Below are 71,129 nucleotides of genomic sequence, written 5' to 3'. Positions count from 1 at the left end.
CTCACCGTCAGCACAGGTGCTCTTTACACCATCTTCCGCCCTATAGTCGACCTTCTCAAGAATCCCATTTCGGCCATTTTCATTCTTCTTCTTTTCGGGGGTTCCCTCTACATTGTCTCGCAAGTCCTCTCTGCCATGGTTGGTGTCTCTGAATTTTCTTACGATTATGGATACTAGCACCTCCCATTCTACCATCATCGTTACATTATAACATGCAAAATAAACACCTTCTTTTCATTACGCTTCCTCCTCTTATTAATACACAGTAGGGATAGAAATTTTTGTTTTTCATGTTTAGATTTTGTTATTTACTTTTTGTTTCAACCGGTTAATGTTCTTAAATTCTGACCGGACATCTCGGTCGAACCAATGCGATTCTCATACCAACAACAGTATCTGATTCGGTTGAAGATTTAATCGCAGAACCAATTAAAAGATGACAATTTAATGTTGTTTCCAAAATACAGTAGCCCAATCAATTAGTTGTCTAGCTTTCTGCACCATTTGTGGGAAAAAAAGCTTTTGCGTACTAATTCTTACAAAAACTGAAAAACTAAAGAACAAACACGGGTGGGGTAATGGCTCCTAATGTCTGTTTAATGGATGTTCCAAGTTACAAGTAGATGTAAAGTTGTAGGTGATGCTCATTACTCTTTAGGAGCAAACAACAGATGAAACGGAGAGAGGGTAGCGAAAAGTGTTGGAATATTGAAAGGAGATGGTTTTTCCTGAGGCAAGAGGTTTCCCATCATTGACGAGGCAATCATCGTATCCAACTCTACGAAACACTCTGGGGTTTATCAAACGTGCTGAGCTGAACCACCCACAGTGAAGGCGTATGTATTCTATGTCGCAATCACTGGCGCACATGTTCATTATTTGGACTGTGTACGAAGGAATCCCCGTGGGAAGAGGGGGCACTTCCCCTTGATATATCACTATGTCGTCCTTTGAGCACACCATTCCTATATGGTTCAAGCCCCCATCATCTGCAATGCAACATAATTTTAGTGCTGTAATTTTATTTTATTTTATTACCATAACATGTATGTAAAGGGTTCTCGTACCAGCAGATTGCAGCAGCTTCCGAGAGGTGATTACTGTTGGGTTTCCTTTGGAGAAAAACATCTCTGCAATGCCTGTGTCCCTCTCACCTTCCCTGTGAATCAGCACATCCCTCACTGCATTGCAAATAAGAATGTCAGTTGCTCAACTAACCATATATGAAAACTAAATTTTTGAGAAAGGATTGGTGGGAAACAGAATCAATTAATCTTACATGAAAGAACTACTCAATCAGTCTAGAAACTTGGCAATTAGTACATTGCATCAAAGCCAAATGATTAAACAAGTCAACGGGTGAGTAACTCAAACTGCAGCTTTTCTTGAACCTCGACTTGAGGAGCGTAGCACCCGTTTGGCATGCATGTGTGACATTGCAGTTACATGGCACAAAGACTATATAATATGTGCTATTAAGGTCAAGGTGTTACCTAAAAGCATGGGAAAGAGCGAGGCAACAGAGACCATGCAAAAGATTCGAGCTTTGGTAATTTTTAACCCAACTTTCATTATGATTTCTGAAATGCTTTCAATCTGCTTAACCTGCAAAAGCTGAAGAAAGAAGCAGGCTTGTTTAAGTACAAGAGAAGCAAGCCATCGCATAAATGGAATGCTGGTTAATGTACAGGGAGATAAGAGTTAGAACTAAGAGGAAAACTGACTATATCTTCAGTAGTGGAGGTAGCAGTTAAAGTTTGCTGTGATCCTGGTTTAAGCTTGAGAGTTTAAATAGTCGTACGAAATGCAGGGAAGTAAAGAGAAGATAAAAGCGAGGGAAAAATAAAATTACCCCATACTTTTCAAAACCTGCTAACTTCCTAGGATTTATGTGTGGCACGTAACCTTATTAATTATGCCTCAGACTTAATGCCCCATCTTGCTGAAAAGCTGTCACCATTTCTCTGTTTCACTAGTTAAACTTGTGTCTTTCTTTCTTCTGGACGTGTGCTTGCTGGGCCTGATCAATCAAAGGGAGAGACATACCAACTCAATTGCCGGTTAAACAGAGAGGGAAAAGGCCCAAAATGGGGAGATTCCTCGTCTTAAAAAATTGGATATGCTTCCACTGTGTTCTCTTAAGATATGGAATTAAATAAAGTAGGACATTTACTTTATTTTAACTTGTAAATCAAAGTCATGAATCAGTGCTAGTGTGAAAGACAGAGGGTAAAGTCAGATTTTTGTGGCGGAGGAAGTAAAGAAAATATTTGGATGCATTGATGGGATGATGAAACTGAACCCAAAACATTCTTTGGTGTGGGGAGTGATAAATTAGTACCTGAATTGAAGCAGTTGAAGGGTGATAATGAGAAGTGCAATTAATGTATATTAGGCATGTAGGGAGGGAGGCAAAGTAGAAGTAGATAACATCATTTACCATATATCATATGATGCAGCAAAGTGCTAGAACCAAGAATGAGTACTACTGAGAGAGATTAACACTTTGCCGGGAGAAAAAGCAGAGAAAAATGTTGTAGATTAATTGCTTGCAGCGTGTGGATGGAACAAGCATTTAATTTATGAGGAAGCAGCAGCAGAGGCTTGCCTAGCTACTACTGGCTGGTTAGTAAGCGGCGTGATTTAGTGAATTGTCTCACCCTTCTGCTTTTTTTACCTTCATTCATCACCCACTTCTACTTTCTTTTAATTCTACTTTATTAGATGCAGTTTTCTTCACTTCCATCAGGCCTCACTCACTACTAAATCACCCTCTGTACTGCACCACACCCACACTGTTCAACACATTACGTATAACTTTCTCATGCTATCACTTTTGATCTTCTAATTAATCCAAACAACTTCAACTTCAACTTATTATTCATTATTGAAAAAAAGTAGTTTCACTTCGCCAACTGTAAAGAGGATTATTGTGAAGAAGAGAGGAATTACTTTAGGTGAAGAAGGGATCAAATAAAGATAGGTGAATGATAAACTGAATCGATATTAGGTATTCTCTTTTAAAAATTGGACTCATTCAACTGGTCAAATCAAAGAACAGAGTAATTGATGAAAAAAAAAAAACACAGAACAATTTAAAGAAAAACCAGACACAGAACTAAAAATTCTTAAAACAATTGATAAAATCTATCAAAACCGGTCAAAAGTTAGACTAAACTGATTCGATTAAAAATACTTAATAATATTATTTCAATTATTTTTCTCAGAAAAATTAAAATCAACTTAAAATATTTATCATTTTTTTTCTACATATAAAATTAATTTAATAATAACTAAATATGATAACATATTTTATTTTAATTTCGGGTCTTTTAAATGTTAAAAACCTATAAATTTATGTTTTATTTCAATTTTTACCATTATAGAATTATAGTTCTGTTTTATATATTATTTATTTATTATAGTACTTTTATTAGTACCCCCGTTGAACCATTAAACCGTTTTTTTATAGTAACGACTTTAAAGACAATAATTAGGAAAATAAGGAAATACATGTTATCATTTCTTCTAGTTATCAAGTGAGTGATTCATATTTGTAACATGATATATAATATAATGAAGGTTATATAAAACTGTTAAAAAAATGTAGTTTTTTTATAATTATATTATGTGTATATTGATGAAGATATATTTATATATATATAGATAATTACATTATTATTTTTATAAATAAGTTAAAACTATTTTTTAAAATTAAAATGTAATATATGATTAAAATATATTATTATGTTGACTAATAATTTTGTTTAATTACATTACATTTACAAATATAAATATATATTAAATGGATTTTCAATTAATTGTAACCTATATTAATATGCAATGCTCTATGGTAATTGTTCTTGTCGGTTGACTGCACTGATAGTTGACCTAGGATGAACGCACCTTCTTCAATATCTCTCTCTTGATTGCTTCTAGTATGGTTCCGTTGGGACATAGGGCGCCCTACCTGTTGATGACACTCCAACGACCAAGTCAGCTAGGGCTCACCGGAAAGTAACAATTTAGTAAAATGTGCAAAAAACAACGTACCTTTTCCTGGAGACCTATCTTCCTTTTTATTACTGCTCATGCAACATGCAACCACTCTCCCTGAAACTCAACGAATCTTAACTGAAAATAATTAAATTTTTATTGGTAACAAAAAACCACTTTTCACGGGCACCAATGATCTTCAGGTGTCGCTATCCGCATGGCCACTTTCTGTTACCCAAGCGTCTCCCTATATTACTAGGGTTATAGGAAGTAGCCACGTGTAATAGATATGCAACAAATACGTAACAGGGAAAATATTGCCACATATTAACAATAATAACAAAAGTATATCTACCACCCATATATATCTTTTAAGGGGTGTATCGGTGGAATTACTTTGTGTACTCATCATGCGATCTAGGCCCAACCTGACCAAGGTCGTTGGCCCAGGTTTGCTCAAGCCCAAACACCGAGCAGGTCCCTCATGGCGTAAAAGAACCGAGCAGGCCTCGTGGTACAAAAGAGTCGAGCAGGCCCCTCGTGGTACTAAAGAATCGAGTATACGAAAATACTACTGAGAACCGGGCACTGGTCAGTACAGTAATTAATTTGAATTTTTAATTTTAAATTAAACCAAACACTAGTGCAGAAAGGCAAAACAAGGGCGACTATTTTACAATTACAAGGGCAGTTATATAGTCGCAATTGATCAGCACGCATTCTTAAATCGAAGAGATACAAGTGCGATTGTATAGCAGCATTTGTAAATACTATTTATAAGGGCGACTATTTCTAGTAGCCGTACTTGTATATGCTTCTGAATCTGGGTTTAGGGTTTAGGGGTAATGCATTTACAAGTGCGGCTATTGTAATAGCCGCACTTGTAAATCTTGCGCTGGATTTATAAGTGCGGCTATGGTAAATAGCCGCCCTTGTAAATAATGGTTTTTTTAGTGCAATTTGTTTAGTGTTAATTCCCATATAAATTAACCTGTTCAATTATATATACCGGACCAAACAAATACATAAATTCAGAGAATCAAATATATATTGATCAAAATGTATTACAAACACTAATCAAATTACATATAACCACTATTGATCAACTATCCTGGAGTTATAAAAATTTATGAAATATGTGGACCAAGAATGTCTCACATATGCTATGGCATCCGAACTCATTGGTGCTTCATCCGTGAAGAACTGCATTTCAAAATATGGTTGACATAAATTAGTTTTAAGATACATATATGTTCAAGAATTATAAAAATAATTTAACATATCATGTTACCTCTTTCCAATCACTTTTAAGACCTAGTCTTACAATGGTAATGATCCTTTGCATAACGTAATAGTCACACTCATAGTTTCCTGGTTGTTTATTACCCTATAATTCAATAAAAAGTAAAAGTTAGTATATTGATAAACAATGAAAAGAGAAAGAAAAAAATTACAAACTTTTATTCTTATCCACTTCAAATTATTTGAACTGGATCGACCTTTTAGGATGTTATATCCACGCCATGAACTGGTTAATACAAAAAAACTCGTTAGTAGATGGTTAATTAGTAACATACAGAGTTAATGATATTCTTAAGATTTGAGGGTATCTTCTTGTGTAGGGAACAGAACCACACAAAAATCTTATCAATCATTGATATGACAAGTAACTGTCAAAGACGCTTATATCATCCATGAAAAGAGTTAGTAAATATTTAAAACATGAAATAGTAATAATTGACGACTTATAATTAAACTTACTCATTAATATAAGGACATAAATAAATTTGTTTTCCCTCTTTTTCCAGGGTGTTAGTGATGTATGATTGAGTCTTAGTTGTCTTTGCTCCAGTGGGATTAGTATATGCAGGATCTAAGAATCCATACACATTTTCCTTCTCCTCAGTGAGACAGACTCCATGCAAAAACCTACAATTTATTAATTAAAGCATAATCAATAATAATTTAACATAAAGTAAATTTAAATATAGGTAAAGATACATACATCATAAAAAATTGAATTATATTTATATTGAGCTCCTGATCTCCATCTACAAATTCTAATAAATTTGTCATGTACAGTGGCATGGCAGTTCAGTGTCTTGAAAAAATGTATCATCCCAGGGAACTTCAAAAGGATCTGGACCAATCTGTCTAGCAACTACAGCTAAGGAAGTTATAGGATCGTCAACCGGAACCTCATGCTTCTTTTCCGGACTTGGTTTTCGATGAGGTTTCTACAAAATAAAGAACATTTGTATTAAATTATATGTAATATATAAATATAAATATAAATTAATATAATGAAATGAAATTATTATGAGGTTCTGGCATAATTCAAATGAGGTGTCTGGACCAGGCAACGAATGTCTGAAATGCATCAGCCACAGTGGTTACCTCATCTAAAGGTAGTGGAACACGAGCATCAGGTACTTGTACTTTTTCAACTATTACCTTCGCCACATCAGGGCAGAGAGGAACATTATGTAAGGTGGTGGTCTCTTTATAGACTTTTCCAAGGGCCACCACCTAAGGAAGCTTACCGCCCGCTACTAGTAGCTCACATTCCCTCGTCTGCCCAATGATATCCTCCCCTGATGTTGTAGGAGCCGCACAACTCCCCTTTGTGCTCTTGGGAGTGGGACTAACAAGGGGTTGAATCGGCTCAGCACAAAGTTGTTGCGATAGAAACTCTTGTCGCAACTTTAGCCGCATCTGATCAGTCTCCTTTCTCATCTCCTCCATTAATTCTTCACGTATCTTAGTCTTCATTTCTGCTTTGCTCTCTTTGGGGGAGGAGGATGACTGTCGTTGTGAAACTCCAAAATATAGTTTAATTCCAACCCCTTGTCCAGCTGCACAAACACGACCATAGTGCTCAGGTCGTCCAATTGCTTCAATCAGGATATCGTGACGACCTTCAGGAACAAAATTACCTTGGGATTCCAAGGAATCCTGCAAGAGAAAAAAAATCATATCAGTTTTTAATATAATTAATGCTTTAAAATAAATGAAAGAAGGCTAAAAATAACTTACAATTTTTTCGATGATAACCTCTAATTGCTCAGAACTTGGTGCACCCAACTTTTTAATTCGGGCCCTCTTCCATTTTACATGGCGAAAAGGTGGTGATGGAGGAAAAGTGACCCCTGTTTCTGTTGAACCAATTGGTGTTCAAGCTTTGAAGAATCCAAACCCTTTGGAGGATGTTGAAGCCTTAGTTGTGCTTGCTGTTGCTGTGCTGGTTTAGTTTAGTTTTGGGGTAGTTTGAGTGTTGTAATCCACCCTTTGATTAAATCTAAAGCATAGGCATTCTCAATCTTTGTGAAAGTAAAATGTTTTCAACCTAAGTTAAAACAACCGATTGTTTATACTTAGATGTTTTTAGAAAAAGATTGAAAACTGTTTTTCAAATGGTTGAACTGTTAAAACCAAAACAACCGATTGATTCGAGGAAACAACCAATTGTTTGTTTTGGGACCATAACAGAAAAACTGTTTTATCTTTGACTAAGCTTTAAATGATTTAACTGCTTACGCTCCAGTCATTAAATGCTTTGACCAATCTTTTAATGCAATTTAAGAGTTTGTTAAGATTTGATAACAAACTACATCTTTTAATATATTTAGAAAAATAGATTTGAGAAAAATTCTTTGACAAGTTTTTGCTAAGAGTTTTGAGTTTTCAAAGAGCTGAGATTGCTAAAGAATTTGTGATTTATCAAAGTTTGTGGAATAGGATTCTGCTTGTATTGATTTCAGATTATCTTCTGTAACAAGTGTAATCCTTGTACTCTGTGAAACAAGTTTCGTTTCTGTGTTTGCTGAGATTGGCTGTGTGTTCTTGAGGGGATCAAGATCAACAATCTTAGTGTTGGTGTGTTGGCCAAGAAGAGTGTGTGTCTTGAGGTGTTCAAGGTCACTTTCTTGGTTGTGGTGTAAGTGATCAAGTTGTGATTGCTTAGTGGATTTCCTCAGGGTTTCTGAGAAGACTGGATGTAGCTCTGGGTTTGGAGTGAACCAGTATAAACATCTGTGTGAAATCTCTCTATCCTTAACTCTTTAAATTCTGTTTTTTTTGTTGTTTGCTGGTATAAACAACTTATTGTTTCTGTGAAACAACCGATTGTTTTTCTGGTACTGCAGCTTTTGCTTGCTGTTTTGGCAAACTGAATTCTTTATCAATTGTTTCCTGAGATAATTTCATTCTTGTTTGAAAAGTTTGCGAAAACCCTCTTTAAACAATTCACCCCCCCCAGCTCTAGTTTAAAGCCATCCATTCTAACAATTTCCACATTCTCAGACGACGTCCCCTGTCTAGATTGCTCATTTTTCACCATCAATGAATTAAATAAGATAAACTTATTAATGTTATATAAATAAAAATAGTTAAGTAACTTCACTTACCATCCAAGCTTCATTTTCACGGCTTTCTTTAAAAAGACGTCATGTCTCTTCATCAATATGTTTGTACTTTAAACATGGACTTTCGCGTTTAAAGTTGCCAAAAATATATCTCGAAGTCAGTCTTGATTTAAAGTGACGAAATTTAAGTCCGATATTGGATATAATCTTTGATCGAAGCGGTTCCACCTCAGGAATTTTAAAATTTGCTTGCAAAATAACATCACCAAATTAAAATTAATCAATATATTAAAAATCATTATATGGTAACAATAATAATGTAAAGCTTACCAGAACATCCTCCCAGATCATGTTGTGATTGACCTCTGACACGTCATCCCATGAATTAATCAAAATGGAAAGCCTCTCACGAGAAACAACTCCAAGATAGCTATTAAACTCATCTACATTAGGACCAAAAGCCACTCCAGTGTTAACATCAATGTCAGCACGTGTCTTCTCACCAGCAGCACATTTCAATGCGAGACGCTTCAATCTAGTAGGTCCTCTGCTGCCTCGTCCAGATCAGGATCTGACTGGAGTCTGATCGTCATCCATATCTGTGTTAAAAAAATTAGGTAACAAACATTAGTTAATCTGCATCGAATTAAAATCATATAAAACAAATACATAAAATTCTAAATGTGTATTTACGGGTTGCATGTGGGTTGAATGTTCATATGTAAATTCCTTCATTGTGGTCTTTACGGGTTGCATGTACATCATCATCTTTATTAATTATCATTGGTGTGAATGAATGGGGGTCACCATTTTCAATGTCATATATGGCTTCCCCTTGTTTTTTCCCGTGTAAAACGACATACCAATGTTCTGACGTAGGATCTTTCACGTGGAAAACCTGAGATGTTTGTTGAATCATTATAAATGGCTCATCTCGATACCTTATCTTTCGAAAGTCCACTAGTGTGAATCCTGATTCATCAATTTTAACCCCACTTTTATTGTCAACCCATTTACACTTGAAAACTGGAACGAAAAACTTAGTGCAGTCAACCTCCCATATCTCTTCTATAAACCCATAATATGCCATTGATCCAAGTACTAGATTTGTATCTTTCGAAGTCGAAAACTGCATTGACATGACTTCAAGAGTAACACCAGAATTTTGAATTGTACCTTTTTCATCCATAGACTTCGTGTAAAATATACAATTATTCACTTTGTACGCTTTACATTAAATAACATCAAACTTCAATCCAGCAGCCAACCAGGTCAAGGTCTTTGATGTCGTTGAATCCTTTAACACCTCGTCTTTAAACCAAGGCATGAAAGTTCTATTATGTTCCATAAAGACCCATTTCTCTACTTGTCTTGGGTTATTTGCCTTCACAATGACTTTATGAGCTTCTATGTAAGGTATAACTTCTTCTGTGCTATTCAATATATACAAATGTGCTTGCAAGACTTCTGATCGAGATTTGCTTACAATATTCACACCATGTAAACATTTACTTGTAGAACGCCTGTGGTGCCATGAATTAGCTAGAAGACCTATTGGATTTGCTTTTGGCAGGTACTCTGAACAAAATTCAATACTTTCTTCAGCTATGTACATTTCAATCATTGAAGCTTCTGGACGATAATGATTTTTCACATAACCTTTCAAAATTTTCATATACCGCTCAACAGGATACATCCATCTTAAGTACACTGGTCCACACAATCTAACCTCTCTTACCAGATGCACCACTAGATGAACCATGATGTGGCAATCATGAGACTTCAACCCAATTAACTTCAAATCTTGCATTGACACTAGGCTCTTCATATTTGAGGAATGTCCTTGTGGCACTTTCACACCCTTAAGACATTGACAAAAACTAATTTTTTTCATCTTTTCACATGGTGTAACAGGCTGGGGGCAAATATGTACGCTTACCCATTTCTATGGGTGTTAACTCGCCTTGTATGTTCATCTCAATAAAATCTAAACGAGCATTTAGACCATCATTCGTCTTCCCATTAATGTTAAGAAGTGTACCAATTAAGCTATCACACACATTCTTCACAACATGCATTACATCTATACAATGTCTGCCTTCTAACCTCGACCGGTACGGAAGATCAAAGAAGACTGATTTTTTCTTCCAAATGTTTGTCACATATGACTTTTTTTTTTACTTACCAAAGGTGTGGTCTATGTTATATACCTTTTCGTAAACCTCAACACTAGTTAATGGAGTTGGTGGACCACTAGTCTCTTGGTGTCCATTAAAGGCTTTTTTCAACCTCCGGTAAGGATGATGACTTCTAAGAAACCTCTGATGCCGAAGATATATTGTCTTCCTTCCATGTTTCAATTGTTGAGAAGCAGTGTCTTCTTCACATATTGGGCATGCTTTATGAACCTTAACACTATAACCTGATAAGTTACCATATGCCGGAAAGTCATTGATGGTGCAAAATAACGTGGCTAGAAGCTTGAAAGTTTCATTAGCAAATCTGTCAAATACTTCAACACCCTGGTCCCACATTAACTTCAATTATTCAATTAGGGGACTTAGATAAACATCTATGTCATTCCCTAGCTGTTTCGGACTAGATATCATCATAGATGACATCATGTATTTTCGCTTCATGCACAATCCAGGAGGTAAGTTGTAAATAACTAGTAAAACAGGTCATGAACTGTGATTTGTACTCTTATTACCTGATATGATTCCAATAGCAAGATATAGATGATTCTTTGACATTTTATGGAATCAACTTGAGTTGGAGAATGAATAGGCATTTTTAATAGAATTGGATCAATGTTCTATATTTCAAGAACTCACCAAAACTTGCACCAAACACCAAACTCACATGGAAGACCCATTTCTTGCCAATTGAACCGATTAAAAGGTGCACAAATGTAAATGAACCGAATAGAATGCTTCAAAACTGAATTGAACCGAAAAAATTCATAAGAAATGAAGAAGAATCATATGGAACCAACCAAGGAGAAGATGAACCGAACAGGTTAAGAAATAAGCTAAAATACCGAATGAAAATGCTAGAAAAGGAACCTAAGACATGTTTTAGCTTCGTATGAACATGGAGATGAAATGAAAAGATGGAGAAGAGAGGAACTTATGAGAATGAAGAGCTTGGTTGATGGTCACGCCACTTGAAGTGTGAAGGCTCCAAGATAAGTGCGCTAATGCCGCCACTTGAGAGAACCAAGGTACTCAAGATGAGACAAGGAAGAGGAGAAGACAAGTTCTCACACACTCTATCACCAATTTGGGAGAGTTTTGCTATATCAATTCTCAAATCTGAATTATGAAGGACCTAAGCCCTCCTTTTATAGGAGCAAGGGCCGATCATTTACATAGCTTATTCCATAAGCTACCCAAAAAGCTCCTAAGCTCACGCCCCCTACTAAGCTCACTCCCAAGCTTCTAGAATTTCCTAAACTAAAGCCTAAAGATGCTTTTACAAAAGAGGTGTCTAATGTTTCCCTCTAAGCACCTTTTAATACACAAGAAACTATAAAAAGAGAAAACAATGTTCCATTATTTCCTAATTCCTTAAATTTGTTTCTTGTAAGCCTATGAGGTGGGCTATTGACTCTTTGAGCGTCTTCTACTTGGGCCTCTACCTCCTCTTTTCCTTGATTGTTGGCTTCTATTTCTTCTTGATCTTGATCTCCATTATACTCCCCGAGTTGGAGAGAATTCGATCACGAATTCTAGAGACCTACAAAAAAAGGAGTTAGATCATTGATATTAAATGTATGACTACCAAGGTATGTATCAGGCATATCTAACTCATAAGCATTGTTATTAATCCTCTTTAGGACTTGGAAAGGTCCATCACCACGAGGCATTAGTTTGGACTTCCTTTGAGTAGGAAAACGATCTTTCCTCAAGTGAAGCCAAACCCAATCACCCTCATCAAATAACAATGTTTTTCGCCTTTTATTGGCAAGTTCAACATACTTGCCAACCTTCTTCTCAATTCTCATCTTGATGTCTTTATGCAAAGTTTTCACAAAAGAAGCCTTTTCATCCCCATCTTTGCACAAGACATCCTCAAGTATGGGAATAGGAAGAAGATCAAGAGGTGTTAAGGGATTAAACCCATACACAACCTCAAAAGGAGAATGTGAGGTGGTAGAATTTACTACACGGTTATAGGCAAATTCAACATAGGGTAGTAAATTCTCCTACACTCTAGGATTCCCGGAAATAAAGCATCTCAATAGTTGTCCCAAAGTTCTATTGACCACTTCGGTTTGACCATCGGTTTGTGGGTGACAAGTGGTAGAAAATAAAAGTTTAGTACCAAGCTTACCCCACAAGGTCTTCCAAAAGTGACTTAAGAACTTGGAATCCCTATTGGACACAATAGTTCTAGGAATACCATGCAAACGAACCACTTCTTGAAAGAAGAGGTTTGCAATATGACATGCATCATCCACTTTGTGGCAAGGAATAAAGTGAGTCATCTTTGAAAAACGATCCACTACCACAAAAATGGAATCCTTTCCCTTTGATGTCTTGGGTAATCCTAAGATGAAATCCATAGAAATGTCAACCCAAGGCATTGAAGGGATAGGAAGAGGAGTATATAAACCATAGGGATGCATTCTAGATTTAGTTTTGCGGTAAGCTATGCATTTTTCACACAAACTATGAACATGTTTATGCATATGAGGCCAATAGAAATGTTCATGCAACACATCCAAAGTTTTTGCAACCCCAAAGTGACCCATTAAACCTCCCTCATGTGCTTCTCTAACAAGAGATAATCGAATTGAGCTTTGAGGGACACAAAGACGTTTTCCTTTAAAAAGAAAGCCATCTTGTATAAAAAAAATCTCTGTGTCCTCCTTTGATACACTCTTGATAGATAAGAGAAAAATCAAGGTCATCATGATAAAGATCCTTAATGTGATCAAAGCCAAGAAATTGAGAACCCAAAAGATTTAGCAAAGCATATCGTCTAGAAAGTGCATCGGCCACAATATTAATTTTGCCTTGCATATGCTTGATCACATAAGGAAATTGCTCAAGGAATTCCACCCACTTAGCATGCCTCTTGTTAAGTTTGTTTTGGCTTTTCAAATATTTAAGAGATTCATGATCACTATGAATCACAAACTCTTTAGGAAAAAGATAATGTTGCCAAGTAAACAAAGCTCTAACAAGTGCATATAATTCTTTATCATAAGTGGAATAGTTAAGATGACTCCCCTTCAATTTCTCACTAAAATAAGCTATGGGGTGGCCCTCTTGAAGGAGAACAGCCCCAATGCCTATACTTGAAGCATCACACTCAATCTCAAATGTTTTAGCAAAATTAGGAAGGGCTAAAATGGGAGCATTAGTCAATTTTTCTTTTAAAACATCAAAAGCTTTTTGTTATGCTTCTCCCCATTGAAAAACCACATCCTTTTTCACTATATCATTGAGAGGTGCAGCTATTGTATCAAAGTTGGGTACAAATCTTCTATAAAAATAAGCAAGTCCATGAAAACTTCGGACTTCATTCATACATGTAGGCGTAGGCCAATTTTGAATGGCCACCACCTTAGCTTGATCCACATGGACCCCTTTGCTACTCACAACAAACCCTAGGAATTCTATATGATCAAGTGCAAACATACATTTAGCAAGGTTAGCATACAAATGTTCCTTCCTAAGGGTTTCTAAGACTTGTATAACATGCATCCTATGGTCATTCAAAGATAAGCTATAAATGAGGATATCATCAAAATAAACAACAACAAACTTACCAATGAAAGCTCTTAGAACATGATGCATGAGGCGCATGAAAGTACTTGGAGCATTAGTTAAACCAAAGGGCATAACTAACCACTCATATAAACCACAGTTGGTCTTAAAAGCCGTCTTCCATTCATCACCCGGTTTTATACGGATTTGATTGTAGCCACTTTTAAGATCAATCTTTGTAAAAATTTTGGAACCATGCAATTCATCCAACAAATCATCAAGCCTAGGTATGGGATGCCTATACTTAATTGTAATGTTATTGATAGCCCTACAATCCGAACACATCCTCCATGTGCCATCTTTCTTAGGGACAAGGATAATAGGCATAGCACAAGGGCTCATGCTATCTTGGACCCAACCTTTTTCAATTAAAGCCTCTATTTGTTGGCGAATGTCCTTGGTCTCACTTGGATTGGTCCTATAGGCCGGACGATTGGGTAAAGAAGATCCCGGAATCAAATCAATTTGGTGCTCAATCCCTCTCAAAGGTGGAAGGCCTTTTGGAGGATCTTGAAACACATCTTGAAACTCCTTTACCAAATTATCCAAGCAATGAGGACTATCAACAAGTGGTTCTAACTTAAGAGGTCTAGGGATAGCTAAGAATATAGGATTGTGAGCCACTATCTCCCTTTGGACCTCATGCCTAGATACAAGAAGCGTAGGCTTAAGACTCTTTTCTTTTTCACTCTCCCTCTTTTTCTTCATAAGAATTTGGTCCTCATGGACTTCTCTTGGAGAGAGAGATTTCAAAGTAACCTTGTGACCATGGAAATCAAAAGAAAGTTTGTTGGTAAAGCCATCATGAAAAACTTTTCTATCATATTGCCAAGGCCTTCCCAAAAGAACATGTGTTGCTTCCATGGGCACAACATCACATAATACCTCATCTTTGTATTTTCCAATAGAGAAATGGATGAGGACTTGCTTATTCACAATAATTTCGCCTACTTCACTAAGCCATTGCAATTTGTAGGGCTTTGTATGAGAGATAGTAGGCAATCCAAACTTATCTACTACTCTTGTACTAGCCACATTAGCACAACTACCCCCATCCACTATTAAGGAACAAATGTTGTTTTGAATAAGACATCTTGTATGGAAAATATTTTCCCTTTGACTTTCATCAAAAGGTTGTGAAACTTGTCCAAGAAGTCTTCTCACAACTAACAAATCTCCTTCAAGTGGACTCTCACTCTCATTCTCACTAGATGCTCTAGAATGTGAAGAATGCCTAGGTGAATCCGAATCATGCTCACTCATGACAATGCCATTATGCACAAACATATTCCTTTTAGAAGGACAATTAGCCGCAATGTGACCATAACCCATACACTTAAAGCATTTCTTACTAGACGATTTAGTTGGTGATTTAGGCATAGAAGTAGAAGGCTTAGATTCCTTTGGTTTGAAAGAAGAATCTTGAGAAGGAAATTTAGAAAAAGACTTTTTGTTCTTCCAAGAATTGTTGTAGTAACCATCATTGGGAGCATTTTTTAAAGTATTTTTCTTAGCAAGTTGGGCTTCCACCTTCATTGCAAGATGAACCAAAGAACCCAATGATGAATACTCTTGAAGCTCAACAATATCTTGAATATCCTTCCTTAGAACACTCACAAACCTAGCTATCATAGCTTCCTCACTCTCACGCATATCTACCTTAAGCAAAAGCATTTCTAATTCTTTGAAATAAGCATCCACACTTAGCGTGCCTTGTTGAAACCGTTGGAGTCTCAACATGAGGTCTTTCCTAAAGTGTGGTTGCACAAATCTAAGGCGCATTTGATCCTTTAAAGAGTTCCAAGAGTCCACGGGAGGACCCTTGTGATAGATAATGTCCTTTACAATACTATGCCACCATTTCATGGCATAATCACTAAACTCTAAGGTGGTTAGCTTAAATTTGTGGTCATCATGGACCTCATGGATCTCAAAAATTTGTTCACATTTAGCCTCCCAAACTAGGTACACATTAGGATCACTATCCCCATTGAAACTAGGAATTTTGACCAAAGGAAGCTTAGCCTTGGCGTCTTGGTAGTGGCCATCTTCACGGTGATGTTTATCTCCATGAGCATGAGGTCTATATCCATGAAAGTGGGGATGAGGTCTCCTTCTTCTATGTTCCTCTTCACAGCCATGATTATTGGAAGAGCCTCTAGATGAAGGTCTATGAGAATGACGCTCTCCATGGATAGAATGAGAGGACCTAGCTTGCTTCATTTCAACTTTTTGCAATTTTTCCTCCAACCGTCTAATAGCTTCATGATATGATTCCAATAGCAAGATATAGATGATTCTTTGACATTTTATGGAATCAACTTAAGTTGGAGAATGAATAGGCACTTTTAATAGAATTGGATCAATGTTCTATGTTTCAAGAACTCACCAAAACGTGCACCAAACACCAAACTCACACGGAAGACCCATTTCTTGCCAATTGAACCGATTAAAAGGTGCACAAATGTAAATGAATCAAATAGAATGCTTCAAAATTGAATTGAACCGAACAAATTCATAAGAAATGAAGAAGAATCAAATGGAACCAGCCAAGGAGAAGATGAAACGAAGCATGTTAAGAAATAAGCTAAAATACCGAATGAAAATGCTAGAAAAGGAACCTAAGACATGTTTTAGCTTCGTATGAACATGGAGATGAAATGAAAAGATGGAGAAGAGAGGAACTTATGAGAATGAAGAGCTTGGTTGATGGTCACGCCACTTGAAGTGTGAAGGCTCCAAGATAAGTGAGCTAATGCCGCCACTAGAGAGAACCAAGGCACTCAAGATGAGACAAGGAAGAGGAGAAGACAAGTTCTCACACACTCTATCACCAATTTGGTAGAGTTTTGCTATATCAATTCTCAAATCTGAATTATGAAGGACCTAAGCCCTCCTTTTATAGGAGCAAGGGCCGGTCATTTACATAGCTTATTCCCTGAGCTACCCAAAAAGCTCCTAAGCTCACGCCCCCTACTAAGCTCACTCCCAAGCTTCTAGAATTTCCTAAACTAAAGCCTAAAGATGCTTTTTCAAAAGAGGTGTCTAATGTTTCCCTCTAAGCACCTTTTAATACACAAGAAACTATAAAAAGAGAAAACAATGTTTCACTATTTCCTAATTCCTTAAATTTGCTTCTTGTAAGCCTACGAGGTGGGCTATTGACTCTTTGAGCGTCTTCTACTTGGGCCTCTACCTCCTCTTGTCCTTGATTGTTGGCTTCTATTTCTTCTTGATCTTGATCTCCATCATTACCAAATAGATTCATTTCGTTTGTAGCTAAACCAAGTCGAATATTTATTGATTCTTTACCAAACTGTGAAAATCATCATCAAATTGTTAGAATATATGGCCTTAAACGAGAGGGGGGTGAATTGTTTAAGAGAGGTTTTTGAAATATTTTTAAAGTTTAACAAAATTCTTTGTATGAATCCAGAACAGAAACCAGGTTAGCCAAGAACAAAAGCAATAAAACAACAAAGCAACAGAAAAACAATCGGTTGTTTCTGCAAAACAATCGGTTGTTTATACCAATAAAACTAAAAACAGAATTTAAGTGAGTTTGAGGGTAAGAGAGAAATACACCAACAGTTTATACTGGTTCACTCTTAAGCCAAGAGCTACATCCAGTCCCCAAAAAACTATTAGGTAATCCACTAATTAATCAAACCAGATTACAACACACAAACCACCAAAGTAGTGACCTTGAACCCTTCAAGAAACACACTCCTTTTGGCAAAACACACACCAAGAGTATTGATCTTGACCACTTCAAGAGCACACAACACTCATTGGCAACACACCACCAAAAATATAGTAGATTGAGAAGGGATTACACTTGTTTACAGAACAATCTGAAATCAATACAATTGCAATCCTATTCCACTCTCTTAGAAAACACAAAGCTTGATGTGAATGTTCAAATCTTGAAAACAACTTTTTCACAACTGAAAAACTCAAATATGTTTCTCTTGTTTGTTTGAAAACATAAACAAACCATTTATATTTTCCAAAGATTGGTTAAAGCAATTATTGAAGGAGCGTATTCAATTGGAAATCATTTAAAGCACATTCAACCACCAAAACAAAATTCTGTTAGGATTTTCAAAGAAACAATCGATTGAAACCACAAAACAACCGATTGTTTGGTTTGCTGTTAAGTCAACCAAACTTAAACAGTTTTCAACCTTTTCAAAAACTCCTAAGAGTAAAACAACCGATTGATTCGACAAAACAACAGGTTGTTTTTCACTTAGTTGTAAAAACACTTTATTTTAAAAAGGATTTAAAACACATTCGCTTTAGATTCAACAAAGGAGTGGATTACAAATTAAACTACCCAGATCCCACCCAAACACAACAGCAACATCAGCCTTTCATCAAACACATAGGATATGTATTCTTCAAAGCACTTGATCTCTCTTGATCAACACAAATTTCTTCCACTGAATAGAATCAGCTAGATGTCAGTACATGCCATCACATTTCCTCTCATCTGCATGCCATCTAAGATTTTTAGCATCATTTGGGTTTTCAAACAAACGCTTCATCCTTTGAATGATGGGAAGATACCACATAACCTTCATTGTGGGTCCATGCTTTTCTATATCTTCAATAGTATCATCATTTTTTTGTTTCAACTTATAACGTGATAACCCGCACCTTGGACAACTTTTCAACAATTTAAAATCTTTCTGGTATAATATACAATCATTAGGACATACATGTATATTTTTATACTCCATACCCATTGGAAAAAAAATCTTTTTGGCCTCATAATTACGATTAGGTAGAGTATTTCCCTCTGGAAGCATATCCTTCAACATCTGAAGCAATTCCGTGAAGCTTTTATCAGTTCATCTATTTATTGCCTTCAAATTCATCAATCTTAACACTGTCGACAATCGTAACAACCGAAGCAATTTCGTGAAGCTTTTATCAGTCCATCCATTTATTGCCTTCAAATTCATCAATCTTAACACCACTGACAACCGTGTGAAGTTAGTTGATCCAGGATACAATGAAGTCTCTGCATCGCTTGACATACTTCCATATCCATGCGCTTCTGCAAAAGACTCAGCTCCCACATCACGAATCATGTCCTCCAATCGATCATCATGTACTGCATCATCCATGGTGGACTCGACATATTCTTCAGTTACGGAAACACGTGGTAAATTTAACAATTCAACCTGTCATGTCCAAGTTTTATAAGATCGAAGAAACCCGTCACATGGAAGGTGCTCCCTCATTATCTTAACATCCAGTATCCTTCCATTTAAACAGTTAACGCACGGACACCTGATCTTTGTTCCATCATGACCACCATTAATCGCGTTACGTTGTGCAAATTGTATATTATTCTACTCCTCTTTCGTACTCATCACTTATGCGAAGAGAATTAATCCAATTTCGATCCATTCTATTCTTAAATAGTCATTCAGCTGTTTTTTAATCAGTGTTCTATCTAACACGTTTGCCGAGGGTCGAACATCCCCAGACTCAATACCAGCACGTATCAATTGCCGAGGGTAGAAAATCTTCGGACTCAATACAAACACGATAATTATATTCTAAACTAACAACTAACATAATATAAATTAAAATTAAAATTAAAATAAACACTAAATAATATAAATTTTAAAAAATACAAATTATAATACATAAAAAAATAATTCATAACATTAAAAAAAAATCAAAAAATACAAAACATCACCAACCTTGTGTGTGAAGGCAACGTTGCCAAGAGTGGCACGATGGCGGCAGCGGACAAGGTGGTGAACGCGGAAGCAGCGACAAAGCACACAAGAAAGCAAAGAGGAACCTACGAAGGCAATGCAACAATATCAATGAAGCTGTCAATGAAGCTATATGAACGAAAAAATTTATATACATTGGTGAAGAAGAAAGAGAGCTCAAAAACTTACCACGAAGACATGAACGCAGTATGAATGAAGTAGCAAGAAGAGAGGAACTCGAAGCGCAAATGCGAGCAGAGTGCAAACGTGAAACACTTTTGAAGAAAGAAAGAGTAGTGAATAGCGCACTTCTGAAGGGAAGTTATGGTAAAAATTATATACAAGTGCGGCTATATTTAAAGTTGCACTTGTACATCAAAGCACATCATTTACGAGTGCGGCTGTTACAAGTAGCTACATTTATAAATGAACTTAATTTAAAAAATGTCACCACAATTTTACTTGTGCATCGGTTCGTAAAGTCTCATAAGTAGTATTTGTTTTTACATGGTTTAGAGTTTAAATTTGTCCTCATTTAATACATATATTTTCTTCAATTTAATTCCAAATCAATCGAGTGAACAAATTATTATTTTAGACCCGTAAGGATAGTCAATTTACTGTAGGTGATGTCGTACACTAACTATAACTATTAATACATAATAATTATTTATTTAAACATGTAAGGAGTTATTCGAATATGAATAAACGAAATATGTAGATTAGCAACGACACGTATCAAAATATTAATTATGATAAGTGTATGCAAGAATTAAAAACATTAACTTTTCACAAATTAACACTGATTTAATTAAAACATATTTTAAATATGTTAATAGAAGAATATTTTTAAAAACTAGTTTATGCATAAATTAATATTAATTTAGGAAAAAATTTGATTCCATCTTTTCTTTTTAATAATATATTTACAAATAGTTCCAAAAGGCAAATGTAAACAATACAGGTTGGATATTGACACTTAAACAATAGTTAATTTGTGTTTGAGAGTGTTGATGCATGTAGTTGTCGGTGGAGACTGGTGGCAGCTAGAAACTTCACACAACTTCTTTCATAAATGAAAGCATCTTTCTCCCATTCTTTCTTCATTCTCTCTTTTCAATATGCTTTGGTTTAGTGCTTGCTTGCGAAATTCCACTTCTATCATATCGTCACTATCAGTATCATGATAAAAACTAGGTCAATTTCATGCTTATAAATAAGAGGATGGTTAGAGTTCCTTAATTTGTTCACTCAGCCCAAGCAAATACTATACAAGGATTTGCTACTATTTCTCAACTCAACTCCTTTCTGTCTTAAATTCTTTGTAGCCTTACAATCCATTAATCTAGGGTTTGGCAGAAGAGCAAACTTAACACCCAATTAAGATCCTATCAGGTTGATATGAAGAAGAGACTGAATTACAAGTTATTGAAAACAAGTCTGCAGTTTGTTTTATCAGTGTGTGTGTTTTCTTTCTTTGTATGCTACTCTTCTGGCTTTTCCATACTCATGCTCACTCGCACTCTTCAAAGAAAATACATGTTTATCATCTGTAATGCCATCCTTGCTCTTCTAGCCATTCAAGTAGAATTTCAAGCTTCCACGATCGGAACCAAGGCACAAGTTTCTGAAGGAGCTTTTCTTACGATTGAAGAACAGGAATTTGAAGAAGCGAAAATGCAAGAAGAATATTCTGAACAAGTATCAGCAGCTGAACATGACACAGACGCGTTGTTTATTGCAGAAGAAGATGATGAATTAGGTACTGATACAACAATGGAAACAAAGGAAGATGAACTAGAAAATACAGATGAATTGAATAGAAAGTTCGAAGAGTTTATAAGGAAAATGAAGGAGGAGATGAGGAATGAAGCTGAAGGACAACTAATTGAAGTGTAGTAGATGCATGAATTTGCATATTATTATTATGTTGATTTCTATTTGTATGCTAACATGGCTTCTTTCATTTTCAATTTGATAAGGTCTGTCATGCAGTTTTCGGCTACTGTATGTTTTTTCTTTTCCAAAAACGTTGCATTCCCTTCTAAAAAAAGTAGTTACCAATGAATTGAAATTAAGTACATTGAATATGTGAATTGAAGATGAATGTGATTCAATATGTTAACAAGGGGACAGATTGATTCCAGATTGATATGTGAAGTCACTCACTAAGTTTATAGCAGAATACTAGATTCTAGAGCGTATACATTAATTCCGAACATGAAGATATATGGAACACTCTACACAGAACCACAATTCATGAGGTTCACACAAATCCTTAAGTAGGGTTAAATATTAATACAAACATCTTAAAACTAAACAAAGAGTTTCACTGGTTATCACTAATTCTTTGTTTCCATTAGGAGTGAATTTGAAAAGAAATAGTGCGGAAACTGAAAGGAAGGTTGATGGAAGTTTTTCGGTGATTTACTAGATATAATAAATTTATATAAATATCCTCTCAAATCTTTGATTCTATTTGTGAAGAAAGAAAATTGAAACCTTTTTACCTAATTTTTTATTTATTAATTTGTGAGTTTTTTTTGCAATTTTTTCGTTTCTGAAAATCCGTGTTTGAAACAAACGGATCATAAATATGTTTATAAATTAGTAAATTTCATACTTATTTTTGTATAAGTATAAATATTTTTCTTTCGCCACTTTATATTTCTTAAAATTTTAAAATTATCCATTATTTTATTCATATTTTTTTATTTTGAAAATAACTTTCAGATTGAATATGTTTATTTAAAAAAAATATTTTGAATTATAAGAATTCAGAAATTATTATCCTTTTTAAAAAAATTACATTTCAAATTAAGTTTACGGTTTAGAAAAAATATATTATAAATTTTATAGTCTACGATATATTTCTTAAAAAAAATTCAGATTCTAAAATTCAAAAAATATTTTAAAAATACTTTTCAAATTCTATAATTAAATATATATTTTTAAATTCAAAAATTACATTTTAAATTCTATAATCTAAATTATATAAAAACCAATTTTAGAGACAAAAAATAATTACCATAGTAACTAAATTAGGGATCTAGACACTAAAATTTAATTTCTAAATTAGTTTTTATTATTATTAAATAATTTCTAAATTGATAGAAATTATTTACATTCTAAATAATTTATATATTGACAACAATTATTTACAAAGATTTTAACTACCAATTATTTATATTCTAATTTTAGGAGCAAAACCTTGGTACTAATTAGATACCAATTTAGAAACTATTTAACAATAAAAACTAATTTAAAAAGAAATAAAAAATTAATCTATAAAATAATTTTTAATTTAATTCATATAATAACTGTTTATTTTTAAGTTTTAAAATTAATTTTTATTTAATAATTTGTTTTATAGTGTACAAGAAGAATACGATTAAATATTTTAATTTTCAGTTACTATCAATATAATATAAAATCTTCTTACATTATCAACTAATTATATACAATTTTAATTATTCATTATTCAATAAGTTAATAAACTTTATGTATATAATAATTATCATGCTTCTCAGAAAAATATAATTTAAATTGAATCAGTATAATAAAAATATATTATTAATAAATTTATCTATTGAATAAAATTAAATTTGATGTTTTCAAATGAAATTTCGAATTTAAATATTATTAATACTTTCAGGATACACATATTATAAATCCCACTCTTCAAATTTATTAGATTAATTTTTAAAAGACAAAATTATCATATAATAAAAAAATTAAATTAAAGTACTATGTTTATTAAAATCTGTAGTTTTTAACATAAACAGTTAAATAAATCTACTAAATTAAAAATTATTTTAAAAAATAAATAGATCTTTTAATTATTTAATTATTTTCTTTCTCTCTAAATATTTTTTTTTAATTTTTTAAAAGTGAATTGTAAAAAAAATAAAAATAAATAGATTATTAACTTTAAATGTAAACGATTTAACTTTTTTTTTTTTATAAAGTTTTCGTGTTAGGCATCACTATGCAACTTGACATCTCAGCTAAGCTGACACCTCAAGTAACAACAATCATCTGCCATCACATGAAAAAAATATTATTAAAAAAAGAAAAAAGAAAGAAAATACAAAAATATGGGGGGACTAGACCAAAACTCATATGTTAACACAAACGATACATAGGTAGATTATACCTATTCATAAAGAATTCTAAGAACAGACTAGCTGGGAGTCTATTATACCAATGAAAAGATTCTCTATGAATAAATCCTAAATTAGCCAACTTATCAGCACACACATTCCCTTCACGAAAAATGAGTTACCCTAAACCTGATTGTCCCACAAAAATTAAGACAAGTATTCCATTGATTCTGAAGCATTCACGGAACATTAGTCCTAGCAGTAAACGCAACACAAACCAAGGCAGAATCACATTCAAGCCAGACATTAGTAAGTCCCATTTTTTGAGCTTCCTCCATAGCATGTATAACTCCATAAAACTCAGCAACCAAAGCAGTTTGAACTTCAAGAAACGCTGAAAAAGCACCAATAAATTCTCCCATACTCCCACGAAAAATACCTCCACAAGTAGCAAGACCAGGATACCCCCTAGCAACCCCATCAGTATTAATTTTGACCCAGCCTGGTGAAGGAAATTCCCATCTAATAGGAAGAGGACGAAGAACTTTACCACTACGAGTCTTAATACCGAAAAACTTAATTACGTTGAAGTCCAACATATCATTCTTCATTGAAGCTTTAGACGAATTTCCCACTAGACAAGTTAAATCTTTAATTATCGAAATAGCCTTAGAAACCCCAATCTTATCCTGAAATCTAGCATAATTCCTCATACGCCATATCATCCATATAGAAAAGGTTATCACCGCAAGCTTAATCAATTTAACCAAAGGACTACCATCACTCTTAATAAAAGAAAGTAGATCATCCTTATTAGAGAAATGAGAAGTAAGAAAAATTTGTCGTACCCAACTCCAAATATGCAATGCGTTAGAACATTCAAAAAATAGATGTTGAATAGATTCCTCTTGCTTTTCACAAAGCGAACACATAGAACATATATGCAAACCCTTATTCTGAATATGTTGATCTGTAGGAAGTCGCCCATGAAAATTTTTCCAGAGTACTAGAGTTTTGGAAGGCGGAATAGATGAAGACCAAATGAATTTACCCCAACCACCTGGAACTCCTGGTTCCAAGAAAAAAGTCCTAGCCGATTTAAGAGTGAAACGACCAGACTCATTTAGAATCCAATTAGGAATATCCTGTTCCTCTCTAATCATGATATGATTAAAAAAAAAGAGGCATCTGCTGTAAAGAGAAGGGAATATTCCAATCACAACCTGTCCAAAATTGAGAGACTGTATCCGGAATGCTAGCACCATCAGATAACCCTGCAATATTTGCTAAAGAAGTAGTAGAGCACCATTTATCATTCCAGAAATTAATAAAAGAACCTGTACCAACAGTCCAATAAGTATAGTCAAGTATGGTAGAATAAAATTGCTTAATTCCAGGCCAGAGAGAGGAAGATCTATAAACCGTTCGAAATTCATATTTTGATTTAAGAACCCTGGCTTTCAAGAGTAAAGACCAAGGTTTGTCGCTATAAGCAAAGTTCCAAGCAAGCTTAAGAAGATATGCATTATTTTCATGATGAAGATTAATGATATTCAAGCCTCCATCCCCAAGAGGTGAACAAATTTTCCCCCAATTAACGGTAGCAATACCTTTTTTCAGAATATCACCAGTCCAAATAAAATTCCGACACCACTGCTCAACTTGCTTAATAAGTGAAACAGGCCACTTATACATATTAAAACTATAAGCTAGAGATTCAGTAATCACTGTATTGACCAGCTGAATTCGACCCATCATGCTAAGAGATTTACCTTTCCAAGATGCTAGCTTCAATTTAACAAAGAACTTCCAACTTAGAGTGTCAAAAGCTTTATGAATATCAACTTTGTAAGCCACATTACCTCCTCTAACCTTTTTAGAAAGCAGGTTAATAGCTTCAGAAGCAATACCAATGCAATCCTGAATCTGTCTACCCTGCACAAATCCATATTGATTAGGAGAAATGATTCTAGCAGCCACAAGTGCAAGCCTATCCGCCAGTATCTTGGAAATAATCTTAAACTTGAAATTAGCAACAACAATTGGCCTGTAATCTTTAATGGAATCAGCACCCTGAACCTTTGGAATAAGAGATACCACATTACTATTCATTCCAGGGAGAACCCAGTTTTGTTTAAAAAACTGTTGAACAGCATTGCAAACATCTGTCCCAATAATTTCCCAGCAAGAATGATAGAAAACACCACCAAAACCATCAGGGCCAGGAGCACTATTACCGTTAAGATTAAAAACAGCATTTTTAATTTCAGAGAAATCTGGACACTTAATCAACATCATATTCTCCTCAGAGGAAACCATCGCAGGAATATAAGAACCAATAAAATCTTCCATATTATCAGTATCCAGAACATTAGAAATAGACTCAGCATAAAGATTTTTATAAAAGTCCAAAATATGATCCTCAATGATTTTAGGATCCTCCGTAACCTCATTATCAATCCGTAGACGATGAATCCCACTAGAATTATATCTCCTTTTGACCACCGCATGGAAAAAAGCAGTATTTCGATCTCCATCCTTGAACCATAACATCCTAGCCCTTTCTTTCCAAAACAAATATTGATAGTGAAGAGCATGATCAAGCTCCTCCTTAGCAATCTTTTCTTGACAGAGAAGTCCGTCACTATCAGACAAACTAGCAGTCTCTAAGCTTTTTTGAATACCAAGAAGGATGTCCTGCTTAAGAAGAACTCCATTATGAACATTACCAAAAGAATTTTTATTCCAGTCTCGGAGCTCAAGTTTCAACCTTTTTAACTTATGTTGCAAGATAAACATAGGACAACCAACAACCTGATTAGCCCAAGAATCATGAATAAGCTTTAGACACGAAGTGTCCTGAAGCCACATCGAAAAGAAACGAAAATTGCTAACCTTCCGCAAAGAATTACTAGCAAGACTAGCAAGAATAGGGGAATGATCAGAACAATTTTTAACAAGAACCTGATAAGAACAAGATTCCCATTCATCCAGACACACTCCATTACATAAAGCCCTATCCAATCTTCTGTGAATTCTATGCAACCCTCTCCTTCCGTTACACCAAGTATAACAAGATCCAGTAAAAGGCATACAAGAAAGATCATTAGTATTAATCCAGTCCAGGAATTCATTACAAGAAACCTGATTAGGAGCCACCCCCCCTTTACAGTCATCCGCCGAGAGCACAGCATTAAAATCTCCCAGAATACACCAAGGCCCTGTGAAGAAACTAAGATCCCTCCATAAAAATCGTCTAGACAAGTATGTGGTAGCACCATAAACACCTACAAAGCTAAAACTCTTATCCTCCATACGACAAGTTACAGAGATAAATTGATCATTAACCAAGAAATTTTGGACAAGATTAGGAACCGACAAACACCAAAGCTTAGCAACTTTATTAACAATAGGAGACGTAGCCACCAAATGCATATTAACAGATTTGAAAAGGACGTCGAAAGCATTAGTGTACGACATCATGGGTTCAGCAAGAAAAACCAGGAGAGGTTTATGTAGGTTAAGTAAACTAAGCAACATCTCCACAGTTTTGTGGTTCCCCAATCCTCTGACATTCCAAAAAAATGAAGAGACCTTCATTGCGACGTTGTAGAGAGAAAGTTTTCCTGGATTTACCAGTCCCCTTAGGTGGTCTCCCTAGTTTTCTTTTAGTGCGAACTGTTTCCTCTCCATTATCACTGTCATCCTCCTCCATGTCATTAGAGTCAGTCCAAAATTTTGAAACAACCTAATTTTCAATATGATCAGAATTAATTCCAACAATGGTAGGCGGAATAGTTGACGCTCCAATATGAGAATCAACTCCCACATCTGTAGTTTCCAAACCATCAAGAGAAGAAAAGTGATTTTGAAGGACCAACGATATTGCTTTAACATCCCCAAGATATTTAGCCTTTCGAGGGGAGGGATGAGGCGACTGAGATGGTACAGTCACAATAGCAGAGACCTCCACATTAGGAACTGGAGCATTAGTATCCGCATGTGATTTAACCCTCTGAGGAGAGGTAGTACGCAACGGAGATGGTACAATCACAGGAACAGATACCTCCACATGATGATCATCAATAAAAGTTGTTGAATTTGACTTTGAGTCCTTAGCTTCCATAACAGCAAGTGAGTCCAAAGTGGGAGTGGACAACCCCTGCTTGGGTGAGGACCTATCATGATCTGAAGCATCCTCAAGAGGAGGCATATCTGCAAAAACATCCTCCCCTCCACCTGTTTCATCAACTTTCAACTTATCAATGAGGCCTTCCACGAGTTTTGTCTCCGGATCTTTTTTCGTATATTCTTTACGTTGTTTAGGAATCACGACCCTCCCTTGGTCCCGTTCATCAGAAGATGCCTTCTGAGAAGGTTTATGTTGAGGCCCAAGAACACGACCCTGGTCATGGATCACCCGACACTGAGCAAGCTCGTGCCCAATCATCTTACAATGAGAGCAAAAAGGAGGGAGCCATTCATATTCCACACCAGCTACAAAAGCAAAGTCTGGACGTTCAACCAAAAGTTGATCGGAGAGAGGGGACAGTAGATCAATATCCACCAACACTCTAGCAAACATACCCCTATTCTTTCTCATAGTATGCTCATCCAAAGACAAAGGAGTACCAAGGCCTCTAACGATGGAATATATTGTATTTGGTTTCCAATACTCCAAAGGCAAATGGTAGATTCTAACCCATGTCTGAGTTTTGGTATTCTTCATGGTAGCTGGGACAAAGTCTTTTGTCCAGGCAAACAATCTCAATAAACCAGGAGATAACTTGAGGGAACCCATTCCGAGGGCCCATCTCATGTCTTCTATAGAAGCGAACTCAAACTCATAGAAACCCTTTCCAAGAGGAATTGCTTTCCATGGTCCAAGAGCTTTCCACACCGGCTGCAACTTTTTAGTTAAATCCAGGTGTGTGAGAGGTTTATCCCCCTTAGATAGAATAACCCGACCATGGAGATGGGTTTTGCAATCCTCAAGACCAGCCAAGTAATCTGCCTCATCAATCTGGACAGCAATCATGTCACCCTTAATACAAGGGGTAGGTAGTTGGGACAAAGGAATATCACATGTATTTCCCAAAGCCTGAGCAAAAGTCTTCCTTTGACCGGACATGGAATATACTTTATTATCAGGACAGACTTTTCGATCGATCAAACAAGTCCATGGAATGAGGAAACCCGCAGAGCCCTCCACCATTTTAAAAGGCTAACAAGTTGCCGCCAAAAACTTCCGCAAAACCCTAAAACCCCCAAATCTTCAAATTAGGGTTTTGCTGGCGGTGCTTGGAGCTCCGTCAATTGAAGTTTCATTTCAACCAATCACCTTTGTGCTGGACTGCGAAGGTGTTGATCGGAATTAAGGCTGGGGCGGTGAGGTTTCGATTTGAGGAATTAGGGCACCACTTTTTCACATTCTCGGTGGAGAGAACCAGCACAGCGCACGATGGGTGGACCAGCTGCGACACGCGACGGGACAACCGCAAAAGGACGAACCACTCGCAGGTGGCTGCAGCGACACGGCGAGGCGCACGACGCACGTATTCCTTCTTCGTATTCTTTTCTCCGAGAAAATATTGTTTTATCTTCCTATTATCTCATTTGCTCTTATTATGAGTTGTAAACGATTTAACTTCAACATGTTAGAATAAAATATTTATAAAAGATTGATAAGTTTTAAAAATGTATTAGAATAAAGTTAAAAATATTGTGTCTGTAATAAAATTAATGAAGTTCAAGAGTTAATTAGAACAAAATAAAGTTAAAAAATATTTGTATATTTTTATTTTTTTATTTTTTTATCAGCAATAAATTAATAGAATAAAAAGAGACACTTAAGGGGTGTCTCAACCCTTATACACAAGGCCTTCATAGTTTAAACAAACAGCAATACAAAGCAGAGTTAAGGGATCACTTAACACTAGAAAACATAAACTATAAAGGCTTCCTAAACCAGAAAAAATATTTGTATATGGTTTCACAATCCATAAGATTGAAGTTTAAAGTATCTATTTGTAAAAAGAAAACAAAATTTAGAATTATTAAATACTCATTTCTTTTTGAAAAAAAAATTATTTTAGAATGACACACATATTTATTAATCATAAGATCAATAACATCATCTCTTCCATAAATGAGTAATCTAAAAATTGAGGAATAGTTTAAAAAAACAACTATGTAATAAGCCATAAAACATGTTTGGGATTAGCTTCTCTTCGAATATGCACAAAAGAATATTTGTGAAATGTATTCTTCATTTAAGGTGTTTTATGGTTTTAAAATGTCCATTTGGAAGTATGAGAGACATTATTGGCTATTTTTAATGAATTCTGAATTTCCTTAAATGGTACTGAAAAATAGAATTGTTCATTTCGGTTAATCTATCAGAATTTGAATAACTGTGATCATCAGTCTCTTTCCTGAACAAGATCTACTTCTCAGGTAGCTAAAAGTTAATCATCAGTTATGATCATATTTTTGTGCTTATTTGCCTTTAAACTATTTGATTTCCCTAATGTTAACGTGCACGGACCTAGAAAGATAATTCCATGTGCTGTCAAATAATTTTTCAAGAAGGGAAAAGAAAAATTACATAAACAAGTACTTTTGTGTGGTTTGTGAATTAGTCCAAATGAAGGTATTGGTTTCTCAATAATACTCCTTTTGACTGATTTATATAGCCTGAAGGAGGAGGAAGAACCTTCATTTCTGCACCTTGAATTGTGGTGAATGCCATCAACTAATTGTAGCAGCACAAGAGAGTTTTAATATTCATTGTATGTCTTTATGGAGTTACTTCTGTTCTGGGAACACTATTTTTTTTTTCCAAAGATTTGCAAACAATTCAAACGGTCATGGAACAATATCAAAACTACAAACAAACTATTAGGTGATTGGAGAGGAAGGAAAACAATGAAGTTACTATATAGATAATTAAAAATTTGAATAACCTTTTCAACTTTTCAGGTGGCCTGCTAACATATGAAGTTTTTTCAGCAAGCTGATGGGTGGAGATGAGGCTCGAGAATCATTGCTTTCAGAACATTCCAATGAGAAAAATGACCTTGACAGGAGAAAGCCTAGTGGTAATGGTTCGGAGAAGGAGATCAACCTCAAAGGAAAAAATGATGAGCAAAAGGCTTTGCATCCTCAATGTATAGATGCAAAATCACAAGCAGAATTCAATTTCAAGGCAGTCTTCTTATGGTTAGCTGCATACCTAGGGGGAGGAACTATTTGCTTCCTTCTCACAGATCATGAGATAAAGGGCATAAAAACCAATGGGTTTCTTGATGCCATTTACTTCTGTGTTGTAACAATGACAACAGTTGGATATGGAGATCTTGTGCCAGATAGCCAAGTGTCAAAACTTCTTGCTTGCATTTACGTCTTCACTGGAATGGCTCTTGTAGGGCTAATTCTTAGCAAGGCAGCAGATTATATTGTTGAAAAGCAGGAACTCAACCTAGTTAAAACCTTATTCAAGGGTGCAAATTTTGGTTCACAAGAGCTTTCCAAAGAGGTTGAAACCAACAAAGCTAAATACAAATTCATCCTGACAGCATCCATCTTTTTGGTGCTTATGATTGTGGGGACTATTTTTCTTTATTTTATTGAAAATCTAGATTTTGTTGATGCCCTTTATTGTGTTTGTTCCACAGTCACCACTTTAGGTTATGGGGATAAGAGCTTTTCCACTACGGTTGGTCGTGCTTTTGCTGTGTTCTGGATATTGAGCAGCACCATTTGCTTAGCTCAGTCTTTTGCTTATCTTGCTGAACTTTATACTGAAAAAAGACAGAGATCCCTGGCAAAAATGGTTCTTGCACGAAAATTGTCACTCCTTGATCTTGAGGCAGCTGATCTCGATGGAGATCATGTAGTCAGGTAAGTAGAACAAGTACTCTTGGTAATGAAAAAAAAGTAATTGTATGCTATAAGGATTCTTCTTCTCTCTATCATTTGCACCAAGAGATGTAGTAAGTTCATATCTGTAACATCCATTTCTAGCATTGATAGATTGCACCAATATTTAGCTTATTATAAGTAATTAAATGCTCACGTTCAATATTTTTGGTTTTTGTAGTGCTACAGAGTTCGTTTTGTATAAGTTGAAAGAAATGGGAAAGATCAGCCAAGAGGATATTTTAGTTGTTATGGATATTTTTAGACAACTAGATTTTGATCAATCAGGAACCCTGACAGAAGCGGATCTCAGATAACTCTAACTCAAGAGTGAGATGAATTATTGAAATTTAATTGTCTCTGTTAAAGTTTATCGGTTTAAATAAGAAGCGAGATTGAACACAAGATGATTATCATAATTAAGTGAAACCAGGTGAACAGACTCCAAAGCATTGTGTTATATGGAAATACTTTTTTGATTATGAAGGTGATCGAGACATGTAGTTTTGACGAGGACATGAAGAAACATTCTAAGGAAACAGTTACCTAAAGCCAAGGAAAGACAAGACCCAACAACCTCAAAAAGCATGACTAAAGCTAGCAAATGTATTAGAAAAATAGTAAATACTTTTGTAGAAATCTCTATTTAGTGTTTTGTGGGAATAACCCTTTGTTTGGACATAATTATAGCCTCTAGGATGTTTGGCTATGACTTTACTCACTTTACTATTTTAAGTGTTTGGATACATGTAGGAAAGAAGAGCACTTTACCTACCTGTCAATTATAAAGAGTTCATATGTAATTTTACCACAACTTTTAAGTAAATCAAATAAAACTACAAAAGATACTAAAACTAATGCTAACAAGAAGTTGTTTTCTTTGTTGCTCCAAGTTAATGTTAGTTCAGAATTATATACATTTCAGTATTTCAGCCAAAGCATCCATGAGAAGTTCATACTGCTCATTCATCGTACATGATTGATACAATAGTCACTTTCCCTGAATCTAGATACAGAGAACAAGTTATCAATGATAATTGTTTTGGACATAAAAGGATTCTACCTTAGGAAAACAAAGCTTGAAATTTGACACCCTCTATTTACTTTAGAAGTTTCGAGCCTCTTCAGTGTGTTCTGGCACGCCTGTTACATAATCCAAGAGTCCTTCACCAGCCTTTTCACCATGTCCATGATCTTCAGTTGAGAATTTGGAAACCCCTCCAAAAGCTATTATTGCAGCCAAGAAGATTGTAGTGGAAGCAAACAAAGGCCAAAAATACGCCAGAATGGTCATAATTCGTGGTGCTGCATATAACATGAAGGATAAGGACAGTGAAAATGCTATGGCTATGGTGATATGGTATTTATACTGCACAAGCATTTTTGTAACATCCATGGCCCCTTAAACGAATGCAGTCAATCCAAAGGGAGAGAGAATTGAGGGATAGAGGGAATAAGAGTATGGTTATAGTTCCAATCCATTAATGAGTTTGTTGTTTATATTCTCAAGAGATTCTGAGAGCTTGCTTGTCCCATCTGCCACTTATTCTTCTAAAAGCCAAGATGCTTCTTCAACTGTCCTCTCAAGAATAAAGTAGGCTGCCATGGTAAACATTTACACAACATAATTTTAGACATTCCAAGTCACCTAAATATATAGAACCAGTTGAATTCAAAAATATTTATCTCAATAACCATATACTCAGATATAAAGTTTTTAGGCCTGTGACATTAAAACAAACTAATAGTTTTCGGTATTCATACTTTGCCAACTTCCTTAAAAGGTCAGTTTGGAATTACAAATGTTGGGTTTCAATTAAAAATTATGAATGCAATCTGAGTGAACAGGAAACACATAGATTCTTGTTATGCTTTATGGAGATGTCGTGATGAGGATCAACAAGACAAGAAAACATTAATTATTCAATGAACATTTGAGGATAAACTTATTCTTCCTTTGGGTTAAGGTTTCTTCAAACCACACATGGATACCATCCCTCACGTGACCAACTCCACCCTTGACATCATCTTCATTAAATGAAAGAACCCTGATAAAAGATTTGTTTAATGAGAAACGATTCTTTTTTTTTTCCACCCAAAAAAGGGCTGAAGGCATATCATGAAGATGACGGTTTCTTCCTGCACCTCCATACCTTCTTCTCTCACCTCCATATATTTTCAAATTTCCAAAAATGTCCTTCTATACTATTCCAAATTACGTAATCCGGTAGTCATTTTTCAAATTTATAATTAGCTTCCGGATTACATAATTCGGAAGCCTTTTTTCATATGCATGATTAATTTTTGAATTACATAATCCGGAAGTCTTATTTAGCTTCCGGATTATGTAATCTGGAAGTCTTTTTTCAAATGAGTTTCCGGATTACATAATCCAGAAACTATTATATGGGGGTGACATAAGAAGGATAAAAATATATTTTCATGTTGTGGATGGAGGTGGCAGAAGAAGATATGGAGGTGCAGGAAGAAACAGTCCATGATGATTGAGCACTTTGGGCTTCAGCGATCAACATCCTTAATAAATTGTTTGCATTTAGAAAAACATCAAACTCAGTTTTGTCAGCCTGATTTCTTATTTTGGCTTCTGCTTGATATCCTGCTACTTATGTCGTAGTTGCAATTTTAAGAATTTGCGGAATTGGAAGTGCAAGATATAATTGGCTAGATCAACACAAATCCATCATGTAGCAGTCAAAGAAGCACCAGAATAACTTATTTTTTAGGGTGATGTTCAAAATTGCATTTTTCTAATCAATTAATTTCACTTTGTATTCTTTTTATTAATAAACTATCCCTGCTAATCACACTTTTTTTAATTCAAATCCATACCAGCAGTGGTTCCAGAAATACCCTTTGCTTACGGAATCACTATTTCGAAAACACCTAAAATTGTAAATGGTAATTTTGGTATTTTTGAAGAATGTAGGGGTGCAGGAAGAAAAATATAGAGGTGCAGAAAGAAATTTCCAAAATATTTTCATGAAAAAGATGTGCATGTATATTTATCTAATGACATGTTTTTTTATATTTTTCAAAATTTATTTATAAATGCAACTTCCGTACAACTACTGTTGCCCATAACCATTATTATCATATTTCTAATTCAAATTATTTTTATATTTATAAATAAATTCTTATAGTTAAAACCTATAATATAAATTTATTATCATGTTTTAATAAATGAAAATCCAAGGAAGAGTCCTCTTTGTCTTTCTGAATGTGTCTGACCTTCTTATTGCACAAGATTCGATCTTTGATGATGAGAGTGAGATACTTGTGAAAGATATTCTAATACTGAAGTTATGGTTTGATATAGGGAGAAGACAATAAATATTATTCACCGATGTTTTTGTCTTGGATGTAGTGCATATTTATAAAGTCATAAAATTAGGTAGGTCACAAAGTTAATTTCAGTGTTAAAGTAAGATTTGGTATCTTTGATGATGTTAATTAAGTCATACCGAAAGTTAGTCATTGATTTCCTAAAAATTGTTTTCAATCACGTAATTAGTGAGATATCCAACCACGTACCGTAGAATATTTGGTCAAGTCACCGATTGTTGGTACCAATGGTACATATCATAAATAAAATCTAATAAAATCATATAATTATGTTGAAATACAAGAAATTTAGTTTGATCCTTGATTTTCAATTTAAAATTAAACACTTTAGTTTCGGTGAAATTAAAAAACTTTGATAATTTTTGAATTTTTAGATAATTTTTAAGGGTTGATTAAGCATTGGATAACGCATTTTATTAGACAATAGAAATATTATAATCGAGTAACATAAAATTATTTAGTATTTACAGGGTTTTTTTTTAATCTTGAAACATGTATAGTCGCAGAGGGGCATATATAACTGAAAAATGCATATTATATAAGTATTATAAAAAATTATAACTAAAATAAGTGTTTGTTGAATTTGATAAGAATTAGTCTAAGTAGTTAGGCCACACTATATTCTATAAACGCGTGCATTTCAACCTCCCATTGACCAACACGTATTACATTTATAATTTTATTTGTTGTTTTTCTTATAAGTTATATTTTGAAAGAGTAAAGTATAGTTTATGTTTGGTTTAAGTATAATTTGATCTGATTAGCAGAAGCTTAGTTTGATCCCACTTTCATTACATCACTATCAAACAGCGGTTAGTAACGGCGAAATTCTATTAAGAAATCATAAGGTTTAATCATAGTTGATAAGAAAACTATGGTCATAGCTAAATATGACTTAAAATAGGGTCCTACATACCAAGATTGCCATTAGGTTTCAGCCTCCTGTACCTAAACAGCTGGACCTGTGAATCATCAACATTTAATATTTATCCATTATACTTTTAAGCAAAGATCACAACTTTATCCAAATTTATTTGTTCTTCAAAGTCACTTTAGTTTGTCGTTTTCAAATTTTAACATCATCACAACTACACTCATTTCGTTTGTTATAGTCGCAATCTAATCCGAGTGACTTCCATCAAGTATAAACAGAAATGATCTCAGAATATTTTTGCAATTAAGCAATTCACTAACCAAAGTGAAGTGTTTGCAATTAGATATGGTGAACAGTTTAGTTTCCCCGTAAGAAATATTGATGAATGAATCAGTGACCTTGATAATTTTTATGCCCTTTCAAGGGTTATAACTTATATCAGATATCTACCTCGATCAGTATTATTTAGACCTTGTAAATATGTTCACTTTACAATTATCCTAAAGCCTGATTGGTAAGTGTGGATGCTGTGTATCCCAACACTAATTAATGTTGAACATTGAAGCAAAAGGTGTCAGCAAATTGAAAGGAAGTTTTGCAATAGCAATATGATTGATGCAGTACTTTATGTTCCTGGGTCAATGAAATGATGTATCAGGTAGGCCAAAATTATTGTTATTATTGTTTTCAGAAACCAAAAATAACTTTATAATCAACCAGTAGGGAAAGTGGAAACAGTTCTGGGATGGTTAAGGTTTTTAACAGACAAATGAAGTCCCATTTGTTTGGAAGTAGTTTCCTACAAGGGTTCAACAACACTCCTTGATCCATTTCCCTTATATCAACTCCACCTAACATAACAGGGTCTAAAGGTCATTATTTCATTATCATAACAGAAAAGACTGGAATTTAAAGATATGAAAGGAAAAATAACATTCAGAAAGTGACCGTTATAGTCCAGTATAAGGTAGAATTTAAGGAGAAGCCGGCTAGGCCGGTCTTTTACTGTTGTGTGTTTCAAATGTGAAGTTTGCTTCAGCAAAGGGGAAGGTCAATTCTGCCTTATACCAAACGAATACAATCTCTTATTTTCTTCCTTTCAACATCTCTATAATTATTATATATGTTTTCATGTGAGCCTCCATTTGTTGTTTGTTACTGATGATGTTTTTGGACTCTGCCTACTTTGTCATTTACTACACCTAAAAAGGAAAAGAACCAAACCAAAGTATTGTGTTCGGATATAAGCCTGAGTCCTTCCATCTGTTTGGCAATCAATCTATCAGTGTGAGTTTTTTGCGCCAAAAAGAGAAATGGTGAGCTGTGATGAGCAACGTGGAGAAAAGCCTCCACTTGTCCAATCTGACCCGGTGGTGTTGGAGATTAATAGTTTGCAAAACCAACTCAAAGGTTGTTATTCTAATTTGTTCTTCTATATGTTTCTGCTTCACGATATTGACTTTTACTTCCTTTCTTTCATTCCGGAGTGTTGATGGCATTGTTGTTCTTAGGTCTATAGAAGTTTGAAATTTTGTGGGACCTCTTAAATGAATCCTCGTTCCCAAGAAATCATAGTTTTCTTGTTGCATGCCAAAATGAATAAGTTGAATACAGTTTGAGAGCGTCTAATCTAGTATCTTCATATCAGCGGTTCATCTTTAGACCTTGCAATAAGTCCATTCGATAATTATTGCAGAAAAAGTTAAGGAACTGACGACTTGCCAGAATGAAATCAAAGCCTTAAGGGCAACTGAGGCTCTGAAGGACAAGGCCGTAGAAGAGGTACTTCTTTTTTAACACTACAATACTATAAATTATTAGACATTCCAAAACTACTACTTGTCCATGGTCCCAATCAATATCTATGTCACATGTTTTCCATCTGTCCTACCAAAATTAATAAAAACTGATACTTTTGGATCAATACACACCTAGGATTTTGTAGTAGAATTCAGGATTAAAAACTGATTATCTAAAATAATGCATATCGCATAATATCATAACAAGGCCTTAGGACCATTATGTCTTTTATGTTATAAACCGAAGAAAATTATGTAATTATAAATTTAGTTGCCTTACGTGTCTAAGTATATAAATTTCTCCAGTCAGTACTAATATTAGCTGTAATTCTCTCTCTTCACTTCCAGTTGAGAAATAGAGTCGGTAAACTGGACGAAAGACTTGGAGTTACAGAGGATCGTCTTAAACAAAAGGTGCACTGTGCTGGTACTACTATTTTTTGGAAGTTGAATGCTCGACTCTAAAATGCATGTTTTTTTTTTAAATCTGTTAATGTGCAGCATCTAGAAATCAAGAAACTGACAGATGAAAAGAAAGATGCATTGGCTTCACAATATGCTGCAGAAGCAACACTTAGAAGGGTCCATACAATTCAAAAGGATGAAGATTTTATTCCAATTGAGACTGTCATTGCTCCTCTTGAAGCTGAGATCAAAATGTATAGGAATGAGGTACAACTGGTGCAATTTCCAACAAGGATGTGTTTACAAGAAAATAACAAAATCTAAGTGAATTTGCATGTGGACAATACTAACAAATAATATTCCAATTTGGCTTCATAGATTACTTCACTTCAAGAAGATAAGAAATCTTTGGAACGACTCACAAAATCAAAAGAGGCAGCATTGCTAGAAGCAGAGAGGATTCTGCAAAGTGCCCTAGAGAGGGCCCTAGTAGTTGAGGAGGTTCGGAATCAGAACTTCGACTTGAAGAGACAGATTGAAATCTCCCAGGCATGAGTTTCAAAGCTTGCTTTTTCATATTTGATTTCCGTAGTGAAGTGTAAGTGGTTCAGCTAATTAACAACTTCCAAAAATAGGAGGAGAACAAAATCTTAGAGAAAAAGCATCGTCAAAAGATTTTAGAAGTTGAAAAGCTTAGCCAAACTATTCAAGAACTTGAGGAAATTATTTTAGCTAGTGGAGCTACTGCTAATGCTGTTCGTGACTATCAGCGACGGACTTCTGAACTGCAAGTAGGCATATATTAAGTAGTTATTGGCATAACTTAGTGTTAGTTGCAATGAGTTATTGATTGATCCATAATTTTAACTGGTTCTGAATAATTTTTCAGGAAGAAAAGAGGAAATTAGAGAGGGAGCTAGCAAGGGTAAAAGTTTCAGCAAACAGAATTGCAAATGTTGTGGCTAATGAGTGGAAGGACGAAAATGATAAGGTCATGCCTGTCAGGCAATGGCTGGAAGAGAGAAGGATTATGCAGGTATATCTTCCTTTGATAATATTTGGAGATCATATGGCCCTGTTTTCACGACCACAATGCTACTATTTCTGTTAACCATATAATTTTGCTCCAGATTACTACAATAACCATATATATCCATAGAGGAAATCTCAGTTAAACAGGGTATAAACGATAATAATCCAATTTTAGGAATATAATCAAGAGAAATTATTACTCTTGTCATAACTGCAGTGAGAAAATTGACAGACAATTCAAACACATTTTTCACTCCGAAAACTTATTTTAAATATTGAGCAAGAAATTTCTATCAACAAGTGTACGTCCTTGCATATATGTAGGCAGAGATTCAACGGTTGAAGGTCAAGCTAGCTACATCAGAGAGAACAGCTAAGGCAGAGTCACAATTGAAGGTATTTATCCAACTTTTTTGGTCCTCCGTGTAAGCATCTAGATCAACCTTTAACGTGTTACTAATATTATCTGGTGCTTACTACAGGATAAACTAAAGCTAAGGCTTAAAACACTGGAGGAAGGCTTAAAGCATTTCTCAAGTTACCCAAACATTCTGAATGTGCCTTGTGCATCTCCAAAAGCAGAAAAGTCGAACATACTAGGTTTCCTAACAACCAGTAGTGATCTGAGAAAGAGATCCACATCACAACCAAGGGCATCTAGGGTTGGAAGCTCTTTGTTCCAGCAACCAAATGTAAAAAACAACACAGACATATTGGCAGGGAATTTAAAACTGGGGAGCCCTATAAAGAAATACAGTACTGCAGAAAATGTGTTGAAGAAAGGAATGTTGGCATCCAGAAGTAAAGTTGCTGATAATGCTGAAAAGGAAAATGAGATGCAGGTGAACACAGATATGACATTAAACAGATGCAATGACGAAAGAGAAGCAGCAGAAATTAAAACCACTGTTAATGTGGATGAAGAAGACCCTGAAAGCAAGAAACCATACGGATCAGGCAGGGATGATGTGGTCTCAGGTTTTCTATACGATAAGCTGCAAAGGGAGGTCATCAATTTGAGGATGTCTTGCGAAACTAAAGATAGTAGTTTACAATCTAAAGATGAAGAAATTAAGGTAATAGTAACAACTATTCCCCACCCCATCTCTTCTTACATTAAAGAGAAGATGATTTTGTTTTTGGTTTTACAGATGCTTACAAAGAAAGTCGATGCACTCACAAAAGCCATGCAAGTAGAGTGGAAAAAAATGAAAAGAGAAGCAGCTTCCAGAGAGAAAGAGGCTTCATCAACAAAGTCAGATGATAATAGGAAAAACAGAAGCGCAAACTCCTCTAAAAGGTTCTGTACACTCACTTTCTGTAGTGTGGCTAATAACTATTAACCGTCAAGTTTGTTCAGTCCATTTTATGACGAACCATAACAATTTTATAAAAATTGCTACAGGGTGATGACTGAGCGCTGAATATTTGGAGATAGTTGAAGGCAATTTATTTATCAATGGCATCTTATGATTTTTGTAAATACAAAACATTTGGTTGGGTAGTATCCTGAAATAAATTTCCACTGGGAAAAAGGAAGTTTGGGAATCTGTTTCTGTACAAACAGGCGTTAAACATCTTTCTCTATATTTGGATAAAAGACAAATGCTTTGTGATTGTGAGTGTTACACACTAGCCAAGTTTGTGGCATGCTTCATGGACTTGCATCACGAACACTTTTCCAACAAGGGATAATATTGTCCAGTAGTAAAAGATTTAGGGCCTATTTGATCCTCTTCCACTTTCTAGTTATAAAAATTGTTTTTTAAAAAATCTCACACCACTCACTCAGCCATCAATTTCTCATTCAAAATTTATTAAGATATGAAATTTCTTTCCAAAACAAGTGTTTCAAAAACCAAAAAAACAAAAACAACAGGAAAATATTTTCTCATTTTCTTCTGCTTTCTTCTTATTCAACCTCTCCTGTAATTCCACACTATACACTCTGCTACGTGCCTTGCATGATCTTCCACTAGTTATCTAAGCAACTGTGTTTAGTCACATTTTAAAAACAAAACAGTTTTAGAATATAGAAATCAATTCTAAAGGAAAAATAAAGGTTTGCCCGTGTTGAACACACTACACAGGGAGGGGTTCCCAAGTAATTTCGAGAAAAATACCAGAAAGTAGTATGTATTAAATCAATATGACATAACTATAGTTCTCTATTCCTTGAGCATCAAAACATCTGCCAGTGGTAATCCTGGTTTACTACAATTACAGCAAAACATTTATGTTGGATGAATTCCGCCACTAATTTTCACTTAGAAAATGAAATGTGAAAGTATCTTCTACTAATTGGTTCGTTGAAAAAATGTATATTAAAGCTCAGCATTCACTACACCTATGGTCTGAATGTAAGAGTCTTAAACTAAAGGAATAAAAAACAGAACATGCTAGTATAAAAAATATACAGATGAGCTTCACTTTTCTTCAGCCTCTGCTGTTACATTTCAAGAATCAACAGGCAAACATCGCCAAATTCCTGAGAAAAGACAATGTATATTATCCTTTAGGAAATTTAAATGGAAAAAAACTACAATAACTAGTTGCACAATTTGTCATGGGAAAGCTTAAAATTATGATTCTCCAATCATTTAATGGTTCTGCATCTAAATACTTGGTAAAGAGGCCCATTTGGCACCCTCTTGCATTCCAGAATTTTCCCTTAAAACGAGAAACTATACTTTACTGCTCCAGTTAACAGCAATTACGAGTGTTCCTTAGCCAACACAAGCTTCACTTTCCTCGTTTTCACATTTATATTGTCAGTTTTTCTACAAGATACCAAAGGCTCAACATATTGTGTCAATTAAGGCACAAAGACGGTACACCTCCCCAATATGCAGAATCCTGCAAACCAGCATGTATCGTTTAAAATAAAGAGTTCTTCATTGTAACTAGCCTTGTAGGCATTGAACTTTGTTTCGCCTCCTTCAGGCAGAGGACCTCTGGTTTCCTTCTTTGGTTGAAACTGAGATGAACTTAAGACTACTTTATATAAAGGCATCTATGGTTAATTAAGTTTAATAAAAACAAACGTGCAATATTCACCAAAAAAACACTAACATGCAAACCATCAAACTGCGTTTGCTCATTGACTTATTTAAAAAGACAGAAAAGGGTTATTTTCGGCAGAAAAAGTTAATGACGCCATGCACACAAAGGAGGAGCTTGAACTATCAAAGTGATAGCATGAGTTCAGAAAACCGTAACATTGTCATTTAACTAATTTTTTTTCACAATAAGAATACAATTTCAATCAAATCAAAGTCAATCCCAATCACTGCCAACATAACTAATTGAAATAAGGTCAACCTTATTACCATAAAAATTGTCAACCTTATTACCTTAACTAGGCCTTTCATTCTTTTCCTTTTCTCCTCTCTGTTACCGAAGAAACAAAAGGACAAATGAAACTTAGACCAAAAATCCACTTGCGTTATGTTCATAGTAGAACACTGACCATGTGTTGCAGGACTGTTCTCCTACGCAATGCAAGTTTGTAGATCTCTACACTTCACACGTTTGGAAGACATTTGTCTTTTGCCTTTACCCTTCTAATTGGAAGTTCGGCCGAATCGATCTTGCCATAAAACGAGCAACTCATGCAATAATGCATATAAGAAGACGGCAGACCATATTTTACTTTGTTTACCTCTCTTTGCCAACTATCATTTCCACTGAGCCAGCAAGATTTCTAATTTAATCTTTTTATGTGAACATTGACTTTCAAACATTTTGCATAACAAACCCTTTATTCAATACCCTCTATTTTTCTTAGGTATACAGTAACCTCTAAAAAGTGGGCGTGGTTTACATCACACCTTAAAAAGTCAAATTAGACTAGAGTTGTGCACATATATATTTAGAAGAAATTTACAAAATTCTTATATCACTCAAATGCAAGTAAACCTAGCCAGTAGCCACCATACTTGATAACAAATATTAGTGTCAGCTCTACATTTAGTCTATAAGACATTCATAATAAAATAATTATATATCAGAATCTAATACAAAAAAATTCCTCAAAAGACAAAGGAAAATGCATAAAATTGCATGGCATATCATTCCCTGAAACAACATAAACAATGGAGAAAAGCTGTAGTTGGAATTACCAAAACCCCATAGCCCAATAACATTAATTATGCAGTAACCATTTCCCTAGACTCTAGCCATGATTTGGCTGCTACCTCTGTAGTCAAAAACCAGCCAGCCTTGTCTGGAGCCTCGTGGAATGGAGCATTGAGTTCGTTTAAATGTGATTCAACTACACTTGCCAAACCTTTTTCCGAATACCTGTGTTTCCCATGACCAGTGTTAATTCCAAGTACTGGAGGAAGATCCTCTCCTGATTCCAAAACCTTAGACAAATCATTTATCCAAGCATGTAAAGCGGTAAGCGAAGCTCCAAGTGATAGACTCTTTAGATGCAGAGACCACTGAGTTTGAGACTTGGTCTGTATATCCGTATATATTTCACGCGACAACCCTATGTCCAGAAGCTGACATGCCATGTCCAACAAATTCAGGTTGACACAAAGATCGATCAGAGAATTGCAAAAGGGCTTCTTTACTTCATCAGCAATTGAATCAAAGAGTTCAGAAGCTTCTTTTCTAAACTCCCCATCACCCTCCTCCAGCCCTTCGACCAAATATCTTACCACAGACCCAAGCTTTGGATTAGCCTTATCCACACAATAGTTTAGCTTGAAAAGTTCTTCTTTTGGTGTTTGGGTCATAACATTCAGAAGACATCCACAGAAACGGTCGTCTGGACTGATACCCAAATCCAGAAGTTGATCAAACGTCTTCACAACATCATCAGTACGCCCGGCCTTCCCATAGCACTGCACAAGTGACGTCAGAACAAAAATAGTAGGCTCAAAGCCAGATTCAATCATTTCATTCAACATTCTTTCGGCATCTGAAACGTTCCCACTGCAAGAATATATGGTAATCAAGGACGAGAACGTCCAACTGTCACAAAGGCAAGTTGCAGAACTTTTCATGTCTTCAAAAATCTTAAATGCATCATCAGCAAGACCGAGATCAGCACACATAGCTAAAAGGGTATTGTAAAGATGAGTGTTCATCTCCATTCCCTTTTCCCTCATTTCCTTATAAACAAAGAGAGCATCTTCGCTGTAGCGCCCTCTACCATAGGCTCGCAAGAGAGACGCATAAGTCACCCAATTCGGTGATAATCCATTATTCATCATCTCCATAAATATACTCTTGGCCTGCCAAGGCCTCTTAGCTCTCCCCATGGCATCCAAAAGAGTATTATAAATAACCATGTTAGGTTTAACACCAAGAACCTTCATCTCTTGGTAGACATTTAAGCATCCATCGTAATTCCCTGCCAAACCATACATCTTAATCAAGGTGGAGAAGGTAACGGTATCAAGGCGCCAACTCTCGGTCCTAGCACGATCATACAAGCGCAAAGCCATGTCAATGTTACCAGCCCTGCCATAAGCGTCAATCATAACCGAGTAGGTAACTTCATCAGGCTCACACCCAAACGAGGACATCTTTTCAAACCACTCAACGGCCTTATGGGGCAACAAACAAATCCTAGCGCAGCTAATTATGGTCGAGAAGGTGACATTATCAGGCCTGACCCCTCTCTGAAGCATTTCATCAAATATCTTCTCCATGGCATCGAGGTCTCTGCCCTTCCGAAACACCTTGAGAGTGACGTTGTAGAGAATGGCCTCTCTGGTGGGTTTAATCCTACTCTGAAAGTAGCTGAGAACAAAGGGCACAACAAGGGAATTGGACATGTTGTTGATGACAGTTACAGCGTCTTGCTCTAAAACCCTGTCCCCCAAACTCTTCAAAACCAAAGACACGTCCTCTGGAGAGGGATTGCAAGAGTCCAAGGAGTTGGCGACATTGACAAGAGAAGTGTACCTGGCATCATAGGAATGTCTCTCAAGTTGTTTCGCTCTCGGGCTTCGGGGATTCACCCAGATACGACTACTTTTGTAGGAAGACGAGGAAGACGAGGAATTTCCTTCGGATGGTACTTGTTCGGGAATGGGTTCGTGCAAGGACACTTGGGGAGCATGGAGAAGGGTTTTCGATGGCAAGGTAAGAGAATGAGAAGGAGAGGGTTGAAAAGAAGAGGAAGACAAGTTTCGAAGTTTGAATTTGCGAGAAGAAGAGGAAGAAGAAGAGGATGAGGGAGAAGAAGAGATTGAGGGAAGATCGTGGAAGAGAGAAGACGGAGAAGAGCAAAGATTGTAAGCCATTTTTGCAGCCTATGCTTTGTTCTGCTTCGCCTTATCGCGCACCTCACACTGCCACCTTCAACAAATATCTAAAGAAGACTGAGATCTATAACTGGAAAAATAAAATGCTTTTTTTTCACAATAAAATGTTAAGAATAATATATTTTCAAATATTTTATTGTTTATTTTTTTACTTTGTTCAAACATAAAAAACATTGTAATTTTGTAAACATAAAAATCTAAATTGAACGAGGAACAAAAATTTAAATACATTTTAATCAAAACAAAAGATGTCAACATTTTTATGTCTCATTTACATCTCTCTGCTATTTGCTTTCCTTTTAGTATCAATTTAATTAAAAAATATATTTAATTTTAGTTTAAACTTTTTAAAACTTTGTGTGATTTGTATGTTTTGGCCTTGACCACACGAAGGAACATGATTCATTTGAACTATTTAATTTCTTTTTAAAACATAAGATTGTTTGACTTTTTAGTTTTTCCTACAAAATTTATCATAGGTATTAAAAATGTCAAACATACAGGTAAACATAAAATCATAAAATTATGTTTATAACTAACTCTTTAATAATGTAACAAGTAACATTTTAAATTTATATATATAATTGATTTCATTTTATTGTTTCGTCAAACTCTATATTTGCAATATTTATAAACTTGGACTTAATAAACTCGACTCAAAGATGCTTAACTCGACTTTTGTTTCTAATCTATAAGATAAAATTTAACAATTTACAAATCATTCACAGAAAGTCAATATACTATAAAGGAAATACTGTTTAGTTTTTAGTTATTATAGTCTTGTTTTCAATTTTTTCATCCTTATTTCTTCCAAATTTTTTCATCCTTATTTCAACAAACTCAATATCAGACCGTATTTTACATTTATTAAGGATGGTTTTACAAGGAATAAAATTCAAAATTATAACTCATATTTATTATATAAATTATAATTTTAACTATTGTGTATTTCATTTTACAAATCATTTTGTTCTTAAATATTTTATTTTATAAATCTCAACATCTATCTAAGAGTGTGTTTATTTGCACGAATTAGAAAGTGTGCAAATACACCAAAATTTTAAAACTCAATTCTCCCATAATGCTGAAGATTTAGGAAGAATACCACATATAATATAATATAATATAATATAATATAATATAATATAATATAATATAGTATAATATAATATATTGGACGAGGCCTCGGACATTGACATTAGACTTTGGCGTCAATGACGTCGATGACGTCGAACATCGGTGGTTTGGTCGCAATAATAGTCCACGTAAGCGCGACCCCAAAAATAGTATGAGTTGGAATCTAGATATAAGAATGGCCTAAGTCACGAGAGGGTTCATGCATGTGGTGTGTATAGTGCATTCGGGCCTAGCACAAACAAATATTCCTTGAAGGCGCCTAAGCCCACAAGCGCTAGGGTTTCCAGGGAAAGTTGCATGCATGGCACGTGAAGAATTAGGACACCCACAAGACAAATGAACGCGCGGCGTTGGTACATGAGTTGGTACCCTGGCGGCCATACTGTTAGTTTTTGCACTCCAGAAGAGGAAGGTTTTGTGCTGCTGTCGGGTTAAGATTGCATGACAACGCGACAGAAGGTCTTCCTAGTAACCCTAATTTCACTAGAATAGAAGTTCTAGTGGGACAGGAAAGTTGACCTAAAAACAACCTATAAAAGGGAGTTGAGATCCCTGGTAAAGGTACGTCGTTTCTAAGTTTGAAACTATTTTACTTACTCATTGTTTCTTAGCCCAGTACTAACTTGATCGTCGGAGTGCAATCAACAGGTAGGGCCCCCTCTGTTTCAACGGAGCCACTCTCTATCACCTGTCAATGCGGGTATTCATGTTTTGTATCTCGGACAAAATTTGGGTTAACAATTCAGTTTGATTGGGGATTGTCAGCCTAGGTTGATCACCTTCAACATGTTGTTGTGGCAATTGATCCTCTTCATCATCTTCTTCGTCATCCTGCTGAGGCCTACCAAGTTTCCATACACCACTGAGTTGGAATATATTTAATTTTGTCATACTTTTTTTCCCAAAATAATTATTTCAGCCTAGCATTATTGCTTGCTCATTTGTCACGTCGAAGCCATACACCTACAAGATGCGTGTTATCAAAGTTCCATACGGCAGAGGCATGTTGTTATCTCAACATTTCATCATTGTTGCATGATGTAATGTGGTCAATTAATCAATATATTATTTTTTATGCACCACATTATGAAAATATCTTCATTTAATATTTGTGCGAAGTTGCTCCCATGAGGGCACAAGATATGCACCCATGTGTAATGTAATAGTCGGTCATTCATTTTCAGACTACCGGCATTTCTGACATTCTGACCTTGAACATCTTCACAAATCATGGACGATAATGCTAAGGCTCGATCATAATTACATTCCTTAGGGATCGTCCCAGGGGTTAACTTAAAACCGTCATACCTGAGATCGGTAATGTTCATCCAATCCAATTGATTAATGTGTATTCACTTTCCACAAATCTCAATGGCAAGGTCACCAAGAGGTGTGATCTTCAAATTTGTATAAAACACTCGAACCAAGTCCTCATAAATTGGAAGTTTCATTCCAAGGAAAGGTTGTAAATGTTGGAAATTCAAAAGGTTTTGGAATTCAAACCCCGGAGCAGCAAAAAATGGAGAATGCATAGGTTTTAGAGATATGACTGGTCTTCCATGAAACATATTTTCAAACATCATTTGCCGTTTTGAAGTAAAGTATCTTGAATAATCAAGTACTTCTTCAATCCTCGTTGTTGGGGGAGGAGGAACAACATGATCTTCTGCTGGCGCTTTACCCTTACAGGTTCTGTGGCGTTTCTGGGATAATGATGTCATATATAATGCAATTACTACAATATATAAAAAAAATGAAATGTTCATGACATGAAATATGAAACCCAACTTTAAGTAAAGGAAAGTTATGACAATATCATAAACTGAATAGTAGAAGTTATCAAACACAATAGTACAACTTCATAAACAAAATATTACATTACCCTAGAAAAGACAATACTAGAAGTCCTCAAGTACAATACTAAAACTTGTGATCATAATTATCCAATAACAAACATAGACGGACAAATTACACAACAAGTCAAATGAAATAAAATGACAACATGTAATTGAAAGACATGAAGGTAACGTGGACACAAATATATGAAATCAACGCCTAGTCATAAATGCAAACAACTTTGTCATACGACACTCACATGACATCCCATATAATTGCTTAACTCTTCCTGGATGCTCACACAAAAACTCGTAGCATTGATCCATGACCTGTTCATCCTGGATGTTAAGCTCCACCAACATTGCCCAAATATCAGACTCAGAGAATTGGTACGATGCATGGTGGCGATGATGGTGTACATGCTCAGCATATAAGTCGTTTCTTCGTCTAATTTCCACAACTATATCTTATGTTGCGGTTGCTTGTGCACGAGCAATGTCAACCAACTGAGAGGCATTCTGATTTCCATCTTTCATTGAGGAAACACATTGTTCAAGATTTGTATTCAACAAAGCAAAATGTGTTAGAATCATAGGGCTAAAACAAGAGTGGGGTGAATTATTTTTGAAAGATTTTCGCAAGTATTGAAGGTAGAGTGAAATGCTATGAAGAATTAATCAATGGAAAATTTATCCAACCAAATATAAAACTGTTTTTAAGCTTGATGTAGAAAATCAACTGGTTTTTTTTACGGAACAGTCGGTTGTTTTTATCAACACTTTATAAAAACAAAGTTAAAGCAGTTTAAAGAGTGTAAGGATAAAGAGATTCACACAGAATGTTTATACTGGTTCACTCAGCACCTGAGCTACATCCAGTCCTCAGAAACCACTGAGAATTCACTATTTAATCAACCTTAGATTACAAGCTACACACACCAAAAGTGATGATCTTGAACCCCTCAAGAATACACACCACTCCTTGGCAAAAACCACACCAAGAATGTTGATCTTGATCCCCTCAAGAACACACAACACTTCTTGGCAACACCATTGCAGAAATACAATTATCAAGGAATAAGGGAATAGAGTACACCTGATACAATCACAAATTGGATTGAAAGAATACACAACAATCTTATTCCACTCTTAGCAAAAAATTCAAAGCCTTAAGCAATCTTGGAAAAACTGGTTTTGAAAGTGTTATATTGAATCCATAACAACCAGGAGCGTATAATCACTTATTTATACTCCAATCAATCATAAAAAACGTTTAAAACAAAAGTCAAATCAATTTTAAAACAAACAAGACAGATTGAATCAATTAAATTGAATTTTGTAAAGGATTTTCAAGAAATAGTCGGTTGATTTTTCAAAACAACCAACTGAATTGGTTTGACAGCAAAGTCAACCAAAGTCAAATAGTTTAAAAACTCTTCAAACAAGCTGAGAGAAAAACAACCGATTAAAACGAGAAATCAATAGGTTGTTTTTTTGCTTCTCTTTGAAACACATCTTTTTCAAAAAGATTAAAATCACATAACCTTGGATCAATTCTATGAGTGGATTATAAATTCAAGCTACCGAAAAACACCCAGAAACTCATCATTAAATTCTTCAAGCAATCCACATAGATTCATAGACATAAAAGCCAATGTTCAACAAAATGTAAATTAATTCCGTCCATGGTGGGCCTTTTTCTTTTCGATCTCGAGATGAGGATGTGCCCGCAGAAGGCATAAAAGGAGTGTTTGAGGGAGTGTTAGAAGGAGTGTCATTTGATTGAATATGAGGAGCAGGTGACTGTGGGACAAAGTCATCTGCCTCTTCAAAGTTGGGTTGCTCGGGTATATAATCCATATTATTATCGTCAAGGTTGACACTGAAATTACTTATGTCAGGAGGTGAATTGATGTCACGGGTTGTCCTGACCCGACTTCCTGTGGCTTTGTCATTAGACCACAACTCCTTCATTAGGTTATAATGGCGAATGGGATTGACACGTCATTTCACCGCAGATGGTTTGGCCTAAATACATGTGACATGCTAGTACATTATGCCTAATGTGCAGTCAAATGTATTTATTTTAAAATATACTTATCATCATACCTTGATCAATTCATTCCAAACTTCATCCTCCGCTTCAACACCAAACAAATCATGTACTTCCCTCCACCTGTCCTTCAGACTTTTTTGACGATTTTTTACATGGTTTTTCTTAAGACCCGATAATCTAGCCTCGTGTAGAGCGATAACAATGTTAGTATATCCATGACTGGTCCAACTACCGTCAATTCTGCATCCTCGACGTACCTCTTCAATCATTTGTTGAATCAAGTATGATCAAAGATTTGAAGTATCCAAATCCTAGCGTTTGATGGAAGGCTGGAGTTGCTTGGAGTTGTTGATGTGTTTTAGAGTAGGATCTGGGGTAGCTTATCTTTGTAATCCACTCTTTGTTGAATCTAAAGCTTAAGTGTTTTCAAATCTTTTAAGTTTAAAGTGTTTTTCAAACTAAGTGAAAAACAACTTGTTGTTTTGTCGAAACAACCGATTGTTTTATACTTAAGTGTTTTTGAAAAAGTTTGAAAACTGTTTTGGATGGTTGACTTGTTGTCAAACCAAAACAACCGATTGATTCGATGTTTCAATCGATTGTTTGTTTGAAATCCTAACAGAAATAGTTTTGTTAGTTAAGTGAGCTTTAAATGATTTTATAATTTAATACACTCCTGCTTTAAATGCTTTGACCAAGATTTGAATGTCATAAATAGTTTGTTAATGTTTTATAACAAACAACAAGAAAGAAAAACAGATTTGAGTTTTTCAAAGAGCTTTTCAAAGATTTGAGTTTCACTTTGACCTTTGTATATTCAAGAGAGAAGTATAATAGGATTACTCTGTATTGATTTCAGTTGATTCTGTAACAGTGTAATTCGTTCTAAAGAATTGTGTACATTCTGGTGTTGTAAAGCCAAGAAGGGTTGTGTGCTCTTGAGGTTGTCAAGATCAACATTCTTGGTGTGTGTGCTGAGCCAAAGGAAGTGTGTTTCTTGAGGGGATCAAGGTCACTTCTTTGGTGGTGTGTGTATGTAATCTGGTTTTGATTACCTAATGGATTCCCCAGTGGTTTCTGGGAAACTGGATGTAGCTCTTGGTTTAAGAGTGAACCAGTATAAACTATTTGTGCATCTCTCTCTTTCTTAAACTCTTTAAATTCAGTTGTTGTGATATTTACTGGTATAAACAACCGATTGTTTTTATGTTGCTTTACTGTTTTGAGCTTTGTTTCTTGGCTAGCTGAATTCCTAATTTGGTTTCTTGCAAAAAAATTCATTCTAGCTTAAAAGTTTTGCGAAAACCCCTTTAAATTTGTTGTCAAACCAAAACAACCGATTGATTCGATGTTTCAATCGATTGTTTGTTTGAAATCCTAACAGAAATAGTTTTGTTAGTTAAGTGAGCTTTAAATGATTTTATAATTTAATACACTCCTGCTTTAAATGCTTTGACCAAGATTTGAATGTCATAAATAGTTTGTTAATGTTTTATAACAAACAACAAGAAAGAAAAATAGATTTGAGTTTTTCAAAGAGCTTTTCAAAGATTTGAGTTTCACTTTGACCTTTGTATATTCAAGAGAGAAGTATAATAGGATTACTCTGTATTGATTTCAGTTGATTCTGTAACAGTGTAATTCATTCTAAAGAATTGTGTACATTCTGGTGTTGTAAAGCCAAGAAGGGTTGTGTGCTCTTGAGGTTGTCAAGATCAACATTCTTGGTGTGTGTGCTGAGCCAAAGGAAGTGTGTTTCTTGAGGGGATCAAGGTCACTTCTTTGGTGGTGTGTGTATGTAATCTGGTTTTGATTACCTAGTGGATTCCCCAGTGGTTTCTGGGAAACTGGATGTAGCTCTTGGTTTAAGAGTGAACCAGTATAAACTATTTGTGCATCTCTCTTTCTTAAACTCTTTAAATTCAGTTGTTGTGATATTTACTAGTATAAACAACCGATTGTTTTTATGTTGCTTTACTGTTTTGAGCTTTGTTTCTTGGCTAGCTGAATTCCTAATTTGGTTTCTTGCAAAAAAATTCATTCTAGCTTAAAAGTTTTGCGAAAACCCCTTTAAATAATTCCCCCCCCCCCCCCCCCCCCCCCCTCTAGTTTAAAGCCATACATTTTAACATCATTGAATTTAGCAGAATTAGGTCCATCTCCGACGTCCACTTAGTGAACTCTCGATAACCACCTGATGAATTTGAAGCAACATTCTTCCTGCGATCCATCTAATTTACTTAAATAAAGTTAGGATGACAAACATTGGAAGAAACAAAAAATATATTATTTCATCAAATTAATTTTTTACATAATCTTCCCACATTTTGTTTGCTATAGTCTCCCTAATATGACACCTACCTTATAATGATGCTCTCGAGCATGAGTAGGGGTTTGTTGTACATCTTCTTGTAACAATTCATTATCTACTTCTTCAATCAGAGACTCATCATTGTCGACCCCGCGAAGAAAGTTATGTAGAATACAACAACCTAAAACAATTTTTTTCATAGTATCGACATCATAATGTGGCTCAGTCTCACTGGCTATAATTGGAAATCGTTTTTTCAGCACCCAAAATGTTCTCTCAATTACATTTCTAAGTGATGAATGTCAAAGATTAAACAACTCTTTAGCATTTTGTGGCCCTCTTCGCGAATATTCTTTCAAATGGTATCTAACCCCGCGATAAAGTATCATTATATTTGGTTTTAACATAAAACCTGCATCACCAAGATAGTATTTTCCTACAAATGTAGTGGAAAGTTGCGTTAGTATATACTACTATAACCTATTTATTGTTGTGCACACCCAATCCCCTAAAACTAACCTTCTAGAATAACCAAAGGATCATCTCATACCAAAGCATCTTTCAATATCCTTGAATCCGAGGCAGTTCCTTCCCAACCGGCCAAGACATATGTGAACTTCATGTCAAAGTCATAAGCTGCAAATATGTTTTGGGTTGGCCAATCTATTCTCCCTCGAAAACGAGGTGCATCAGCACGTGCAACCGTAACACGTACATGAGTCTCATCTATGGCCCATAAACAATCCTAATGTAAACCAAATTTCATAATTTTAATTAAACACAAAATAAATAAAACATTATACATGATTTAAAATAATATTATCATAAACAAACCTTAAAGTAGGGGTAAAATCGACTGTTGTTAAGGATGTGCGGTTCTACAACCGTTCCATTTGGTTGAATTAAGAATTTCCCCTCCAACCTTAAAATTGCACTCAAAACATTATGAAAGTGACGAGAAACTGTTTCTCTAGACTGATGAAAAAAGAATGACACACTTTGATTCTTCACATTATGTCCAATAATGTGCAGAAATTTCGCAACTAGTTCTTCCACGGTTGATCGATATGCATCTTTAACAAGTCCAGTTCCCCGTATTCGTTGACATAATTGAAGGAAAGCTTCTAGTCACATGCGAATAATATCACAACATTGTTCAATGTGAACCAAGTACTCCATCAATTCTTGTCTGCGACGCTCTTTTTGTGGTTTGAACTCACTCATACAATTGTTTCTAGTACGCACCGTACGTAACAAATTCAATCCAAAACCAATCATACAAAGGATCATCACTGAAGCACCTTCAGTATTTTTTTTAATTTGTTCTTGTATTTGTGAAATTAAATTCATGTTCACCGCAACAAGGTCATCATAAATTGCAATTGTTTTCTCAAAATGTACCATCTCTGCATCGTCATAATGGCTTCCCAAATTCATAATGTTATCACGTAATCTTTAACTTTGATCCAGAACCATAATTACGAGTAAGTGTCAATACAACATACCGAATGCGGTTACCATTTTGGTGTAAAACTACACCAATACAGTGATCCTAAACCTAATTTTAAATAATTTTAATAAATATTCTATTATAAATGATTCTATCATTTCGTTTATTCAATATAACAAACATGTTATAAATATATACAGAGATTAAATCTATCAATATTATAATTTAATCAAACAACAAATAAATATAGACTAACAAAATTGTCAATTACATAAATTAAATAACAATAATTCATAAAACAATTTACAAATATTGAAATTTCAAATATTAATGTAATTATTGAAATTTCAAATATTAATGTAATTAGATCACTTCATTGAGGTATTACAAGTTGTAATATCTTCTCTTAACTTTTTTTAGTTATTTTAATTAGTACAATAATATTTATAATTATTTTAAATTACATTTACATTATCTAACAATAAAAAATTCTATAACACTATTAATTTTTTTAATTACATTTCCATTATGTAACAATAAAAATTTCTATAACATTATTAATTTTTATAAAAATTTCTGTAACATTAACATTTATTATTTATAACATAAAAAATTTGCATTGACGCATTCTGTAAAATTATTAACTTTAAATAAATAAATATATTATTTATAAAGAATTAAATGTTTAAAAAATATAACATTAAAAAAAAATCCATTCTGTTAAAAATTAATTTCAAAATAAATAAAAATATTTTTTATAAACAAATCTGTAAAAGTAATAATTTCAAATAAATTAATATATTTTTTATAAAGAATTAAATGTTCAAAAAATATTAAGTATCTACACATATTATTAAAAATTATAATTACTTATGTAATTTGTTTCTGTTTTTTGTAATTACTATAATATTTTTTATAATTTTTTAATAATAACATTGACAATTTATGTAAAATGTGAGAAATAAGTTATATCTATTTCATAACATTATGGTATGTGCATGTAAAATGTAAAAAAATAAAAAATATAACATTCACAATTTCTATTTCTATTAGGTAAAAATAATAATTTCAAATAAATAAATCTATTTTTTATAAACAATTTCATGTTCAAAAAAATATTAACTATCTACACATATTATTAAAAATTCTAATTTATTATGTAATCTTTTTATGTTATTTTTAATTACTAAAATATTTATTTTAATTTTTTTAATAATAACATTAACAATTTATGTAAATTATGATAAATAAATTATATGTATTCCATAACATCATGGTATCATGGTACGTGTATGTAAAATGTAAAAAAATATAAAATATAACATTCAAAATTTCTATTTCCATTCTGTAAAAATAATAATTTTAAATAAATAAATATATTTTTTATAAAGAATTAAATGTTCAAAAAATATTAACTATGTACACGTATTATTAAAAATTCTAATTTATTATTTAATCTTTTTCTGTTTTTTTAAATTACTACAATATTTGTTTTAAAAAATAACATTAAAAATTTCTATTTCTATTCTGTAAAAATAATAATTTCAAAAAAAATAATCTATTATGTAAATTTCTTAATTTTAAATCAAAAAATTTATTTATTAACCGCGTAAATGTTAAAAAAAATAATTACTATGTACACATTCATAAATTTGGTTTTTCTGCTTATTTTTAATTACTGCAACAATATTTATAATTTTTTAATAACAATATTTTTAAAAAACAGATTCAGATCTATAATTTCAATAATTCAGGTCACAAAAAAAATATATTCAAATTTCATAAAATTTTTCCAATAACAATATACAATTTTAGATAATCAACTTAACACAATAATTAATTTACTAATATAACTATTTTATTTTTTCTAAACATTAACATCTAAAATTACAAACTAATTAACATGAATAAGTACTTTAAAATAATTTAAACAAATTAAATTTCAAACAAAATAAACATCCAAACACAATTTAAAAAAAAACACATACATCAAGAGAGTATAACAAAACCACAACACAATGTAAGTCTAAGCAAGATGAAACTGTGCCTGAACCAAAATCACTCTCATACCACTGTGCTTACTCACGACCCTCTCCAAGCCCTCTGAATGAATGAAGAACTGTCTAAGATGATTTGAATGTGTTTTGTGCTTTGTGAGCTTCAGAAGCAGCTATATAATGGTGCATGAGTCTTTATTACGATTCATCCACTCTCTCACCAACTAAATTATGCATTCATTTCGCATTGAAGTTGGTTAAAGAGATTCCTGAACCAAGGTCAGGAATCTCATGCGCGTTGCTGAAAAAGCTTGCTCCACTGTGCATGCATGCTTCCTCAGGTAACGTCATGCCATATACGTCCAAAATAAAGCAACAAAAGTAAGGGCACAAATGTGTATGCAGTTGTCCTACGTGGTTTTCACTCCCACACACTCTCCTTTCTCTTCACTTATGAGAGCTCCATTTTGACCAACTTTTCACTCACCATTACCCTCCACCTCCACCATCCGCAGATCCAAACAGGATCACACCGCCTCATCTATCTACGTCTATAATGTCACCCCCAATCCAAATACAGTGTTAGACTAGACTATATGATATAATGAGTATAAAGACTATGTGATGAGTATGAGACATACAAAACAACATCCAAAAGATAAGTAATAAAATATATAAATTTACATGCTTCCACCTATCTTTTCTATATATACGGCATCCAATTTATTCGAACGGAACACTTTTCAAATTTTTTAAATCAATTTGACCCAGCAATCTCAGAACAAAAATAATTAATGAGGAAAACAAAACACAATATGATAAATTAAAGGAATTTTTCTTCTCAAGATTTTTTTCATCATATATTCAAATTCTCTTTTTATTTAATATTTTGATTTTAATTGTCTGAAAAAATTAAGTGTTTATCCAAATAAATAAATAAAATAGATTATAGTGTAATATTTAGTATGATTAATGCAGTATTTAATAAATAGTTATTTATTTTATTATTTGTCATTGGGCCCAAGCAGTGGTGCTGGATAGAGTGCCACGTTTGACGGGCATGCTTTTATTAATCATGCATGCGGCCGCATACGATAAACCGTACCAATCGAAAAGTTTTGAAAGTTCTTCTGCTTTGCTTTTTGGCAAAAGGCCAAAACCCAAAAAGCTATCATTTTAAAAAGACTTTCAATAATGCCGCGTTTACTCGAATGGAAAGAAAATAAATTAAAAAGTAAAATTAAATGTTTAGTTATTTATAAGTATAGTTTTAAAAAATTTGTAAAGTAGTATAATTTAATTTATTTAATAAGAGATGGTGAGAGAAATAAAAATCACTAATAGAAATAGGTTAACTTAGAGCTAGTTAAGTCTAACACTTATTTGTATTATTATCAACGAGTTTGAGCCTCATCTATTTACTCAATACATATCTTTTCTTAAGCATTAATAATAGCCTATTCAAAAGTCAACTCTGTCTTAAGTATATGGCATGATTTTTTTGAAGATATACTTTATAAACCAGCAAATAAAATCAACAAGAACAACCAATCGAAAAAGAAGATCGATTTTTTTATGACATAAATTACTCCATTAAAGATTAAATAAAATATTTTTTTTGAAATAGTAATAAATCCATAAGTTCTCATCTCACCACATAATGTAAAAATAAAAATAAGTGTTTATTTAAGACAATATTATTCACTTAAAAAATATTTAATCATAGATAATTTTTGTCATGTGTTATGGAACAAATCATTTTAATATCTGAATTTAATTCTAATTATCCTCGTAAAATAAGTTTTTAATTATTCTATTTATATTCAATAAATTAATTTTATCTCTAATTAGATCAACTAGTTTTATAAAATATTCAATTATATATAAAATATAATTTCTGATAATTGTGGGTTATGACTCACCTTTTCTTGACATAATTGGGAGGTTACCTACCACAATTAATTGTAATCAAAGCTAGATTACTTACCACAATTAATTGTTATCAAAGGGAAAATGGAGGTTACTTACAATTAATTGTTTTTATTATTGTTGTCTCCTAGAACCACTATATATAGTGGCTTCCTTCAATAATACAACAAATAGCAACATACACACCTGCTTCCTCTCTCTTCTCATATACTTTTTATTTCTTCTCTTGGGTGTAAGTGTTTAACTCATATAGAGAGAATTTTTTTTGGGGCTATTCATCTATTAGCCTGGGAGGAATTCATTGTACTCCCAATACCATTATAGTGGAAGTTTTGACTCTCTCGCCGGTGGTTTTTTACCTCTATTTAAAAGGGTTTTCTACCTAAAAATTTCTGGTATCATTTTTTTTTCTTGTTACTTTAATTTCTCATAATCTTTGGTTGAAATTATCACGATTCCACACACGATATCCCTACAAATTGGCATCAAAGCTTTTCAATAATTCAACCAGGATTTGTTGTTCAATAATGTCGAAATTTGATATTGAGAAATTTGATGGTAAAATCAGCTTTGCTATCTGGCGACTCCAAATGCTAGCTGTTCTCACCCAGAATGGTTTAAAGAAAGTTCTGGCAGGTAAAATGATGAGGCCAACCACTATGACGGAGGAGCAGTGGAATAAGATAGATAAAAGGCATTGTTTGCAATCCAGTTTTGCTTGTCCCGTGAGGTGTTGGGTGAGGTCATCAACGAGAAAACTGCAGCAAGAATATGGAGTAAATTGGAGTCTTTATACATGACCAAAAGTCTTGCAAACAAACTCCGGTTAAAGGAGCGACTCTTTACACTCCGAATGTCCGAAGGTACTCCCATCCAATCTCACCTTGATGAATTTAATTCCATCATAATTGATTTGGAAAATTTGGATGTTAAAATTGATGTTGAGGATAAAGCCGTTCTTCTTATTGTTTCTCTACCACCCTCGTATCGACAATTCAAAGAAATTATGTTATACGGTAATTATCTTACCTTAAGCTTTGATGATGCCAAGACTAATTTACTAGCCAAAGAAAAATTTGATACTGAAATTCATTCTGGAAGTTCCAGTGAAGGATTAGTAGTTAGAGGGAGAAACCAAGAGAAAGGTAGGAACAAGAAATATAAATCTAGGTCAAAATCTAGAGGCAAAAACTCCAAATATTGTCGTTATTGCAAGAAAAAAGGACACGAGATCTCTGAATGTTATAAATTGGAAAATAAGCAAGATAGAGAAGATAAGGGAAATGGTAAGCAACCAGAAAAATCTGCTGAAGCCAGTATTGTTGAAACTGAATCTGATGGGGATTGTTTTGTAGCTTCCAACACTGAACAAAGGTCTAAAAATGAATGGATTCTTGATTCTGGTAGTACTTTTCACATGTCTCACAATAGAGAATGGTTTACCACATATGAACCAGTTTATAATGGTCTTGTTTTGATGGGAAACGATGCTAAGTGCAAAGTTGTTGGTGAAGGAACAATCAAAATCAAGACAGATGATTGAATTGTTAGAACTTTAGCAGGTTTCAGATATGTCCCTGAGTTGAAACAAAATCTCATTTCCTTAGGCACCCTTGAATCTCATGGGTGTAGATACTCAACTGAAGGTGGAGTTTTAAAAGTGCCTAAAGGAGCTCTTGTGTTACTAAAGGCTATTCGATGTGATAGTTTGTATGTGCTGCAGGGTTCAACAGTTACTGGTTTTGCAGTTGTTGCCTCACCCAACAAAGATAACACCAAGTTGTGGCATATGAGATTAGGCCACATAAGTGAGAAGGGAATTCTAATCCTCAAGAAGAAGGGTCACCTTGGTAACCACTGTACTGGAAAGGTTGATTTCTGCGAACATTGCATTTTTGGTAAGCAGAAAAAGGTTAGTTTTTCTAAAGCCATAAACAGAACCAAAGGTACTTTGGATTATATTCATTCGGATCTTTGGGGTCCATCAAAAGTTCCCTCCAGAGGTAAATGTCGTTATATGATGACAATTATTGATGATTTCTCACGAAAACTGTGGGTGTATTTTCTCAAACATAAGACTGAAGCATTTTCCACTTTTAAAGAGTGAAAATTCTTGATTGAGAATTAGACTGGCAAGAAGATAAAGAGGCTAAGGACAAACAATGGCCTTGAGTTCTGTTCAAATGAATTCAATGATTTCTGCAAGAAGGAAGGCATTTCCAGACCCCTCACCATCCCAAGGACTCCACAACAGAACGAGGTTGCAGAAAGAATCAATTGAACTATCCTGGAGAGAGTTCGTTGCATGCTCTCCCATTTTGGTTTGAGAAAATCTTTTTGGGCTGAAACGACTTCAACGACATGTTATTTGATAAATCGCTCTCCTAACAGATCAACTGATTGCAACATTCCATAAGAAGTTTGGTTAGGTAACCCTGTTGATTATTCTAATCTTAAAATATTTGGTTGCCTTGCTTATTCTCATGTAAACGAGGTAAAATTAGAACCTCGTGCTAAGAAGTGCATTTTCTTGGGTTATGGCTTAGGGGTTAAAGGCTATCATTTATATGACCCAGAATCTCACAAAGTAATTCATAGTCGAAATGTGACCTTTAATGAAAATGCTATGCTCTCTTCTGTAAAAGATATTGTCATTTCCTCAATTGATACAAATGACCAGGAAGATGCTTGAGAGAAAGTGGAGTTTGAGATTAAAACACCTGCTCATGAGGAAAACGTTCCCAATTCCTCCAGTACTCAATATGATCAAGTCATTGTTATTGATGGTACAAATGAACATTTGAGTCCACATTAGCAATGTCCACCTCAACGACGAGGGTTACCACAACCGTAGTTTATGGCTCAAGAACTTCCACAATAGAGACCAAGAAAACCAACTCAAAGATTAATTACAGAAACTGCCAACATTGCTTATGCTTTAACTATTGCATAAGAGATGGGTGAAGAAGGTGAACCCAAGAATTACTCTGAAGCTATCTCTAGTGAGGACTCAACAAAGTGGATTGCTGCTATGCAAGAAGAAGTTGTGAGTCTTCTAAAAAACGAAACATTGGAATTGGTGAAGTTAGCAGAAGGAAAACGAGTCATTAGTTGCAAGTGGATCTTTAAGAGAAAAGAAGGGATCCCTGGTGTTGAGAGTACAAGAAATAAAGCAAGATTTGTTGTAAGAGGTTTTGATCAAGAGAAAGGTATTGACTTTAATGAAGTATTTTCTCCTGTTGTTCGTCATACTTCAATACATATATTACATGCTTTAGTTGCCTTGTATGATTTGGAGCTGGAATAGTTAGATGTGAAAACTGCTTTTCTTCATGGTAATCTTGAGGAAGAGATTTACATCTAGCAGCTTGAGGGGTTCGTTCTTCCTAGAAAGGAGGACCATGTATGTCGTTTGAAGAAATTTCTCTACGGCTTGAAGCAATGACCAAGACAATGGTATAAAAGGTTTGATTCTTTCATGGTTTGACATGGATACTCCAGAAGTAGCTATGATAATTGTGTCTATTTTCAAAAGACATATGATGGGTCATTTATATACTTGTTGTTATATGTTGATGACATGTTGATTGCCGCAAGAGATAAATCTTTAGTTAACAAGTTAAAGGACCAACTTAGTAGTGAATTTGATATGAAAGACTTAGGTCTTGACAGGAAAATTTTAGGAATGGAGATCAACAAAAATCGTCAAGCTGGAAAACTTTTTCTATCACAAAAGAAGTATGTTCTTAAGATGCTTGACAAATTTGGAATGCGAGATTGCAAAACTGCTAATACTCCAATTGCCACCCACTTCAAGTTGTCATCAGATCAGTCGAAAATCTGACGAGGACAAAAGGCGCATGTCACATGTTTTGTATTCAAATGCAATTGGAAGTCTTGTGTATGCTATGGTATGTACTAGACCTGATTTAGCTTATGCTGTTAGCATTGTTAGCAAGTTCATGCATAATCCAGGCAAGGCACACTAGGAAGCCGTTAAATGGATACTTCGTTATCTGAAAGGTTCTCCAGATCTCGGTTTAGTATTTGATCAACATAGAGCCGATCCCGAAGGAGTAGTTGGCTATGTTGATGCTGACTATGGTGGTGATTTAGATCGGAGAAGTTCACTTTCAGCCTACATTTTTACCTTATGTGGGTCTGCTATCAGCTGGTATTCCTCACTTCAAGCCATTGCGGCTTTGTCCACCACTAAAGCAGAATATATCGCTGCTACAGAAAGAATGAAAGAGGCTATATGGCTTCGAGGCTTGGTAAGTGAACTTGGTCTTCAACAAGATGTTCTTGTTATATTTTGTGATAGTCAGAGTGTTGTCCACTTAACCAAGAACAACAAGTATCACTTAAGGACCAAACACATTGAAATTAAGCACCATTTTATCCGAGACATTGTTGATATGGGAGGTTACTTACCACAATTAATTGTTATCAAAGGGAGATTACTTACCACAATTAATTGTTATCAAAGGGAGGTTACTTACCATTAATTGTTTTTATTATTGTTGTCTCCTAGAACCATTATATATATAGTGGCTTCCTTCAAGCAATGTGTACCGATCAGGTAATCGGAAGTGATGACGTGGCAGCAAGCGATAATATAGGCGTGTTGAACGGGACACCTGGCTGACAGAAGGGAAGTACATCGGGAAGTCTGTGTAGTCGCCAATCGTTGATTTGGCGCTCTCCGATCTCTAGTGTGTGTAATTGGCGGTCGCCAGAGTTGTGCCATAGTCGCCATATACGAGTACTAGGAGATCAGGTGGTTAGAGACCGCCAAAAGGGGCACATCGCCGAAAGATCAGGAAAGCTTGCCTAAGGCTTTCAAGGGGTACAAGTACGAAGAAGGCGCCAATGATATGCTTATCACGCAGCAGTGGAGGATGAGGTTATCAGATGATCATTCCCTAGCCAGAGGTCGAGGCAAGGGAACAGTTTCCCAGAGCATGCATGATGTGCAAGCGAAACAGATCGTGATAGCGGCAGGCGAGACCACAGAGAAGGTGTGCAGGGTGACACCCCGTACTCGCCACTTAAGGGGTCGCGCTCCAAGGTAAGCTGTGCACCAAGTTACTCCTTGTATGGGTAACTTAGTCGAATGGCTTGAAGAGTAGAGGTGACGCTCAAGTGGAGGGAGCTCCTGATGGTGACACGTGTACAGCTGGATGCGAGCCACGTGTCCAGAGGTGTAACCGTCAGGAGAGAGAAAGTGCTCAGGTATATAAGGAACACTTAACAAACTTTTGAGGTACGCTTTCAGAATACTTTCTAGTACACTGAGATTCACTGCGCACGGTTCCTTGAGTTGAGATATTCTCTTTGAGTTTTTGGTGATTCTGTCACTGACTTGAGCGTCGGAGCGCGATCGGCCGCAGCGGCGCCACTTTGTTTTCTTCAGGTTCTTGCGAGGAATTAGGGCGTGAGGAGCAAAGGCTAACGTGGTGCGAAGCTGATCAAGAGGAGAGACCTTTGACGTGGCAAGACTCTTGCACTCAGGTCAACCGGCAGGATCATCAGGCGCCCACCGTGGGGCCGTGTAAAACGTGTTTCCCATCCACAACGTGAGTTTCTTGAAGTTTCTGCAGTTCTTGTGTGGTTGTGTGCTGGTGCAACCGTTTTTGAAGTTTTTCACCGTTTGTTTGAGTTTTCAATCGGTGAATTGAAGTTTTTCACCGTTTGTTTGAGTTTTCGATCGGTGAATTGAAGTTTTCCACCGTTTGTGCGAGTTTCGTTCGGTAAATCGAGGTTTTTACCGTTCGTTTGAATCCTCGATCGGTGAATCGGGAGTTCTAGTGGAGAAGCAGGAGGTTCGAGTTGAGATTGCGAGTTTCAGTGGAGGTTTTGACCGATTGGTTGCTGGATCGATCGTTCCGCTGGAGAAGGTTTCGGTCGTTGGAATTCGATCTGCTGGTATTTCATGAGAAAGATGAGAAGTACGCGTCCAAGTCCCGTTGTGCCGACTACTGAAGAAGGCGCCATGACCATGGCGCAAATGATGAAGATCATGCGCGCGTTGCAAGAGAACATGGAGGCGTCGCGCGTCCAGCAAGCGAAGATGCACGAAGACCTGGTCGCCTCTCAGGCCAGGAACGAGGAACTCAGCAAGGTCACTGATGAGCTGCGTCAAGCTCTTCACGAGCAGAGAGGACGCGCAACTGATGAAGAAATTACACCGTCATCGCCGCCACGCGTCTTTCCGATGCCGTTTGCTCAGGCGATCACGGACACGGCGATCCCTGCGAGCGTGGTAGCCGTGAAAGCTTCTTTCACCGGCGTGGAAGATCCTGAAGCACATCTCACTGCGTTCCACACGCAGATGATGCTGTTAGGAGGCTCAGACGCAGTTTATTGCAAGATGTTTATGAGCAAACTCCAGGGAACAGCGCTGGAATGGTTCGTTAGCCTGCCTACAGGTCACATAACCAGTTTCCAGCAGTTCTCAAAGCTTTTCGTCGACCAGTACATCGTGAACAAGGCGCCACCTAGGGTGTCTTACGACTTGTTCGATGTAAGGCAGTATTAGGGAGAGTCCCTCAGGGACTATCTGAATCGTTTCGGAGCACAGATGGTCCGCTCGCCTGCCAAGGACGAGGAAATGTTGGTATATGCCTTCAAAAAGGGCGTGCTGCCCGGACCTTTCAGCGAGGCGTTGATTAGGGGCCACCCCGCCACGTTTGCGGAAGTTCGGCGAATCGCTGTGGCCCACATCGCCGACGAGAGCGAGGTTGTAGAAAAGAGAGGGAACGTGGCTCCTGCTAGGCCACGGGCCAAAACTAGAATCCAGCCGCAGAGGGTGCTGGAGACGGCGGCCAAAAAGGATCAAAGGACTCGCCATCCTTACGATCCAAAGAAAAACAAGGGGAGGGGTCCAGGGCGCCCTAGGGAGTTGAATCGCCCCCCGAGGTACAAGTTCGTCATGGGATTGGCGGACCTGATCGTCATTCCCAACATAGCTGCTAGGCTTAAGGCGCCCGAGAAAGTCTCAGACAAGGTGTTGGGACCAAAACCGAACGCATGGTGTGAATTCCACCAAAGTTTTGGTCATTCCCTTGATTCGTGTTTGGCCCTGGGTTACCAACTCGACAATTTGGTCAAGAGCGGCTTCTTGAATGACTACCTGCTGGACAAGAGAATGGGGCAAGCGTCGAGCTCTCAGCCGGCGAGCAGTAAGGGCCAGCAGCATGAGATGCCCACTCACGGCGAGATCCACACCATCGCTGGAGGTTTCTCGGGTGGGGGATGTACTGCATCACAGAGGAAGAAATATGCAAGGTCTGTGATAACAGTAGATGTGTTCGAAGATCACTCGTCAGATGTGGACATTACGTTCACAAAGGACGATCTCAGGGACGTTGTGCCTCATGACAACGATCCCATAGTTGTATCGCTAGTCACGGCGGGAAGGAAGGTCCACCGGGTACTGGTGGATCAAGGAAGCTTGACAGATGTCATGTTCTGGCCGACTTTCACCAAGCTACAATTACCCCTTGACCAGTTAAGGCCTTTGACGTGACAAGACTCTTGCACTCAGGTCAACCGGCATGATCACAATGTAACACAACAAATAACAACATATACTTGCTTTCTCTCTCTTTTCATATACTCTCTATTTCTTCTCTTGGGTGTAAGTGTTTAACCCATATAGAGAGAATTTGTTTTGGGGCTATTTATCTATTAGCATGATAAGAATTCATTATACTCTCAGTACCATTATAGTGGAAGTTTTGACTCTCTCACCGGTAGTTTTTTACCTCTATTTAAAGGGGTTTTCCACCTAAAATTTTTTTATATCATTCTCTTTTTCTTGTTACTTTAATTTCTCATAATCTTTGGTTGAAATTATCACGCTTCAACACGCGATATTCCTACAATAATAATTCGGTATATATGGAATAACATCATAAACTAATCCCTGCAGAAAAACAACGTCACTTAATATATTAGTAAATATTTTGTTATAATGCGAGAGTAATATTTTCAATTGACGAGAACCTCCATTGGTTTAATCATTTCATTTTCAAATAAGAAAATCACTTTGATAAAAACAAACATATATCTCCTTTTACATTTAAGACTAACGCAAATATAATTATATTTTGGGTTGCTAATATTGAAATGAGAGTCTGAAGTTCCATTTTTTTTTATCAGCAATAAATTAATAGAATAAAAAGAGACACTTAAGGGGTGTCTCAACCCTTATACACAAGACCTTCATAGTTTAAACAAACAGCAATACAAAACAGAGTTAAGGATCACTTACCACTAGAACCCATAAACTATAAAGGCTTCCCAAACCAGAAAAATTGATTAGCACATACACCAACAGAAAACAGATTGCGTGAAAAAGAAAAAAAAAACTCCCTCCCACCCCTTTACAACAAGACAAAGCCATTAACAACTTAATTAGAACCAAAAAACCACGGTAGTCCCAGTCACAGCTGTAGGCCATGCCCAGATTTTCTTGCTTCATAACTACTACACAGTGGTGCTGACCTTGAGAAGCAGAGTTCGCCATTTGAATTGCATCTGTTACACCTCAAGACACCTATGATGTTTGAGATTGTTTTGGCCAGAGCAAAACACGATCCAGATACAGACGTACCTCCTTCATCCTAAATCTATTTCCTGAATAACTCAACTTCATTTAACCCCGCCAAACAGCATGCCAAAAACCAGATGAACGTAGGCTTCAGCTTCCTTGGTTCGTCGCACCTTCCATCAGAGTAATTTGATATCCATAAACAAACATACTTAGCACATCCTAACAGCACCCATTAACAGGTCACCCAAACCATCACAACATACAGAACTTAGCCCCTAGCAGGGTCACCCAACCCATCATAGCTTATCCTAACAGCACCCACCAGAGCTACATGTCCTGACAGCTAACATCCCCTGCCTCACCAAACTTCAACCGCTCCTCTACTCATCCCACCCACATATGATACCGCTAGGATAACCAGTTACAAAACCCATGCAGTAAGCCACTCCCAATCTCCACACTGGTGAGAAGTCTGCATACCTGCAGCCAAAACCTGCATACCTGTCCAGACACAAAAGTGCCAACAAGAAAACCAAAGGCTGTCAGCCCCTACTTAGGGGCCTGGGTAGTAAACCAAGCACCCACCCCTTACAACCGTTACCGCTAGCTAGAACCATGACATCCAACAACCACACAGAACCTTCCCAAAACCACTTTTCATCTAAAAAGAACACCAGACACTAAAACTCAGTACACCCCCTGTTCCCACCTACGCTGACTTCAGCTGACATCTGGAAATGAACGACTTCATTGGATCAAGCGTGCCTGCCTCAGATATCAGTACACAGGCTCTTGCCCTCCACTTAGCAGTTTTGCATGCACACACCAGGATTGAGAATCCAATCCGAAAAGGCATAGGTGAAGGAGTTTGTCCCAAACTTCAACTTGAGCCACACTGATAGTTGGGCTAGATGAACAATCTCTTCTACATCAACTAAACCCTGCTTGAACACCACCAAATTTCTTTGGTCCCACATACTTCTAACAATAGCAACCCAAACACCCTTCCATATCTGATTCTGTTTGACACTCAAGTGGGGCAAATAGAAACTCTCAAAGTGTATTGAAATATCCTTATGCTGCACAAATGTGATGCCAAACCATCTCAAACAAAGTAACCATACCTTCTGCGCATAGGCACATTCTATAAAGAAGTGTTGAGATGTTTCTTGCGTTTCCTTGCAGAACACACACAAAGAAGAACTTACAACCAAACCTCTCCGGAGCAGATTGTCATAGGTTGGAAGTCTCTCGATCAGGATTCTCCAAGCTGTACACAATGCTTTAGGGGCAGCTATAGCCTGCCAGAGTGCAGGGAAGATGGCCTGCACATCATTATTTGCAACGCTGCGCAGAATAGAGTATGCAGACTTCACAGAGAACTCACCATCTTGTTCTCCATTCCACATCAAAACATCATTTCTATCTTTGCGAAGGGTCTTTCGCATAATAAGGCTAAGCAACTCTTCCTCCATCCACTTTCCCACGTGAACCTAGGCCTTCTCCACCTTAGCCTCCAACTCCACCCATTATTCTCCCAAACACCCATTTCTCCCAGCACCTTACCTTGGTCCAGCGAAACCAAATACAGCCTAGGAAACAACACTTTGAGCTTAAGGAACACTTTGAGCTTAAGGTTCTCCACCCAGACATCTTCCCAGAACCTGACCTTATCCCCTACTCCAACATTCCAACCAATCGATTTGTGGAACCATCCTGTCCCCTCCCCCTCACCAGTAGCCCTAGATAGGTCTTTCCACCACCAAGAGTAGTAGTTATTTGACACTTCGTGTCCTGCTCCCTCCCTATCATACTTAGACACTAGGATCTCCTTCCATTTCCCTTTTTCTTCCTTCAACATCCTCCATTTCCATTTTGCTAGTAAAGCACAGTTAAACGTTCTAATATCCTTGACTCCTAGACCCCCTTCCCCCTTTGGCTTGCACACAGTGTCCCAGCTGACCCACGAAATACGCTTATTTTCCGCCCCCATGTCCATTAAGGTTTATAAAGATATTGTAAAGTGTCTAACACATTGCTTGAAATGATGAAAGTTGGCAGTGATTAATTAGGAAAGAAGAATGGGCAAAGGAAAATAATATGCATTTGGTGATCTGCTTTGAAGCATATATAAGAACAGCAGAGAACAACATAAACTAGACATTATCTTCACAGAAAAGCAACCTTTATCTCTTGGATGGAGATTGCCAAGTCCCTTTCACTTCTGCCATAAGAAACCATTTTCAAGTTTTATTTTTCCTTCTTCTCCGTTTAAAGAGGCAAAATTAAAGTGGATGTGATTCTGTGTATATGGATCCATCGATCTATTTATAAAAATTACATCACAAGTTGTTGGTTAGGAAAGAAGAGAACATGGTTGCCAACTTGTCATTGTCTACTGAAGTCATTGTTCAATAACCACTAAAGCTAGCAGGTAAAGCTTATTCAACTTTGTCTAAAGGACAATGTGCGATAACATCATTTAATCGTCACCTTCCTAACCGAAAATTCCCCCAGCAAAATACCAAGTGAAAGAAGAATTTCTTAAGGTAAATACAAACAAACCACTGTCATCCTTTTGTATGTTAGTAACCAACCAGAAAACAACAAGAAAGAATTTGTTAGGTTTAGTTTCATAAGAAAATTCAGCATCATCATTCCTCATAAGCTCAAAATTGAGTAACTGTAGCCAATATTACACTGTGTTGTCGCTGCCCATGTACACGCAAAATGAAAATAATTGAGATTCTGTACCATGACACTGACCTAATTATTCAATATTATTGGTGGTGTTATTGCAGTGAAAAAGTTACGTTTGTTTTGTCAAAAAGTATTCATAATTCAAGTTGGAGTCGTTGTTATATAGGGATTAGCCGCCCACCATTAATTTCAAGTCCCCACTGGCACCAAATCAAACAAATTCATCACTTTCCTCATGCTTTCTTAGAAGCAAATGCAACGCCAACTAATTAAATAGATCACTGATAACTAATTTTTACCCAAAGAAACTTTATTATAAGACTTGTGAAAATGTAAGATATCACAGTATACACTACCAGTTTAGGTAGAGGTAGATGCACTATACAAGCAGTGTAACATTAATTAATTTGTACTCACAAAAGACAAAGATTATTATTCCTTGGATTGATGATTGCATGCATGGGCGGCACAGCACAAGGGCAGAATCTATGGATAAACAGAAGGTGATATGTGATGAGAATTATGGAGATGATGATCACATAATTGAGCAGGCAGAGGTGTTATCTTCACAGAAATATTCATCGCAACGGCTCACGTAACAAGGCCTGCCTCCACCGTAACTGTCATAAACAGGCCTTCCATAATAAGCCTCATAACATGGTGGGGGCCCACCGTACCCATGAAAGCATGGCCCACCTTCCCGACCTTCATAGCATGGTACACAACATACTCCGATCGGAACCGCCATTGGGGGCGGCGCTGGCACTGGAACTGGCACTGGCGCAGGCGCTGGCACTGGCACAGGCGCTGGCGCTGGAGCCACCGGCACCGGGGGAGGGTTTTCAGGCTTCGGTTTCGGCGGGGGCGGGGGATTTTCCTTGGGCTTTTCGGGTACCTTGGGCTTCTCTGGCACCTTTGGCTTCTCTGGCTCCTTTGGCTTAGGTGGCGCCTTTGGCTTTTCAGGTTCTTTGGGCTTCTCTGGCTCTTTGGGCTTGACTGGTTCCTTGGGTTTTTCGGGCTCCTTAGGCTTCTCAGGTGGTTTGGGCTTGGGAGGTTCGAGAATTTCAATGCTTTTGATAGTCCCACAGCCTTTGCAGCAAATCTTGTCCCTCAGCTTCTCAGGGTTACAGCATACCACCGTTATGGTCACCATGTCATGCTTCTCGTCATAAACCTGGTCTCGAATTTCTCTTGTTCACAAAATTTTCAAACCCAAAATCAACTCAACTTTGATTCTCTTTTCATTCACTTACCACACTGTAAGGGAATTAGTTTACTTTAATTTTGTGAATTATTATATATTATATATTATATATTCAGCATGCAAGCTTCCAGTAGCAGAACAACAACAGTAACACTAAATTAAGTTCTGATTAAAAATGAAAAGAACTTGATTGAGAATTTGGCACTCACGAGGGAATTTGCAGAGAATTTTCTTGACCTTCTTGTAGCATTTGTGGCACTGGAGATCAACCTTGAGTCTCATTATGGTCACCTGA

General features: G+C 35.7%; 10 protein-coding genes across 12 annotated transcripts in view; 5 read left to right on the top strand and 5 right to left on the bottom strand.

Annotated features, from left to right (window-relative positions):
- LOC137806804 (uncharacterized) overlaps positions 1 to 240 on the top strand; it is a 712-nt gene extending 472 nt beyond the window's left edge. The window contains exon 1 of the mRNA XM_068607088.1: positions 1 to 240. This exon is cut by the window's left edge and continues 472 nt beyond it. Coding sequence (XP_068463189.1) covers positions 1 to 177 — 177 coding nt within the window. The 3' untranslated portion in view covers positions 178 to 240.
- A 372-nt stretch (positions 241 to 612) lies between these two features.
- Positions 613 to 1,613, bottom strand: LOC137806805 (TPD1 protein homolog 1-like). The gene is made up of 3 exons (XM_068607089.1): positions 1,494 to 1,613; positions 1,068 to 1,181; positions 613 to 989 (listed from the first exon to the last, which is right to left on the bottom strand). Exons 1-3 carry the CDS (start codon positions 1,570 to 1,572, stop codon positions 655 to 657), a joined length of 528 nt encoding a protein of 175 aa, XP_068463190.1. The 5' UTR covers positions 1,573 to 1,613; the 3' UTR covers positions 613 to 654.
- A 19,801-nt stretch (positions 1,614 to 21,414) lies between these two features.
- Positions 21,415 to 21,774, top strand: LOC137839240 (uncharacterized). The gene has a single exon (XM_068648364.1). The coding sequence runs from the start codon at positions 21,415 to 21,417 to the stop codon at positions 21,772 to 21,774; it is 360 nt and encodes a 119-aa protein (XP_068504465.1).
- A 5,952-nt stretch (positions 21,775 to 27,726) lies between these two features.
- On the bottom strand, positions 27,727 to 29,193 carry LOC137839239 (uncharacterized). The gene has a single exon (XM_068648363.1). It carries the CDS (start codon positions 29,191 to 29,193, stop codon positions 27,727 to 27,729), a length of 1,467 nt encoding a protein of 488 aa, XP_068504464.1.
- Positions 29,194 to 30,996: 1,803 nt separating this feature from the next.
- LOC137806802 (two-pore potassium channel 1-like) lies at positions 30,997 to 32,343 on the top strand. The gene is made up of 2 exons (XM_068607087.1): positions 30,997 to 31,880; positions 32,080 to 32,343. Exons 1-2 carry the CDS (start codon positions 30,997 to 30,999, stop codon positions 32,213 to 32,215), a joined length of 1,020 nt encoding a protein of 339 aa, XP_068463188.1. The 3' UTR covers positions 32,216 to 32,343.
- Positions 32,344 to 36,342: 3,999 nt separating this feature from the next.
- LOC137806801 (microtubule-associated protein 70-5-like) lies at positions 36,343 to 40,999 on the top strand. Of its 2 annotated transcripts, none has more exons than XM_068607085.1 (11): positions 36,343 to 36,793; positions 37,346 to 37,545; positions 37,832 to 37,917; positions 38,283 to 38,348; positions 38,436 to 38,606; positions 38,718 to 38,888; positions 38,975 to 39,130; positions 39,229 to 39,375; positions 39,696 to 39,767; positions 39,854 to 40,671; positions 40,777 to 40,999. In XM_068607085.1, exons 2-11 carry the CDS (start codon positions 37,449 to 37,451, stop codon positions 40,793 to 40,795), a joined length of 1,803 nt encoding a protein of 600 aa, XP_068463186.1. In that variant the 5' UTR covers positions 36,343 to 36,793; positions 37,346 to 37,448; the 3' UTR covers positions 40,796 to 40,999. The 2 variants fall into 2 exon arrangements, with proteins under 2 accessions (XP_068463186.1, XP_068463187.1); XM_068607086.1 differs by lacking the exon at positions 36,343 to 36,793 and having other exon boundaries at positions 36,876 to 37,545; positions 39,854 to 40,447; positions 40,523 to 40,671.
- A 2,421-nt stretch (positions 41,000 to 43,420) lies between these two features.
- LOC137806800 (pentatricopeptide repeat-containing protein At4g16390, chloroplastic) lies at positions 43,421 to 45,735 on the bottom strand. The gene has a single exon (XM_068607084.1). It carries the CDS (start codon positions 45,632 to 45,634, stop codon positions 43,520 to 43,522), a length of 2,115 nt encoding a protein of 704 aa, XP_068463185.1. The 5' UTR covers positions 45,635 to 45,735; the 3' UTR covers positions 43,421 to 43,519.
- A 7,803-nt stretch (positions 45,736 to 53,538) lies between these two features.
- Positions 53,539 to 54,515, bottom strand: LOC137839238 (uncharacterized). The gene is made up of 3 exons (XM_068648362.1): positions 54,500 to 54,515; positions 53,829 to 54,118; positions 53,539 to 53,739 (listed from the first exon to the last, which is right to left on the bottom strand). Exons 1-3 carry the CDS (start codon positions 54,513 to 54,515, stop codon positions 53,539 to 53,541), a joined length of 507 nt encoding a protein of 168 aa, XP_068504463.1.
- A 10,438-nt stretch (positions 54,516 to 64,953) lies between these two features.
- LOC137839237 (uncharacterized) lies at positions 64,954 to 65,901 on the top strand. The gene has a single exon (XM_068648360.1). It carries the CDS (start codon positions 64,954 to 64,956, stop codon positions 65,899 to 65,901), a length of 948 nt encoding a protein of 315 aa, XP_068504461.1.
- A 4,021-nt stretch (positions 65,902 to 69,922) lies between these two features.
- The window catches only part of LOC137806799 (protein PYRICULARIA ORYZAE RESISTANCE 21), a 1,694-nt gene continuing 487 nt past the window's right edge, over positions 69,923 to 71,129 (bottom strand). The window contains exons 2-3 of one of the 2 annotated variants that reach the window (XM_068607081.1): positions 71,044 to 71,125; positions 69,923 to 70,818 (exon numbers count right to left, since the gene is read on the bottom strand). In XM_068607081.1, coding sequence (XP_068463182.1) covers positions 70,166 to 70,818; positions 71,044 to 71,125 — 735 coding nt within the window. In that variant the 3' untranslated portion in view covers positions 69,923 to 70,165. Of the gene's footprint in view, positions 70,888 to 71,043; positions 71,126 to 71,129 lie in introns of both variants that reach the window. The other variant, XM_068607082.1, reaches the window with a different exon arrangement.

Source organism: Phaseolus vulgaris, chromosome 3 (genome assembly GCF_000499845.2).
Source record: "Phaseolus vulgaris cultivar G19833 chromosome 3, P. vulgaris v2.0, whole genome shotgun sequence".
Lineage (NCBI taxonomy): Eukaryota > Viridiplantae > Streptophyta > Magnoliopsida > Fabales > Fabaceae > Phaseolus > Phaseolus vulgaris.
The sequence above is the reverse complement of the archived record's forward strand: the minus strand, read 5'-3'. Positions and strand labels throughout refer to the sequence as shown.

Excerpts from the sequence above, each read along its gene's own strand:
- LOC137806805 (XM_068607089.1), bottom strand. The coding sequence starts at position 1,572 with ATGAAAGTTGGGTTAAAAATTACCAAAGCTCGAATCTTTTGCATGGTC. Across the intron at positions 1,182-1,493 it reads GCTCTTTCCCATGCTTTTAG|TGAGGGATGTGCTGATTCAC; the intron begins GTAACACCTTGA and ends TTTGCAATGCAG. Across the intron at positions 990-1,067 it reads GAAGCTGCTGCAATCTGCTG|ATGATGGGGGCTTGAACCAT; the intron begins GTACGAGAACCC and ends GTTGCATTGCAG.
- LOC137839240 (XM_068648364.1), top strand. The coding sequence starts at position 21,415 with ATGTTTATCATCTGTAATGCCATCCTTGCTCTTCTAGCCATTCAAGTA.
- LOC137839239 (XM_068648363.1), bottom strand. The coding sequence starts at position 29,193 with ATGGTGGAGGGCTCTGCGGGTTTCCTCATTCCATGGACTTGTTTGATC.
- LOC137806802 (XM_068607087.1), top strand. The coding sequence starts at position 30,997 with ATGGGTGGAGATGAGGCTCGAGAATCATTGCTTTCAGAACATTCCAAT. Across the intron at positions 31,881-32,079 it reads GATGGAGATCATGTAGTCAG|TGCTACAGAGTTCGTTTTGT; the intron begins GTAAGTAGAACA and ends TGGTTTTTGTAG.
- LOC137806801 (XM_068607085.1), top strand. The coding sequence starts at position 37,449 with ATGGTGAGCTGTGATGAGCAACGTGGAGAAAAGCCTCCACTTGTCCAA. Across the intron at positions 39,376-39,695 it reads AAGAGAGAAGGATTATGCAG|GCAGAGATTCAACGGTTGAA; the intron begins GTATATCTTCCT and ends GCATATATGTAG. Across the intron at positions 39,768-39,853 it reads AGGCAGAGTCACAATTGAAG|GATAAACTAAAGCTAAGGCT; the intron begins GTATTTATCCAA and ends TGCTTACTACAG.
- LOC137806800 (XM_068607084.1), bottom strand. The coding sequence starts at position 45,634 with ATGGCTTACAATCTTTGCTCTTCTCCGTCTTCTCTCTTCCACGATCTT.
- LOC137839238 (XM_068648362.1), bottom strand. Across the intron at positions 53,740-53,828 it reads GATTTTACCCCTACTTTAAG|GATTGTTTATGGGCCATAGA; the intron begins GTTTGTTTATGA and ends GGTTTACATTAG.
- LOC137839237 (XM_068648360.1), top strand. The coding sequence starts at position 64,954 with ATGGTCCGCTCGCCTGCCAAGGACGAGGAAATGTTGGTATATGCCTTC.